This window comes from Phoxinus phoxinus (assembly GCF_949152265.1).
Source record: "Phoxinus phoxinus genome assembly, chromosome: 16".
In the NCBI taxonomy this organism is placed as follows: Eukaryota; Metazoa; Chordata; class Actinopteri; order Cypriniformes; family Leuciscidae; genus Phoxinus; species Phoxinus phoxinus.
Window position 1 is genome coordinate 28,178,542 of NC_136891.1, and position 61,591 is coordinate 28,240,132.

At 37.3% G+C, this 61,591-nt stretch overlaps 1 protein-coding gene across 6 annotated transcripts; it reads right to left on the reverse strand.

Moving 5' to 3' along the window:
• Positions 1-17,630: 17,630 nt before the first annotated feature.
• On the reverse strand, positions 17,631-59,875 carry kita (KIT proto-oncogene, receptor tyrosine kinase a). 6 transcript variants are annotated; one of them, XM_079639424.1, is made up of 22 exons: positions 59,765-59,875; positions 59,315-59,501; positions 38,536-38,796; positions 37,499-37,783; positions 36,545-36,684; positions 35,612-35,780; positions 35,123-35,309; positions 34,477-34,592; positions 33,876-33,990; positions 32,077-32,261; positions 28,823-28,929; positions 28,160-28,286; positions 27,554-27,658; positions 27,068-27,178; positions 26,845-26,983; positions 26,651-26,733; positions 25,853-25,983; positions 24,853-24,975; positions 22,920-23,031; positions 22,737-22,836; positions 21,584-21,689; positions 17,631-20,663 (listed from the first exon to the last, which is right to left on the reverse strand). In XM_079639424.1, the coding sequence occupies exons 2-22, from the start codon at positions 59,472-59,474 to the stop codon at positions 20,496-20,498; spliced, it is 3,030 nt and encodes a 1,009-aa protein (XP_079495550.1). In that variant the 5' UTR covers positions 59,475-59,501; positions 59,765-59,875; the 3' UTR covers positions 17,631-20,495. The 6 variants fall into 6 exon arrangements, with proteins under 6 accessions (XP_079495550.1, XP_079495549.1, XP_079495548.1 ...); XM_079639423.1 differs by having other exon boundaries at positions 37,499-37,786; XM_079639422.1 differs by having other exon boundaries at positions 37,499-37,798.
• Positions 59,876-61,591: the final 1,716 nt, after the last annotated feature.

Here is a 61,591-nt window from a genome sequence, read left to right on the forward strand (position 1 = left end):
CCTGTTCCCAGACCTGCAGGATGTATTAACGAATCATCCTGGTATGAAGGTAGCCACCCGGTTTAAGGAGCTCTGCTGAGATGCTGTCATTCCCAGGGGCCTTATTCATTTTGAGGGAGTTGATAGCTGCTAGCACCTCTAGAAAACACCAACACGAAAGTATAGAATGAAATTAATTTATATGACATAACAAAGATAGTTTTTTTTAAGACATTTATAAGATTATAAACTTATATGGGCCACAGGGGCAGTCATAATACTTTCTCTTAAGTTTTGAGAATTCTGGCGGGCCTGCCTTTGTCTATGCGGGTCTGTTGTGTCTCCTTGTGCATCTGAATCATCTTGATAGTCTGTAGAAGAGATGATGGTGGTTTCAGATGAACTTAAAGAAACACTAAATTTTTTGGGGGAAATAGGCTCATTTTCTAACTCCTCTAGAGTTAAACAATTGAGTTTTACCGTTTCCGAATCCATTCAGCCGATCTCTGGGTCTGGCAGTAGCACTTTTAGCATAGCTTAGCATAGATCATTGAATCTGATTAGACCGTTAGCATCTCTCTCAAAAAAATTACCAAAGAGTTTCGATATTTTTCCTATTTAAAACTTGACTCTTCTGTAGTTACATTGTGTACTAAGGCCAACAGAAAATGAAAAGTTGCGATTTTCTAGGCCAATATGATTAGGAACTATACTCTCATTCCTGCGTAATAATATAAGGAACTGTGCTGCCGTACCATGGGTGCAGCAGGTGCAATGATATTACGCAGCGCCTGAAAATAGTCCCAAGCTAGGTAACTTTCAACGTGACCGGCACTAAGTTTGTAATATCATTGCGCCTGCTGGTACGGCAGCACATTTCTCTCATATGCACTTTGTGTGCAGAAAAATATTACAATATGAATTCAAACACACATTTTTGAGCATGGACGAGTTCAATCTTGAAACATGCATTGTTATCTGCTATTGATTAAAAGGGCTTGTTCACCATGTTGTGTTGAAGTCATGATGGATTTATTGAGCTACATTTTAGAATTTGACTCAACTGATTCATTTTCTTTTATGTCCTTAAAGGGAACGTTAAGCCGAAAATGAAAATGCTGTCATCATTTACACGCCCTCATGTCATACCAAACCTGTATCTCTCTTCTGCTGAACACAAAAGAAGATAGTCTATTTTGAAAAATGTTGACAACCAGTTTCGGTGACCATTAACGTCCATGATATGAAAAAGGTTTTTTTTTAATATTCCATAGATTCCACAGATACCATACAGGTTTGAAATTACATGAGGGTGAGTAAATGATGACAGAAGTTTCATTTTTGGCTGAGCTATTCCTTTAAAGGCATAAAAGAAAAAATATAATTTGGTTAAAGTTCTAATATGTAGCTTAACAAATCATTCATGAGTTCAACATAACAGATAAGGTTTAACAAATACAATTTTGGCATTAAAAATAATTGCTGCTGTTGTGTAATGTATGCCTATGCGATTCATGTCAACGTATTTCATTTCTTGCATTCAAGACAGCAATGACAATGAAAGACTAGGACATGACATGCCTCAGGGCTCAACATAGAAGTTACTGTTAACAGACCAAACCCTGCTTTCTTTCACATGCTTTCCTCTTCATCTAAGGTCGAAACAAATGAAATGAGTGAATACATTTATGAATGAAAACAGATAGGAACATGTGTAATTGATGATAGCTCTATCTTGACGAAATAAACTAAATTATGCTGGGTAGTCCATGTATGCCTAGGTTTCATCAGTGCAAACATCTACACATGCTCAACCTGTTATCAGCCTTGTGTAATTTAAAATTATATGTTGGGTAATAGTTGTGTTTATCCACATCTAAATATATGGCACATTTGTGTAGGTATGTGTACGTGTAATTGGCACATGTATATGGACAAGATTTAAAGTAGCCATTAAAAGATTAACTTTCTATTTTCCAAAGATAGAAAAATGAAAAGGTGGTGACAGATGCCGAAATGGATGCATAGCTCAGCCTGGGCTGCAACCGAACATCCTGCAGCCTCTAGAGGGAGTATGTATCTCACTTTCCACAGCAGGCTTCTTTACTCCAATAAAATTCATGGGCATGGAGAACTAGTCTTAAATTATTCAAATATGAGGGACAACATTAGCACAAAAAATGACACACCAACACCTTTAGGCAAAGTTTGTAAGACGCAATAGAACAGACAAAAGAGTATGTGAATTATGTTGAGCTTGAATGGTTTGCATAATCAGACTTGCTCTTGGATTGCTATTCACGTCAGGAACAGACATTGAATGCATTACGAAATAAATCATAATCTCCCCAAAGCAATATTCTTTTTATACACTTTAAGAGACTGACGGCTGCCCTGAGGACCATCTGTAAAACTAATCTGGGAAATATGTAGACATCAGTAGAGAGACAGACACAATTTAAAGCTTTAACCTGTTCAACAAGCCTAATCCAACAGTGGCTCACCAGATTAAACTCTGAAATAGACAAGACTGCAGATGATTATCACCATGAATTATGAGAGGCTTCTCTAGTTTGGCTTTATTAACATAAAAGCATGCAAATTAAATTCCATCCCAAAGTAACATTTGTACATTAACAGGACTCAAACCTCTTTTAAACATTCCTGAATTCTTCACTTTGTATGTAAGGCTTGAGGTATATCATTCTGCACCTTGACTCAGTTGTGTTATGGTTACACATTGTGATGGCCTGTGTTTAGAGTGTAGCCTAGTGTAAAAAGGTGATGTTTTGAAGAGTTTAAGATGGTATCGCTTTGTCGGCTTCTTTAGTGTCAAAACCACGTCATGGAGGAAACTGAAAAACATTCTTTTAATTTACCTTTTCCACCCACAAATGGAATTTCAAGCTGCATTTAATACTATACACAATGAAGTAGGCCTATTTTTGAAAATATGTTTAATGTATGCTCACATCATACAACTTCAGTTGGGAGTTGTAAGTCAACTCTAACTTAAAGGGTTAGTTCACCAAAAATTTTTAATTCTGTCATTAATTAATTACTCACCCTCATGTCGTTCCAAACATGGAAGACCTTCGTTCAAATTCGGAACGCAAATTAAGATATTTTTTGTTAATGTAATCCGGGCGGTACAATTCACCCACAAATTCACATTATCTCATCATAATTTACCTTCAAGCCCTCCTTGGTGTATATGACTCTTCTTTCAGCCAAAAAATGGCTCTTTCAAGTTTTACAATGGGAGTGAATGGTACCTTAGATTTTGAAGCCCAAAAAATTGCATCCATCATAAAAGTAATCCATATGGCTCCAGGGTGTTGATAAAAGCCTGAAGCGAAGCAATGTGTTTTTGTAGGGGGGGAAAATCATATTTATTACTTTTATAAACTATAATTACTGGCTTCCGGTAACAGTCTAGTTCCAGTGGAAGAGTGACCTTCCAGTGTAAGTTGCGTTGCTTCACCTCCATTCATAAACCCTCTCCCGTGGTCTCATGGGATAGTAAAGTGTCCATCGAATGCGTACTTCAGAATCTCGCAAGAAGTAGGTCATCCGGGGACTTTTCGCCTACTGTTTTTCGAATACTATGTTTTCGGACTTACTACTCTGTTGGCGTACCTTTTTTTCGCATACTATATTGTAGGGAAGTATATGATTTTGTATTCGCCACTTTAAACAGAGACAAAACAGACAAGACTTTCAGGACCCTGACAAAAACCTTTAAATCTAACAGATGTATAAGGAATATGTTCCATCCATCACGCCAGACTTTAATTAAAATAATCAGTCACTGATATGGAAATATTAATTTATGTGATGGAAAAAAGCAGAAACAGTATCTCAATAGTTACAATCTTTTAGCCGAAGACATGATGCAAAGAGGATACATTTCAAATGAGATCCTGACATTAATGTTTGTTAGGAATGCATGAATCATGAAATAATTGAATAAATCTCAAAAGCTAAAATGGAAAATATATTAAATTGGGAATGCTACATAGAGCAGTGGACAAATGGTTTCACATAAATACAGGGTTTTATCTTTTAATGGGCTATTACTCATTGCAATGTTTTGGTGATGTTTTTAATTAAGGCTTATTGGGACACTCTGTCCACATTTTAGTTTCAAAAGCACTGTTAAAAAAACAAACTAAACAAAAAAACATTAAAATAAAGTATTTTGACATCCAAAAATGATAATCAACAGCTTGTTTTGGCCAATATTGATAAAGAATCATTTAAATGTTTGCCTTTTAACACTTTGAACAACTACAACAATTAGCTAGCTAATTTATTTAAACACAAACTTAACAAAATATAGTTGTCATTAATCTTATAATCAATGCATATAATGGAATGTTTGCATGACAACAATGTACTAAAAATGGAAAAGTTTTTCCTTTGCGTTTTCCGCATACAGACGACAATGTTGTCTAAGCAAACCCCGTTCACACGGATCCACGGAAACGATTAAAAAAGCTGTAAAAATTCTGCAGGCCAGTAGTTGGTGATGTCACTTATAGACTGAACACGTAATACCGATACGCATGCACATGACGTCACCGGTTTCACAAATTCACATTTTCAAAAGTTTGTTTCCAGGCCCCAAAAACGCTGTCGTCATGTAAATGAATGGCCAAAATGCATAAAAAGTTTTCCATTTTTTGTTGAAAACAGTGTAGTGTAAATGGCCCCTTAAAACCTTACCTCAAACCGTCTGCTTTATAATTGGCTGATAGACAATTATGGGTAAATTACTTATTAGTTGCCATCCAATACAATGTTTAACTCAAATAAAAATGACTAGATTTTGATTTCAGATCTCCTTTATAGCCTATAGTAAACAATTACATCACAATGAATATCTGTCACAATACTAATTAGGTTCCCTATAAACAATTAGTGTTATTCCAACTATCAGCAGCTGTGATCTGGGGATTACCTCAATCAGACTGATGCAATTATGCTCCACAAACAATACAAATCCACAGGTTATGCTAAGTGCTGTGAGTTGGCCAGGATGTGTCCCCTCTCTCTCTTTGCTGTGTGTTGCCACAGCTGGTTCGAGGAGGTCTGTAGGGAGTGATAAGACTGGTTAGTGATAAGATTCAAATCTCGAGTATGATGTCATACATCTGAATAAGGGTTTAGAGAGCTGGAGAGAGTTGCTGGATTTCAGGATGTTAGTTTTTAATTCATAAATGTACAGTCAGTCTCTCCCTGGGGACAAACTGAAATAGTGAATGGATCTTAACGTGTGTGTGTGTGTGCGCGCGCGCAGTAGTGAGTGCCTGTACAGTGCTCTCCAGCTGTACAGGAAGGGGGTTAGTTCTCAGGTTGTCAATTCCACGAGTATCCCACGTCACATTCCACTCATCCACACAGCTGTGTTTGTGAAAAACAATCTCGAACGGAAAAGACAAGCAAACTAATGAAGAGACAATAGCCCTCCCCAGCTCCGCTTATACGCATACACACTCTTTTGACCTTCTGTGTGGACAATTGAGTACATTTTATGCAGGCCCACTGAATTTACTAGGCATTAGACCGCAAACAGACATAAAAACCCATTTCTGATTGAAAACCCATGTCAGCATTTTTTTTTTGTTAGTCATGGCCTGGCATTGTGAAACCATTGTCAGTGTGTGAAAGGTGTTAGTGAGGTAATCGCTGCCAAGCACAATTTATTTGTCATTAAGACAATCACATGTGTGGGTTAACTGTTAGCAGACATAAAAAGAGCTTATTGTTTGAGAAAGACATTTTTACAATGTGTGCAAGTTGTGAGTACAGAATGGACTCTATTTGAGCTTCAATGGGCTGGATAACAATAAGATTTTATTTGTTCTGCATTTACAAAGCAGGATGTGACAGCTAGGAATTTGAATGTGAAGTGAATATTATACGGATTTCTTTGGATTAGCTTTGTTATGGATGAACAAGAAAATTTTTAATGACAAGAACAAGGGCCATGGAGATTTCAAGGAAAATTAGACATCCATAGACTGTAACCCTGCAATTTATGTGAAAAGAAATGTCTTTTCACTGGTTGAAGTATTAAGAATGTGTGTGTGTGCACAAGAACGAGCTGGTTTTTCTTCTGATGTTTTTGTGTGTGTTGGAGTCTGTGATGGTGGACCGCTTTGGGTTGCGAGCTTGTGAATAGATTGTAGAGGAAGGAAAGTTGATTTCCTTGTCCTGTGCGGATCCAGAGAAACAGGATGTTTGTATGATGTCCACAAGAATGCTCAGTGATATGATAAAAGGTGACACTACTTCTGAGTGTTCCTGATGAGTCTTCAATCTACTGTATGTAGCCAGGATGCCCTGGAGGATGTTTTCTGTGCGTGTGTGTTTTCTTTATCTCGTTTGAAGAATGTAATTTACGCTATAAACAAATGTCATGGAGGCTTATTGACTTCCATGAATGAGATACTGTTGGCCCATCAAAACATGTATAGAGAATGTAATGACTGCAAGGGAAAAAAATTAAAAGGTTCAATACTGTAACGTTTAACCAAAAAACAAACACTGACCTGCTCAAACAAACTGCTGCCCCAACAGACATTCTACAGACTTTAAGTAACTTTGCAAGTACATGTCAACTTACTCTGCTAGTTGACTAACTAACTAACCTAACCCTAACCTAACAGTCTACTAATGAGAGTTAGTTGGAAATTAATGAGAGTTAGATTACATGTATAAAGTTATTTATAGTTAGGAGAATGTGAAAAAAGTGGACTATTAAAATGTAACCAAAAATGTTATGCTATTATTCAAATGTATATATTTGTTTTCTATTATTGATTTATGCAAATGTCTTCCCTTAGGTAAAATATTATATAAATTATAATGTGTAACAATGCATTGCTGGAATGTGTGTATCCCTTTTTTTGTGCCACATTGAGACCTTTTTTTTTTAAGCAGGACCTACTGCATCAGAACAACAGCAATCAGTTGGTTGAGTTTGGCTAACCAATGACAGACAAGGGCATGTTCTGGAAACCCGTTTTCCTATAAATCATTATTTTTTTTAATGTGCTTGCTTACACTATTGACACATAAATTACTGACTCCCCCTGTAGTCAATAATTTCATCCCTTAAAACTCCTCCTTAATCACCAAAATTACATATTTAAACGTTTTTGTTTCCTGTAAAAAAAATGTCCTGCCTTAAAATAGCTTGAATGTAACAACACTCTAACTCTAACTTAAAACCGTGAATATTCAAATTAGCCCCGCCTCCACTCACTCACAGCAGCTCCGAATACCTGATCCACTCGCTCAACTTTACTGTAGTAAACGCTGCAAAACGGTATCGCTCTTTACAACGTTGGACACATAACGGTAATTCACCCACTATATTGCTAAATGTATCTTATTTTTTATATCAACAGACAAATATACCGGGATAACCTGGCTTCTCTTGAGCCTCCCCTGCTTCACAGCAGTTAATGATATGCCAAAGCCCGCCTGCACATTGACGTGATTGGATATAAGGCAGTTTGTGTTGTAAGAAACACTGGTGATTTTCTTTGATTCACTGCAGTTTTAAGGAGAAAATATTTAGCAATGGTGTTGAATAATGAATTTGCACATGATTTCTCTTAAAGCATATAAAAAAAAAACAGCACACATAAACATTAAACATTAAAAACTTGATTTTCACCACAGGGGGACTTTAAGTGGGGGAAAAACTATATTAATTGTTTCATTATACAAACATTTAGGCTGAATATTTGAGGAATCTGTATGAAAATTGCAATCAGCTGTAATGTAGAAAAATATTCAAAACATAAAATCAGTGCCTGCTGTCACAACCCAGACAGCAACAGTGTCTGCCCACATCCGGACCGTGTTGAATCCACCAGATGTGGGCCTGATCTGGGCCCACACTATGTTGCTGTCTGGGAATGTACACATACAAATATTTTTCCTGAATTTTAAATTGGTGTATGCAAATGCCAAAAAAGATGCCCATGCCGAATAGATCTCTTGCAGCACAGGCTGAGTTTCCAGATAAAGTGGCAAATCACGCTCTTTAGATCATCTAAACTTACCTTGTACATTATTGAATAGTGCCGTAACACCTGATTCTCAACGAGCTCTTTATTTAGCAGAACCTATGTGCGTCATCACACGAAAATGCAGAAAAAAGGCCAAACTTTAGCCAATATCTCAGTGAAATCTGTACTACCAAACAAAGATATTTCTAATGATCTGCCCCCACCCCCCAAAGCTCCTCTGATTAAAGCTTGTCTACAGAAACAATTTTTGTTGGTTAGACGTTTATTTCTCAACATTGTGTTGTGTCAAAAGATGGGTCAAATTAATTTAACCATGTCTTAAATATGATCTTAACATGGAAACTTGTGAATAAATAACCATAAATGAGAGGGCTGAATATGATGAAGCATGGCAGCACTTGTACACAGTTTTTGTGCCTGAAAGCTTCCCAAGTGGTCTCTGGAGTTCCAGAGAGCATTCCTTACTGAATCCTGTTTTAATAACATGGCCTCTACAACTTCCTTTTTGCCCATGTCATATAGGAAAAACCTTGAAGGTGGATGCCCTCAGCATGAAAACTAATAAAGAAAGAGATCCCATGGTCTCAACTAAAAGAAAAGAAAATATTTTTTAAGTTCATCTGAGGGGCAATTCTTAAAAGACACAAAATCATTTTCTGATGTGTATATTTAACTACACAGATTCAAGGAGTCAATTTGCAAAGAAAATGGAAAATAGTATTTGAGTAAACAAATGTAAGTTCACAGGGTTTCTTTGAGAGTTCCTTTTCTTTTTCTAATGAGAGTGGGGAAAAAACTCAATGTGAGTGAACAAGAACACACTGTGGCAATTCAAACTTACTGTTCAGCTGAATCCATGTTAATGACGTCATTATGGGGCCTATAAAAGACACAAAGACAGGAAATATAAACAGTTAGAATTTGAAAACTTTTCATTTGAAAAAGTACTGCAGAGTATAAGATGATTTTGTAATCCAGCATGTTCCCCCCCCCCCCCCCCCCCCCCGTTTGTTTGCCTTGACATATTTGCTGAAACTATTTCTATGGAGTAATTATTAATTTTAATAAGGTCATGTCATGAGGAATCAAAATGTCCCTTCTGTTGGGTTCTTAATGTACTTTGAAAACATACTGTAACTTCCAGAATTTTCTCCCCGGTCTAAACAATAATATAGTGAATCATTTTTTAATCATTTAAATTAAAACCAAGCAGCAAAAATCCCCCAATCAGAACTTCTGCAACTATCTGATGCCAGACAGATGTTTTGTTTGATAAAATCCCAGATTGTTTGATCTTTACATTTTTTTTAAATATATTTAAGCCTGAATTGTTTTATGCATCTGCCACAATGTGACACATTTGTCATTGACATGGGGCAGTTAAAAGTAGCCTGTGCTTTTTAGCTTCTGTATGAAAGTTGAAATGAGAATGTGCTGTTCGCATTTCACATACTAGCAATACATTTCTTAAAGGCGTAGCAGAGTTTAAAATTAAGGGCCTGGAAAAAGGAGAAACAGTACATGAGAAACAACTAAGTGACAGTATAAGTGTAAAATGTATTTACAGTGATGTTTTTTATAACTTGATGACTCTTGAAAAAGTTACAATCAGTCAAACTAAAATCTGAAGACATCAAAAATACATTACAAATGAAGCACGTTAAACAGAAAAAAACCCCGGACAAACTATAACCAGAATGGCTTCAAAAACTGAATTCAAGCAGGCAACGTACAATGAGACTAATGTGATAGAAAGGCTTAATTATAGGAAACAGAAACTTGTTGTACATTCTGTAATTTTTTTTCAATGTGCTGTAGAATTTTAATGCTTGAAAGATCTAGTAAAACTTATAAATATTATATTGACAAGTTAAGAAAGGGATCAATCTGAAGAAATAATGGAGCTTTCAGTAAACAAATGATGGGCATGTGTCATCTTTTTTATATTACATACTCACAAGCACAGAAAATGAAGCACAAACACAGTCTCTTGAAAACGTTGTTTTTACTGAGCTTTTGCTATGCATGCCCCATTGGGAAACAACGCAGTTATGCAGAACCATACAAGACTCTGACACTTACATGATCATCCCTTTCAGTCCCTATACTTTACTTATCATATAATAGTAACCTGTCTTTGAGCTATGGGATATCTTGTGTAAACATGCATGCAATTCATCATCACTTTGTTTTAGACTGCAGGAATGTGGCACCGGTGTGGACTGAACAAGGTGTTTAAGAAACCGTTGATTTTAAGGGGACATTCTTACAGCCGGTTCCTGTCAACATGGTGATCATTTTCCACTGACATGAATACAGTCTGACCTGTCTGAGAGTTTTCTTTGTTCTGATTAAATAAGATTTGTAGTGACACATAAAGCTTTTAGTGGTGCTGCAGACCTGCGTTTAATCAGCGTGTGGAACCATAAAAACAAGCTTATGCTTGATGCTGTTTTTGTCCTGCGTGAGGGAGGACATGGGCATACCCTTACCATGCCTTCACCCAGACTCCATCTGCGCTATGAGAGCCCAGATGGGAGAAAATGTTTGTGTCCATCGCACTGTAAAAACACATGCTGATGGCACATCTAGTGTATCTTTAGGACCCCCCCCTCCCCCCTCTCGTTCATGTATCACTTACATAATCAGGGTTGTACATTTGAGCAAGGTAAATGGTTGTGCAAGAGTAATTTGTCATACATTATATTTTATTTATACATGCTACATGGATAGATTGCTATCTTTCTATTTATTGATCCCTGAGGGGATTTTTTTTTTTTTGACACCTGATACTTATACGGCAAAGTCCTGGAATGAACTTAGAGGGACGTTCTAATATCTCTTCAAACATTTGCTAGCAAGCAGGTGATGTGACCATGATTGATGTAGTGCTGACACCCTCCTCCTCATTTTGCTAAATTACGTTTCCCAGTGTTGTTTACCTGAGGCGCAGAGTATTTAACTGTAGTCTTCTACGAATGACGCAAGTGTCAGCGGCTGGTCAAACACAAGACAGCAGAACAAAGGAAATGGACGAGAACAACAAAAATGAAACTTAAGAGGGTGTCCTTTGTGACCCCTCACACCTCTGTTGCATATTTAATGCGCAGATAGCTGATAGTCACACACCCGGAATGTTCCGGGACCGAGTGCATGTCTGATACGCTAAGATTCCAGTATGCTGAGCATCTAGCCTTTGTTTTGAATGGTGAAATATTCATGCAGGGGAGTAAAAGAGTGATTAGGTGCTGTATGAGCACATAAAGTGGGGTTTTGAGGCTAAGCCTTTTTTTATTGTATCTGGCTTATTCCTACAGCATATCGTTTGATTTCCATAATGGTGTAGCGTGTTGTATTCGCAGTGCTTTGAAACATTATCCTTTTGTAATCAGTGGGTCCAGTGCATCATCATTACAACACTAACGTTCAAAATCTGCCTGAGCTCTTGTGTAAAGCTTTCTGTACTATAATAGCCTTTCTACAACTAAGCAGCCAATCTAAATGTAAAAAATAGGAAAATAAGCATGCACTCATGCATAGATTCCCAATCTCAACCAATACTGATCAAGTAAAAATATCTCTAATAATGACCAAAAATTGAAATGGTACTGATATACGGTGCATCCCAAAAACACACATAATACAGCAAAGAACCGAATGAATAGAACCGAATGAGAATGACTTGCAGACGACAATGGTTCACAGCTGTGTTGTAACTTTAGTCTATTGGCTACCTTTCGATACATACCGTCCAAACGTCCTGCTACAATACGTCAATATAACCAATAATAAAGTCAAAGAGTCAAAAGTTAATTCAAGGCTAATGTGATGGTGTGAGATCAGACAAGGCTGAAGTTATGGACATCACACCTTCACTTCCTGTCCATCGTTCTGTTTATGTTTTTCTGAGGTGAGTGTCATAAAGGAGTAGACCCCACATGTTCTTAGTTTAGTTTAGTCAGTTTTGTTGGGGTTAACTGAATTGAATTGAAGTTCTGAGCAAGCAGATTCTTAGAAGAGGAATAGGAGAGAGAGTGTGTGTGTGTGCGCGTGTGTGTGTGTGTGTGTGTGTGTGTGTGTGTGTGTGTGGAGACATGTATCCTTACCTCTGTTACCACACCACTGTGGTGGTGTTAGAGGAAGTTAACTGTATCAGAGATAAACCCAGCACACATTTCCCCACTCAAACTCATCTATCTCTCCATCCTCTTCACCTCTCTGCTGTGGTTTCAGCCAAGTATATAGATGTGTGTGTGTCTGTCATTGCTTAAGTGTGTGTGTGTGTGTGTGTGTCTGTCATTGCTTAAGTAAGTGTGTGTGTGTGTGTGTGTGTGTGTGTGTGTCATTGTCACTGTGGTGTATGGGTTGTGGTGTTGTCGTGAACTGGCTTCATGGTGGCTCTTGTGGTAGATATGCTCTTCAGTATATATACAGACACATCCAACACACACACTTCCTCAGCAGCTGGGAGAAAACGGGAAGTGGTATTTTCCCTACTATGGCCTCCCCTGCTTGTGAGACACACAACGTAAATTAGAGAAACGTATGCGTTAGGGAAGCACACAAGTAATTGTTCCAGTACTCGTTCTGCACCAACTAGTCGACTACTAACACTATTCGAACATTGCAAATTGGCTTCCTTGCCATACCTAAATCCCACCTCTATAACTGAATCATTGTGCATATGTGATGTTGAGGTGATGAAATCAATGTATTTTTGCATTCCACTGCTCTACTTTTCCATTGTTTTTCTATGTAAACACACTAGACGGACGTATTTGACTGTTGCACTCGCAACCTCTTGTCTTTTGTAGTATCACAGCATTCTAAAAACACAGCACTCAAGTAAAAAGAAGTCTCTAGACCTTGTGGGTTTGTTTTTCATTCCATTGCCATGCATCTTGCATTTTATCTATTTCATGAACTCTTATGGCTACGATAATCAATATAGTGACAATCTGATATTGTCACTTGTGACAAATCTATTTAGTTGATTTGTGCATTTTGAGTGCGAGAGAGCATGCAAACAGGGAGAGCTGTTCTGATTTGCCTTTTTGTGATTGATTGTGTTGCGTCACGCTTATTTTTTACATCAGTCTAGACAGACAGATTGCTAGGTTAGTGTACTCGACTTTAAAATGACAGGAAATGCCCATCCCTTGCAATTATTCACACCCTGAACTCTCACACTTGCTTGCACATAAAGGGTCGCTAGCATCCACCCCAAACTACCTTGAACTCCCTGTATGTTGTTCACACCACATTCGTTTGCCTGAGGCTGTCCTTCATCATTTAACTGCTCAAACACTGCCTGAGGCAACTCCTCCCTGTTCACTCACCCTTAGACCTTTGTGTGAGCTTCTCCAGTGCAGTTAAACGGCTGGCAATCCACCACCAAAGGCAAAGGAGTTAATAACAGTCAGTAAATCTTATTAAAGCAGCAACTCATCAAAAAAAAAAATGTATTACCTGAGGACGAAACCAATGACTTGAAAACCACATAGCTTACATTACGTTGAAAACTAGGCCAATTTTTTGGATAACAGAAAGGAATGACTTGATTTCAACGATTGTCAAGGTTCTAGATGAACCTTACGATTAAGGTGTTCCCAGATCCCATATTTCTTACTTTTGGTTGAAGGTAGACTCCAACAATAATGTTATTTAGGCTCATATTTCACCATATCTCATGCCTTTATGTCACCCTGTGCCTTCATACCCAAACAACAGCCAGGAGAAGGAGACTCTTTATCTACATCAAGTCAGTCATATCTGTAATCAGAGAGGTTTGTTGCTGTCCTGTCTGTTACAGTGTTCTTCTCCTCTAAACATTTCATCAGCACAGAACCAATGCATGTGTAATTTAGTTTATGACTTTCTTACCTTATAGAGTTAAAAATGACTAGTTAACAGTAAAAAATGTTGCTAAATATGTTGATAATTAAAGTGTCTCTTGTGATTTTGTTGTGTTTGTAATCAGCATCGTCATCATTATATATAAGGTCATGTGATCTCAGAATGCAAAACGTCTAGGTTACCTATTGTAAACTGTTCCCTGATGCAGGAAACCGAGACATTACGTCAATGACTGACAAATTGGGATCGCGGCTGAGAGCCCTATCAACTTTTTAGTGTTAACAGAAACAGCCATTGGCGAGTGAGATTTGCATCGTGAACCACGCCCCATGCTGCGGGTATATAGTGTGCAGAGAGACACTCACTAAGTTTTCGCTGAGGCGTCGAGCAGTGGTGAGCACAGGGATTGTGGCGACAGGACGTAACGTCTCCGCTCCCTTTTTTGGGGATCGGGGGTTACAATAGGTAACCTAGACATTCCCATTCAGTCAGTCACTATAAGTTACGTCAGTGACTGTGGCGTTTTTCTTAGGGATTCCAATTCGTCAATCACTGCGCCTTCCAGTGCCCCGCTTAAGCCGTCTGATCCCCCAAGCACCCGTGGGGCGACAAAGGACAGCGCATACTCAGATAAGTCATTCACTGCTGTTCTTACTCGCAAACAAGTCTACCTGAGTGGCTCCATCCTGTGACTTTGACATGAAGAAATTTAAACCAAGAAGATGAAATTAACGTGAAAAATCTTAAAATGAACTATTTTGCTCCTACAATTAAAGTTGATGGATCTTTTTTTAATTTTACCCTAATTTTATCATCGATCCATGATAAAGATGCTCCACACGGCTCCGGGTGGTTAATAAAAGCCTTCTGAAGCGAAGCGATGCCTTCGCTTAAGAAAAATATCCATATTTATAACTTTATCTACTAAAATAACTAGCTTCTGATAGACGGCCGTACGCATCGATTTACGGCAAAAGAGTAACCCTTGACCTGATGCATGACTTATCGATGAACGGGGAAGTGCAGAGGATAGAGCAAAACAAAATACCAGTCACGAATTAGAAGTCTACAACGAGAATTTTTAAGGAGAAATGTCGGAGAAGCTTGAGTTTGTTGCCCAGCCCTGTTTGTTGAACCCGAGAAAGGCGTAAAAGCTTAAGCTACTCCTACATCTACGTCATACATCGCGTCAAGTGTTACTCTAAGAGATGAGTCCCAGCGAAGTGATGAGTCCCAGCTCAGGACCCCAGTATTATGCCTGATCTAAAGCTGTTCTCGTGATTCTTATTGTAATCAATCTAACATTAATTCATATAATAATCTTTTACAAAGTTAAAGTGAAATAAATTGCATCTTTTAGGCATGTTTTGCGATAATATATGCATAATATATATTTTTTTAATTACAAGAATGTCATGTCATGCTTGTATCATATTTGTTATCAAAGTTTTTTATTGAAAAATATCGTAGATGGTGAGAAAAACGTTATCTCTAATCATTTCGATTAGCTGTATGCTATGCTACTATCTAAGCTATAACTAAAAAAAACACTACGAACGAGAAATGTTTAATTTCACAATCTATAGTTTCGGTTAAATACTAGTATATGAAACATATAAAGTTTAAAGATATTAATGGTCGTTATAACGTAGTTCAAATGACTTATATAATAAAGTGATATCTGATTTTTAACCAGGCACTAAAGCGATTACCCATAAAATGTGCTCTGAACCAATCGGATTGCTTGGGTTCTAAGCTAGGACTCATCATCACTTTGCTGGGACTCAACACTTCACCACACCGGAAGCTAGTTATTTTAGTCGATAAAGTTTTAAATATGGATATTTTTCTTACACGAATGCATCGCTTCACTTCAAAAGGCCTTTATTAATCCCCCAGAGCCGAGTGGAGCACTTTTATCATGGATGGATGCACTTTTATGGACTTCAAAACAGACACGGCCAATCACTGGCATCATAAAGCTTGGAAGAGCCAGGACAGTTTTTAATATAACTCCGATTATATTCGTCTGAAAGAAGAATGTTATATACACCTAGGATGACTTGAGGGTGAGGCTATAATTTTCATTTTTGGGTGAACTATCCCTTTAAGACTCCTCCTCTTTCCATCTCCACACTGCATTTCTTCATCTTAATTTTTCATCACTTCTTTCATAAACCGCTCATGCCCCGGCCACCTTCCTTGTCCTGCTCTGAGCACATTGAACAGGTCAAACTGTCAGCAATGCCACAAAAACCACAGGAAGGGTACGCTCAGAGAAACCCCTCCGACTAAAGTGCACACTAAAAGTAGTTTTACAGCAACACACAAAGAAGGCACAAGGGATGTTTTTTTCAATATATAATAATCTCTATATATTTTTCCAACTAGAGTCAAAAGTTTTAAAATTCTTCACATTTCAAGGATTACAGTGTGTATTTGTGTCATGGAGATAAATGAACAGCAATACCACAGTAAGGGGGGTGTAAATAAGCACGGTCTTAATGTCCTTTTTGAAAACTGTCATTATTTTTGCAATTCATTTTAGTGGCGCCAATGGAAATTGTACACTTCAGGTTTAAGTGAATATTATAACTTCTTCAACATCTGGAGTTCACTGTAGGAGTTTCTTGTCTCGCAACACAGCTGTAATATGTTGTAAATCTGTATTCACTTATTGCCTCTTTCGGCTGGGCAGTGAGTGAAGTCCTCAGGTGCTGCTGACTCACCATGTATATTTGGTCATCTTCAATAGTGGGAAATCCTTTGCTTCTTATCAGATATGTGAACAATAAACTCTGACTGTGCTGGGATTCACATGCTCAGAGAGCTGTGAGTTGTCTTCAAGACAACACAGAGCACAAGTACCAGCTAAGATCTTCCAAAATATACACACTTCAACCAACTGTTAAGGGCTTCAAATAAACAATTTAACTGAAGTACTCGAAGAAAAAAAAAACACTTGTAATGTGGGTTCATGTCTGTGGCCCATTAGAAACAGATGTCCAGATCTGCATCAAAGCCAAAATCACAGTCCCTGTCTCAAACAACATGGTTTTGACATATTTTACAGCTCATTGGGCATAATCATAAACGAGACATAATTTCTTCAGACAGTTGCATTTGCTTCAGTCTGCAGAAACTGTACTGCATGCTCCCCCAGATGGCTGACAATATGGCCCAAAATCATTTAGTTGAAGACTGTATTAGACACAGATAGCGTATATTTCAAGAATATACAATGGGACACACTATCAAAAGTAAAATTTGGCTTAATTTTTGACTGAAAATTACTTTTCCAAAAATATGAAAGCATTACTATAAGGCAGGCAAATACTGTATATTTTCATGTATAAAGAAGACACATTTATACTGTTGAAAATAAATAAATAAATATATATAAATATACACTCATCATTAGCTAAACACTGAAGAGACATTTATAAAGGTATGGCTGTCAATTAATAAATGAATTATGATTTCAGAATAAAAAAGTAACATTTTAAAAAGGACATTTTATTATTTTTTACGTATATTTTTTGTACTTTTTACTTTTCAATGGACCCCCTTGAAGATCTAGTCTATTCTCAACTGTAATTATTTCATTTTTTTTCTTTTCCAAACATTTAATTTTCAAAGTATTGTCTCACAGTGCTTTTTTAATGTATTTTTTTTTAAAGAACACCAATAATATTGCTCCATGATGGCAAAAAAAACTTGAAGCTAATAATCTTAATAATTGCCAGATTCATAGTTTCAGTTATTTATTTACATACTGAAGTAACAAGAGCTACACACAGGTTTTGCACATTTGTCTTCAAAATAAAAACTGGAAAATAAATATACAATAAAATACATTAAACAATCTTTTTCTGGGGCAAAACACCTTCGAAATGCATATAAGAACTGTAGTGACTATGCGGTCAAAAATGGTATTCCTGGACCATTTGTATTTATGATTTTCACGTGTTCCTCCTTTCATCGATAATGCAAACACTGAAAATACTGAAACGACAAGCAACGCTGAATATAATATAAATGGATTAAATATGTAACCAACTGTACCTGGTGTGTGTCTGAAAACTGCACTTATGAGTAAATGAATCAAGAGGCAAAATAATGACAAGATGATAACGTGAAATTACATGGAAGTGACAAACTGTAACATACAAAAATATATGCAGCACATGAGAGAACGTACCGTGATAACAAAACAAGAAGCAACATTTTGATTTACATATATATATTATTTACATACAAGAAAAGAGCAAACAGTGATGGTGTATGTAGCGGCTGAACATCGATTTCCTCAGCTCTATAATTCAGACAATCTGACGTTCATTAACTACAGTCGTTCTACTGGAGGAACCCATCAGTGCTCTGGTATTTTAACAGCAAATGACCTGCATTTACACATTCACACACGCTCACACAGACGCGCAAATGCAAGCAAAAGCCAGTGCACAACAGGAACAATGTCCCAGTGTGGCGAAAAGGAGCGGTGGAGATGGGATACGGACCGAGTTGGATCTCCCCGGCTGAGTCTTTGTGGAAGTGAGACATCCGCCGGAGGAAGCAGCTGGACACAAAGAACAGAGTGAGACCTGGAAAACGAGCTACCGACTTGAGTGCCCAGACTACTGATGTTTGCACAGCCATGAGTACTGCGGTTGGTGTCGACTGAATCATTCAGTACGTAGCTCATATTCGGACGAATGCTCTGCCCTTTTTCCTTTTGGCAGTGGAATGAGAATCCTATTGGCTCATCTAAGTAACAGAAAGCCACTCTTTTTTGCCCTAGGTCTGAAAGCCACCCGTCTATTGGCAGATCCTTCATTGGCTAATCCTACAGAGATCAAGAAGCCATTGGCACCCATTTCTACACAGCAGCAGCAGCTTTCTATTGGCTCAACCTTCAACAGCACAATTCTCATTGGCTAAAGAGCAGAGAAAACATTTCAGGCACAACAGTTGGTGTGGTAAGTAGAAGTCAGAGTAACTGAGTCAAGTCTGGGAATGATAACCCACGATTTCCACAAACACAAGAAAGCAGAGCGACGATGCCATCTGAGAGCGGTCTCTCCTTGAAACTAGCAGACGCCCACCTTACTTTTTAAGCACGAAATTAGAAGCAACACAGAAACTGAGCAAAACTATTAGAAATATACAAAAGAGCACTACTCTTCCAGTTTCATGAAAGATAAAATGTGGAATCACTCTCATTTGTTTTTCTGGAATAAAGAACAGAACCAATGCTACAGAAGCTACTGATCTTCTCCAGTCCACCATTCTGGAACCACATCATACATAAAACTACTCAAAGAAGCATTTTCCAGTGTGTTGAACCAAGCTATGTCTGTGCCATACAAGTGAAATAAGTATTTTATTTACCAAATGTTTTCCTTAAAACACACAGGAGAAGAGGAAGAAACTGTTTAAAGTGATCCCTAAAAGAAACACTGTCTAAAAGTTTGATACGTCAAGCTTGAATTACTGCTTGACTGGATCATTTTGCTGTCCCAAATTACATTTCCTGGAAAAGGAAAAGACAACACAAGCCAATAATATAATACTGCTGTGGAATCAACATATCGCTGAGTGTTTAAAGTAAACAATGAACTTTGATGAATTGCCTCTTCGTGTCTCAACACCTTTCCTGACAGCGAATTGAAATGTACCTTAATTTGGTCTATTTAAACGTAAAACGCCTCACAGATTCAGCTGCCAACTGACAAAATACTATTCCAAATGCAACATGCATCAAGTAGCTTGTTTTTGGCTTGTGCAGCAACATGATCATGCTGTCAAAGTCACAGAGTTATTGCTGCTTATACATATCATTTCCAAATAGTGTAGCCTTTTGTGTTTGATATTTGAATTTATGCATTTATTGGAAAGACCTGCCAAATAGTTGATAGTAAAATAAGTGTGATTTACTCTCACGCCAGGCTCTTTTACTACTGACAGTCTGACATATTCAACACATGAGTGTTACAATATCTTAAAGGTGCGTTATAATGCATTTTCGGCTAAAAGATCACATCAAATTGAATGCCAAGACTTCAGAGATGGTTTGGGAAAGTCTAATTTCCAATTGTTTCATAGTGATCCATCGTGATTTTCAAGTCTCTGACTTGAAACAGCCTGTTTGACTTCTGTCACTTGTAAAGACTTGAAAATTAGCAAAAGAAGCATTATTGTGTTTACATATCCCATATAATAAATCAAAGGGATTCTACAAAAAAAAAAAAAAAAGTTCAGTCCTCCTGCAGACTCACATTGAAGATATAGTACCATGGGATGATACCAGCATTGATTATTCGCTGTCTCAAAAGTTTGATGTCCCACAATTCCAAAGAATACGTGAAATGTAAAAGGAAAGCACACCATCACTGTCCTTTCTGGCAGGGGGGCTTATATACACAATCGGCGAGAAAGGTGAATGGAAAGAATACGACTGCTCTTGGATCCTGAAAGAGATTTTTGATCAGTGTTTTCCACCAAAGTCCTCATGCATGTCAGACAGCTACAATGACGCTTAGCTAAGGCGAAGGGTCTCAGTAGATGAATGGCATCTGTTAGAATGCCTGCTTTTAGCTGGGAATCAGATCTTCACACTGGAGTTGGACGTGGACCTGTCCCTTCCAAGAAGACATCATTGTTGGACAGCAGGGGCTGAGTGGCGGCACTGCCTACTGAGTTTAGCCGCTGGACAGGAGAACTGGATTCCTCACGGGGCCCCAGAGCAACGGGCAACCTGGAGCTAAAGTTTAAGTAAATCTGAAGAAGAGAAAGGAGATGTGGTGTCAGCCACAAAGAAAAGGACATCAAAAAATTAAAAAAAATTACTGTCAAGTTCTGAGAAATGTACTCTTTGTATTCACATTGTTTTTTTTTGTAGTGAATGAAAATTTAATGTGGTATAAAGTGAGAAAAAAAAATGGGAACATTTTCTTTATTTTCAAAAAAGCTTTTAAATATATTTTCAAGGTAAGACGTATACAAATATCATGAATTATTAATTAAAGGTGCAATAGGTGATTTCTGCGTGAACAGCCGCAGACATCATACATCATCAGCGTGTTTCACGTACGCTGTGCAGACAGAGCGAGAATGCCAGGCAAACAGTTTTTTACATCCATTATTTTAGTGTTACTTACTGTACTGTAAAGGTTTCTCACAAGTGAATGATACATGATATAATCCAATAACGTTGTCTCTGGTCAACTCGCTTCTGGTCTGTGCGCGCTCATGTGTTTTGGACTGCAATTGGCAGGGAGGGTCCGATCGTATGCTAGCAGGCTAAAGTTAGCATTTCCCAGATCCCCTATTGCACCTTTAATGTTTTTAGGGAGTCGCACACCATGGCATTTCACAACCTGAACTAACCTTGCCTTATCATTAAAAGATCAAATTATTTCTGATATCTTATGACACTGTGCCAGTCATGCGGGGGTCTTCTCTATGATATCATTTTAAATGCTTCATGTGTTTTTTTAAACAAATATTAACAAAATTAATAAAGATATCATTCTTTTAATGAGGCTTTTTTCTTCATTAGTATATCAGGACAATTGTATCTCTTTCTTTTTCGACTTTATGCTCAACCACAAAAGACACATTTTTTTTATTTTAACCCCTCTATTAACATGTTTACAATGTTTTGTGTTCTAAAAGGAAAAAAAATAAGAAAGACATACATGTTTGGTGCTGTCTGATATTTGCTGTTCGATTTTCTCCACTATCTTGGTAAATGAGGGTCTCTTGAAGGGGTCGGCGTCCCAGGATGAGTGCATTATCTCGTACCTGAAAAAACAACACAACAACGCTGGTTTTATTGGGAACATTGCAAGGTTATTATAGTTTAGCATTTTTAAATTAGTTTTTTTTAATATTATTTTCAAATGTCCTATAAATTTCAGTCTAGTTTTAATTAGTTTCATTAATAGGTTTGTTAGTTTTAGTTTAGTTTTTCATTTTGTGAACACATTTCTATTGAGTTTTATTTATTTAGTTTCAGTTTTAGTAATTACTGTTTAGAGAGTAAAGAGAACACATCCAGTTAAAGACATTTAATTTATTTAAAGTATTCATTCATACTCCTTCATATTATAGATGAAATCTTGTTAAACGTGGTGTATAAAATAAAATAAAAATTTATTTAAAAAAAAAGTTATTTCTATGATTAATAATTTCTTCTGGTATTGGTCCATTTATGCTTTTTGTCTATTGTATATTTTAATATCTCATACTCATAGCTATACAATATACTATACTCATGACATTTAGTTTACTTCTACTCTGAAAAAGTCTATTTGTGGGCTAGCTATTTGTTTTTTCCGTTTTCTGCTCAGTGTGGTATCCTGTCTAATATGTGTGGTATCTTGTTTATTATTAAGTTTCACATGAGATGGTTATCTTACCTGGAATTAAGGTACAGCTGTATTTGCTTATGGTCTAGGCATGATGGAAATACTTATTTGGCAATTTCTGCTTCTTAGGACTGGATCACACAGAAAGCATGTTTGCTTTGAAAAGCATGTTTAAATTGAAAAATAAAGTCCAATGGAAAAATGCGATTTTCCGGTACAGGATGAGAGCTTATTAATTACGAAAAAAATTATTTATTTTTGCTAATTATTATTTTATTTCAGTTAGTTTTCAGTAACTATTGTTAGTTTAATTTCATTTTAGTTTTTCATTTAAGTTGAAATTTCTTTTGCGAAAATGTCTTAGTTTCAGTTTTCGTTTACGAAAATAACCTTGGGACATTATTTTAGTGTGAAAATGCTGCCAATATTGTATGTTTTTAACCACAGAAATATATTTTAACTAATTAAAGCTCAGCCTTACATTTCACTCGGGGAAAACTCTGGTGACTCCATTCGGTATCCTTCCTTGATCATCTTATAGAATTTAGAGTCCACAGGCATGCCCGGGTAAGGACTACTCCCTAAAGACACACATTATTAATATTTGGATTAAAAGCCATATATCATGCCAAGTCAAAATAATAATAAGATAAGTTTAACTTACCAAGGGAGAAGATCTCCCACAGCAGGATGCCATAAGACCAAACATCACTCTCAAAGGTGTACACACACTCAAAGATGCTCTCGGGAGACATCCACTTCACTGGAAGACGGGCCTGTGCAGATAATATCCTCATTAAATACATTCCTTCCTTAACAACATAGGTAGAGCATGAAGGCATAGGGCCCTATCTTGCACCCAGCGCAATTGACTTTGAACACCGACGCATGTATCATTCCTATTTTGCACCCGCGCACAGCGGACTTTTCCCTCCACAGACGCACGTCGGAAAATTAGGAAATGAACTTGCGCTCGCGGGGGCGGTTCAGCGCAAAGAGGAGGCGTGTTCCGGCGCAAAACTTCAATGGTGCTATTTTCCAGTTTTAGAAAGCAATTGCGCCATTAAACAGGAAAAAAATAGTCTAAAGACAGTGGCGCGTTGCGCGTTAGTGATATGGTATTTTAAGGGCGCGTGCTTGGCCATAATGTTAACCCGCATCCACTTTGATTCTCTAATATAAACAGATGCAGCAGTTTTTATTTTTGCAAATCATACATTATTACAAGGAAAAATATTAACACACGAGGGAAATCATTGTTGTGTCCGTGAAGATGTGAAAAAGATCTATCTAGATAAAAAAATAAAAAAATCTAGATTAGGCTACACATTTACTACCCAAATTATACGCCTGTTTAACCTAATTTGGGTGGGTTTCTCCCATCATCCCCATTGTCACTTCTCTGTGTTTTACGGCCCTGACGAGAACGTCGGTTTCCTTGGCTGTGAACTGCTCCTGGCGTGCGCCGGCAAATCCACCGTTATAATAGCAATCCGCCGTGGAACAAGCGCGCCTGCTCTTAAAGGGTATGTGAGAGGACGCTCTGATTGGTTTATTTCACGTTACGCCCAAACCACACCTATGAATAATGAAGCTACTTCAGACCAACCCCTTTTAGATTTGCGTCGGGCGCAAGAGTCATTTATCGCGCTGGGAAAATAGCAACAGCGCCGGGATCCGCCCACAAAGTTACTTGCGCTTTGCACTTTGACACTTGCGTTTCAGATCGTTAAAATAGGGCCCATAGAGTGAAACACACATTCCTTTAAGGAATCAGTCTGTGACTACCACTGAAACTATTTACAATCAAAAGCTGTGCTTGGAAACGTCAATCATACAGTTTTGTTCTAGTTAGCAAGCGGCAGATTGACAATACCTGACTTGGTTGAGGAATAAATATACGAAAAGAATACGGACTCAAAGACTATCAACACTATAGTCCAAGTTTGCTTGACTGTTTGTTGCTTTGGGCTTCTTTAGACCATGAATCCAGAATGCAAATGGAGCAGTAGAATATAATAGCAACATTAGCGTTCTGCTTTTTGCAAATTCTGGAAAATAAATCAAGTTTTAAAATTGCAGAAATTACCCTGTACCCGCATGCTTTGCATCAACCTCTTGCCATTGTAAGACATTGGGTAATTCACGCCTAGTACATGTCTCAACATGAATAAAAAAGCTCTTGTATTTTAAACTGAACATTGTAATTTTGCTTTAGCAGGGATCTCTTCACAGTAAGCTCTTTGGATAAAGCACATCCAACACCTACAGAATAGACTTAAGAAGAGAGTTTGACACTGTTGGATGACAGCCATTAGCAGTGCATCAAAGTAAAAGCATTCAATTGTAAGGAAATGTCTTATTTGTGGATTACACATTCTTTTTCCCACAGCTTTGCATGATTATGTATACTTAAGCTCTGGTTCCTAAATGTCAAGCATCACGCAAGAAAACTATGATCTGTGCTTGACTATTCACTTAATCCGATAATTAGTATACAGTGTGACATGCAAAACCTAGTGGAAAAATCTACAAAATAAAATAAAGTTAAGGTTAAAGTTGTTTATATGTCACATGTAATGACAGTTTATACTTACATTGCCCTTAACAACATAGTTTGAGTCAGTAGTGATGTCTCGGGCTAGTCCAAAGTCACAGATCTTGGCCACTCGGCCTTGGGTGAGGAGAATGTTTCTGGCTGCCAGGTCTCTGTGAATACACTGCACAAACACACATACAATAAACACACATAAAGGAATGCTTGCCATCATACACACTAATATATTATGTATTAAAGCAGAGACAGTACAAGGGATGGAGACAGACCACTTATACTGTAGAAAAATTAATGGGAGAAACTGGCCATATTAATGGATGTCTTGTTTTTTATCTCGATTTGAGCAAAAGAAGCTACATTTACGATACAACTGTGGTCAGATTTAATTGCAAATTTGAAATATATTATTGAAACGTAACCTTGACAAACAGTTTTTGCGATTTCTGCCTTTCACAATTCAAGTACATAGAAGCTGTACTTGTATGTCTGTTACCTGCATATAATTTAGTGTCCTGGAGGCACTAACAAAATGACCATCAAGTGGACTGGCTTCCCTTGTAAGGTAATATTGCTTTCATATGTCAGGACTGTCACGTATTTACAATAACAGTGCAAATATTCAAAACCTCATTAGCAAAAAAGTGTCGAAAATACCATATTCGAAGTTAGCGTTGAGGTGCTGAAATGAATTCACTGACAGAAAACTCACATGCCCACTTAACAGCGGGACTAATTTAGTTTCCTTCCACTACATTGAATACTGAACCTACTGACCAGGTGGGGAAATGTGATATTTCTCGGCATGCCCCTCTGTGAATGAGTGTGTGCATGTGCTTGACAACTTGTGTGCATTTGTGCATGACTTCGTGTAACTCGATCTAGGACTGGGCAGAGGTAATGGAATGTGAGACAGTGGCATTGTAGAGGAAAAGAGAGAAGATCTGCAGTATGGGATTACTGCAAACACTCGGAATACAAAACTCACCATCCGTCAGAAAGAACGAATGCAAAAAAAGACAAAAACAAAACAAAACACTTACATTCTTGGATGCCAGAAAATCCATCCCTTTGGCTACTTGGTAGGAGAAGCTAAGAAGATCCTCAGTGTCCAGAGTCAAGCCATCTTCCTGCAGAATCTCACTGACGGCATCCGTATCGCTGTATGAATCACCTAAAGGGGTGACAAATTCTGTTAAGAATAGACAAGATAAGATGAGACACAAAGAGCTGAGACGAGAAGGTACAAGGTGAGACGAGACGAGGACAGATGAGAACAGAAGACAAGGCACAAGATGAAATGAGACAAGAAAAGAGATGAGATGACATGAGACAGGGCAAGAAGAGAAGGCATGAGACAAGAGGAGGTGAGACAAGAAGAGATGAGATGAGAATGCACAAGACCAAGAGATGAGATGGCATGAGAAGAGATGAGAAGACAACTGACAAGAAGGGAGAGAAAAAATAAGAGACGAAGAAGATAAGAAAAGAGAAGACATAAGAAGAGAGACAGAAGGTGAGATGAGAAAGAGAATACTAGAAAAGGGGGATGAGAAGAGATGAGATAAGATAAAAGAACAGATCAGAAGAAAAGAAGATAACAGACAAGAAAAGAAAAGAGAAAGGAAGGAGAATAAATGAGACATAAGGGTCAAGACAAGATGAGAGTCATGAGACAAAAAATAATAAACCAGAGAGAAAAAACAAGAGGAAAGAAAAAGGAGAAGAAAAGATATAGGACAAGATGAAATGAGACGAGAAGAGATTAGATGACATGAAAAGAGATGACAAGAAAACAGGAAAGAAAAGATATGAGAAGACGCAAGACATTGACATCCAACCTTTATTAAGTGATCTTCTGTTTTCTGAGGACAGAATTCCCAATACAGAGGGCTTCATTGTCATGTATCCATTCCTGCTCTCGCTGTGATCAAACATGAACTCTTTTTAGTGAACCCAAAAGCACTTCACACTTTCAAAGTTGCATTGATCATGACTTTCATAACTAACTACCAGTTGCATTGATCATACTTACTTGGGTTCTGGCTGCAGCATGATGTTTCTATAGTAAGAGTCTTCTCCCAGTGTAGAGAAGTAGAAGGATTCTCTCCTTCTGCGCAGGAAGTTCAACAGGTCACCAAAACAGCAGTACTCCGTTATAACTAGCGTTGGACCTGTGCAACAGACCAGTTCAGTAATGAAGGACAACACTATACACACAAACCTGGAAAAAATCATATCTAGCCTAAGCCTCTCACCTCCTATAGTACAGGCCCCTAGCAGGTTGACAATGTTGATATGGTTGCCAAGATAACTAAGCACCTTTAGCTCAGACATCAGAGCCTCTTTCTCAGTGGCATGGGCACTTGCTGCGGGAAAAAAGACCAAGACAAACAAAAGAGTTAATAAAACAACAAAAAATCAACACAATTTTTCAGAGAGAATGTTCCCCTAATGTTAGTGTATGGTTCCCTTTTGGTTATTGTTCTGAGAACATTCTTTTTATGTTTTATTGTTTAAAACCATAAACCATCATTATTCCCAGAATGTTCAGGGAACCAAAAACTGTGGGTTACTGGAAATGTTTAACCTCCTTTCTTCAAATCATGCATGTGTACTTTCTGGTGTGTCATTACACACTGCCTTATTTGCTTAAATAAACATGCTGGTTAAACACGCCTTGGTGTTACTGTGCTACTCGTATTTCAAGCTTATGAACATGGTCTCTGTTGCTTTTCACTCACGTTTGAGCATCTTCACAGCTACGGTCATCACAGTGTCTGCTTTGGACATCCCATACGCAGTGGCCTCCACCACCTTCCCAAATGCTCCAGATCCTAGAGTTTTTCCTGGGGATGCAGGGAAGCAAAACCGATTCAGAAAATGGATACAGCATGAATGGATCAATGTCACTTTTCCCTGATAAAGTTGTTTACAATCAATGGATCAGCCTGGAAACTGGTCCAAAGCCAGTTTTCATCTGGAACATCAACTTGTTTTTAAATCAAGGAAGTGTGGCTTGTGGGGACACGTGATATGCTAGATCCTGTTGGATCCTGTTTGTTGACGGATACGGCTATTCATATTCATATTCATTGGGAAGATATGATATTACTGTATGTCACAAGACTACAACACTAGCTATCAGTGTCAATAAACCATGGTACAGTCAATGAAAAGCAGTAAGTTTAGTAAAATTCAAAAGGCTTTTATGCTTGTTGGTGCATTGAACCTTGTAAACATTTCCAAACATAACGTATAAACAAAAGACATTTTTTGGAAAGATTATTTGGAATACGATTCACGAGGCCCAACAAGTCAAAGCAGACCGATTCAGGAACTTCACTCACCAAAACGGAGCTTATCTCTGGGAAACTCCCACTGGTGGTCGTATGGAAGCTGGGTAGGGTCAATGTACACGTAGCTATTTCCATGAATACCTTCTATGACTTTCCACTGTATTTGGTATTTAGGTTTCTGTTGGAGACAGGGAGAGAGAGAGAGAGAAAGAAAGAAAGAAAGAAAGAGACAAGCATAAACAACATTTTAGATACAGTTACTGCAAGTGTAATGAGGTGCTCTGATAGACAAAAAGTAAAAATAATCCACTAATAAAAGTTTAGTGTAAATGCACGTAAATTATTCGAACACAAATGTGAACAGTAATTTGGTGTGTGTGTGTGTGTGTGTGTGTACATATATAGCTGATTCCTCCCCTGTGTAACAGTGCGAAACTGCACGGTGAAGCATCAGGTCTTATGACATGCTGAGTAAATACATTTTTTTACTTGAGTGTTTATTGTTTCAGAGTTTCCCTGAAGTGAGAGAGGGCTGCCAGGTGTGACAGGTAAATTGCGTTGAATTTGAGGATCAAGCTTAATATCAAATAACCAAAAATAAATAACGCTATAGAATAAAAATATGTTACAATATTTATTACTATAACAGGGTGAGAAGTAAAACACCTCAGTGAGTCAGCATGTATGAACTATATGTGATGATTGACACTTTACCTGTATGTATTTGTAGGACAGCACAATCAGGATGAGAACAAGGATAACGGCTGCGGCAACAAAACCGATGAGCAACGGTGTGAAGAGTTCATGAGGAACAGTGTTCTCTGTGAAGATTAAAGCATTCGGCCATTAAAACCATATCAACAGCAAAACACAAATGTGTTCCTTTTAACTATAGGGATGCACCAATATTTAAAATTCTGGCTGATATGATATAAACATAATAAAAACAATTAAAGATTGTGCAATATTGATATGATTGTGCAATACTAACCAATATGTTGCCAATATATTTTACATAACTACTTTTAACTCATATTGGATATAATTTAGTGTTATCATTAAAATTATTTCAATTAATATTAATCACATTAATAATGTAATATGTTATTAATGTAAATGTAATCATGTTTTTTTAAAATGTATTAAGTGTAATTTTGTTATTTTATACATAACTTAAATGTTTTTTATTGTGATTTTGATTGCAAATCAGATTGGAACCAGTTGGGAATCCCTGCTCTAGACAGTGTGTTTTTGTAAAGAAGGCAATCTGTTACAGGCATCGATGGATAATCAATACACATGGCTCATCCCTGAGGATCAATTCTGTTAGCACAACAAACAAAAAAACAGTAGATCTGATGCTTGTCTTGGGACTTGAGCCAGAGGATTAATGGACATAAAAAATGATTATTGCACTAAGTACAGACGTTGAAACAAAACCACAGTATTTACACTGTTGGAATACCTATATAACAATACATTAACATTCAAGATCCATAAAAGAATAATGAATAAGTACCTCACAGTGGAATTATGTCCTAAGTGCTTGCATTTAATGAGGTGTGAATAATACTCACTAATGAATTGAGGTAAAACTCTTTACTGGAGGGTTTTGTGACTCAATTTTCTTTGAAACTATAGCTGTGTGTGTGTTTTTGTAATGTGTGTGTATGTGTTCATGTGTGTTGTGTTATTGTTTTTCTGTGTTGTTCTGAGCGGTGTAGTAAGCTCTTAAGCTATAAGAAGCTTTCTCTCCATTTCAAGTCAAAGAATGCAGACTCTGCAGGATGTAATCCCATGTAAACCTGCCACTGGCTTTTACAGTTCTCTTCTGCTCCCTCTCTCTATCTCTCTCTCACCCTCCATCCTTCCATCATCCCACTGCACCCAAGCATACCATCAAGCCCTCCCACAAACCAACACACACCATAACAAAACACTTTTTTTTTTTTTGCATCTCATTCAGCTGAGGTCGAACAGTTGTAACAGTCTAGCCTAAGGCTCATTGTCCCACTGGTTTTCCTGGATCGACTGCTGCAGCCTAAACCTTGAGAGTCTAAACCAGTTCTCACATCACCTAACAGGCTTTCCTGAGGCAGCTGGACTCAATTCATGCTCTCAAACCTCAAAATCTCCAGTCCAACTCCTGATGGACTCTACAAAAAGGTCAACGGTCAACTAGAGTTTATTTATTTTTTTAAATAAATGTTTTTTACTTACGGCTAATTTAGTTGAGAAAATACAAAAACAGGCAATGTAGTCAACTACTTTCACCAAAGCAAGGATAAAAATAAAAAATAAATAAAAAATGTACCAGATACAAACTAAGCTGGATGTTGATGACCTTTTGTGAACCATTCTGTCTTTAAAAATATTACCTTTACTAACTGGGGTGGAAAACTTTGGTGTTTTGCAACAAACCGAAACGTAACCCCCCAAAACCCTTGTGATAATCCCCAACAGTTGGTGATGCTATAGGTTTACAAAAGAAACAAGATTAGGGATAAAACTCAGCACCTCTGTTTATATAATAAGTCTACATATCTCTTATCCAAAACGTCTGCCTACACAGGGTGAGCTGGAGCAGGAGTGGTGGCCTGCGAGTTGGCAGCTGGTTTAGATTTCCTTAAAAAAGATGCAGCCAGCAGACAAAGCACAGCTGGAGTGAACGTGAGGAGATGAGCGTTTCCTCTTGTTTGGTTGTTTAACCATTCCTGGGAAACTAGAAGCACCTGGGTCGAGGTCTCCGAGTCTCATTCCACTTCCTGGTTTTCTATGATGTGCATAAGTATAAGATGAACTCTAAACATTGGGACACGGATGACTGAAGGTCGAGGTTCTTCATCTTCATTGTAGGTGTACAGTGCCATTATGAAATATGTGCTATATTTTGTATTTCCTTTTTATGAGCAGAACAGATCATGTACATACAACATTCAAAAGTTTTGGGTAAGAATATATTTTATCTTATTTTACATTTATATGGTCATTTATCTTCTTCTAAAGGCCAGTTCACACCAAGACCGATAACTATATTAGTGTCCACACCAGCGGACGATATCAATCTATTTATGTTAAGCGCGTTCTTGTCTATATATTTAAATGCTTGAGCTCAGGATTCTGATTGGCTCTCAATGTTATTCCCATTCATCAGCTGGATAAAATTGTTCTGAAAGTGATTCCAACAATATCCTTTCTCTTTGCCGTTATCGTTATAGCTGTGGTGTGATCTCTGCTATTCTTCAATACTGAAAAAGATTTTTAGAACTATTTCTTTTTATCGTTATCTTTATAGTTATCGTCCTTGGTGTGAACGGGCCTTAACACTAATTTATGTATAATACTTAAAGTTTGCACGATTGTTTTCTCTTCATGCACATTAGAAATATACCGTGGGACGGTGGGACAGACTGACTCCCTGGCCAGTGCAATGACTACTTAACTAGGGAGAGAACCGAGACACACCTTCTGAGTCAACGATGGAAGACAACCCAAAAACAAACAAGTCAACAAAATTAACAGAATAGTTTACAACTAGCACACCAAAGCAAAGACACACCCAGAGCAGTGACAAATGAGCATAACCTCTACAGGCCACACTGGGACAGTATGCGTGTATGTGATATGCAAAGGTCTAACAAAGAAACAGTGTCTGAATTCGTAAAATCCAATCTCAGATATATTCAGGTAAATAAAAAAAAACACCTTCAATGTGCCCTAACTCTCAGAAGTTGCATAAATCAGCCAACCAGATTATATCCTGCAGATAATAAAAGTGCTTTCCATTTTTATGAGTAGTCTGGATCAGAGGGTCAGCAAACAGACTGTAGGCGGAGTCGTCTGAGACCTAGTAATTACAAACTAGAGTCTTCAGTCAATGTCTGAAGGGGTGTGTGTGTGTGTGTGTGTGTGTGTGCGTGTGTGTGTGTGTGCGTGTGTGTGTGTTGTTTGAGAAGTTATTTGCTCACCGCTGATGGAAAACAGAGTGTACACGATTTCCCCATTGGCAGATGCCACACATTCAAGGGTGGCATAATTGTTCTTGGTTATGTTTAGACGGCTCTCCACTGCGCCTTTCCCAAAGGGAGGACTTGTCATGGTTACAGTGACAACATCCTCCTCCTCCTGAGTGGCATTCAGTAAATTAGAGCACCTGAGGAAGCATGCAACACAGTTGTAAATTCTTGATCTTGCACTTGTCAAGAACATGTAATTACTTCGTAGAACTGTTTCCCAGAAACACAGCATAAAAGGAACTATTGAAAAATACTACTACTAAGAAAGGTCTTTCGTGCACAGTCCTAAACATGTTAAAATAATTTAAAAAAGCTAGTTTAGTATTATTTATATACAACTATAGTTTTTCTTAACATTATGAATTCGATTTTATTGATATATTTATATTTTCAGTTTTCAGTTCATTTGTTTTTGCCACTTAAACAAAAAAAAAAATGTTTTATTTATATTTAAATATTACTTTAGGATTTCTATAATTAGTCTATAGTTTTTATTTCAATTTTAATTTTAATTTATATCCAGTTAGTAATTTTAATGATTCAACTTATTTCAGTTAGTTGCAGAATTTCTTATGTTCGTTAAAATTTTTCATGTAATATTTATGTTTTAGTTAAATTCAACTTTATTTCAATTAACAACATTTTTTAGTTTTCCTTACCGATAATAACCCTGCTTTGTAGTCAAATTAACTGCCCATTGCAACCCATTTTATATTTTGAGGAAATATTCCGAAGCCTAACATTTTTCTATGGAGTAAAATGCACTCATGAATTGTTCACAATAACACCAGGAGCATGTGGGGTCAATTTTAATTTCATGTAGATCTTAAGATCAAATGTTAAGCACCATTGCATATCAAGAGACAACTTTTTAAGCTCTAAGGATAATGATAAGGTTATCATCTCTCGCTGCATTCAGGGACTATGACGGATTTTTACAGATATGTGTGACAAGCTGTGAAGTGACAGACCCCGAGGGCTCTTTAAAAAAAACAACAACACACAGAGTGGAATGCACTGCCGTCAGGTACTTTGATTTATTTGCTTCATTTTTGTACAATTATTTTGTCTCTCCTCTCTCAAAATAAAGTGCTACGGAGTTGAGTTCAAAGGTAGCTTTTAATATGAAGGCAGAACAAATAATCTCAACTAATTTCAATTTCTTATTCATCTCTTTCTTGTTGAGTGATACTGTTAATTACTTCTGAGAAAACCACCAAACCGGTGACAGATAAAGCAAGCATCACACAAACAAGATCAAAAGACAAATTGCACTGCATGTTTATATGCTCAAATTGAAGCAGGTCATCTTATCCTGATCGGATTTGATCACCATGAGGAATTGATTGGATAAGCTTGGGAGCTAAGTCCGTGCTAAGGTGTTCTGTCAACACTGTTACTATCCAAGAATAAACAGCCCCATGGGAGCGCTTTGTTCCCATGTTGTCAGGCGTTGTCACATGACTGATAGCAACCAATCGCTTTTGTGAAGTCACAATCATGACTGAGTCAAATTGCTTATCCCCATCAATAATAGGCTAAAGCTTTGTTGTCCAATCATCAAACATCAAGTTAACGGTAAGTGGGTAATCCACGCTGCGTCACAATGTACCCTTGGAGAGGCTAATATGTTAACACTGTTCAAGGGAGGTACCACTCATTTTGGAAACCAACTTTTCAAGCCCATTTTAGGAACTTTTCCGAAATTGTGGGTGTATTCGAAACTAACAAAACTGTAGAAATCCACGTACCTGGAATGGGGTTGGTCACAGTAATACCACTTGATCTGAGGAGTGGGGTAACCCTCTGCAGCACAGCGCACCTGTCCATCAATCGGCCCCTCATAGGACACAATCTGTGGTTTACCTAACAGTCAAAGATTAATTCAGGGTCAGTTTTACAATTCTGGTTCGTGGGATGGATGTTTGTACAGCTGTCTCATTTGCGATTACTTTCTAAAATATAGATTAATTGACCTAAAATGCCAGATATTCAATATTTCACCGTTTAAAATGTGGGTCGAATGGGAGACCTGTTTGACGAATGGGTGATCAATAATTCTAATTGAAAAGAAAATTATTTATGATAATGATAAAATGTATTATTTGCAGTCTTGAAAGCCAGTCCTTTCATATCTGTTCTTTCATGGCCTCTACTATTGTTAGTGGGCTTTAAGCCAGGGTCTTACATAGATCATTGCGTTCTTTTATCCAGCACAATGTCCAACAAATATGACTGATTACTACTGAACAAGAACACACACAAAAAGTCATAATCACATACGTTCTATACTCTTTTCAGGCAAGTAAAAAGTGCAAATATTTGCCATTTGCATTACATTTTTTCACTCACTTATGACATGGACTTCGAACGTTTGATGGACAGTTGTGTCTCGGTTTGAGCTTGAAAAGTTGTAAACTCCGCTTTCTGACACCTTGAGACGCACTAGTTTCAGCTCGCTGATGTAACTGTTGAATAAAGAGGGGGAAAAAACATGAATTACTTAAAGTATCTTTCAGTTCATTGAATTAATGGAATAAAATGTGGATTTTGCACAATATGTGGGATGCACTGGTATAAAAAATTCTGGTCGATGAGCCAAAAATTATTTTCATGTTATGGCTGATAACCTATAAACTTTTAAAAATCTAAAACCAATCACTTTAAATGTCACAAGTGAATGTAGATTATAATGCACAGTATTAAAAATGTGTGATATTGAGATGCTAAAGATGATACATGCTTTTGAATTATTAGTGTTTTTAAAAATGAATTATAACTGAGCGTTACATGATGGCAAAGGTTATCTAAACTTAAAAACACATCACAATTAAATGCACAATATCGACAAATATTTCCAATAATAATAAAAAATTAATGTTGTCCTGATAACTGATATGGTACCAATTTGATGCACATCCTTAGCAATTTCTACACATGAAAAACAAGAAATGTTACGAGTAAAAAAACAAACATTTTTTGATTTACAAAATCATACCTATTCCCATGTGACCGGTTGGTAATGACATGCTCAGTAGTATTGGTTAGATTTACACCCCTGTAGCTCCAGGAAAACATTTCAGGTGTCGGGTAAGCGTCCATTACCACAAGCAGGGACAGACTTTCTCCAGCGTGCACTCTCTTAGTGCTGTTATTCACACTTGTTAGGTTAATGAAGCCTTTATCTACACACACAAACACATAAAAAATAATTGTATCCTTTGAAACAGTCTTAATAAAAAGTCTCACGACTTTTTGATAAGAATTTGTCACAGTCTCCTTGTTACAAGTGTTACATGCACTTACTGTAGTAATAACAGTAAATTATGCATAACTACATGCAAATAACCTGATTCAAACGCTAACTCTAATTACATAGTAAGCACATGTTTTTAATTAATGCTACTCAGTACTTAAAATACGTAGTTATAGTAACAAGGACCTTAAAATAGAGTACCAAATGGTGTTTGAAACAACAGAGACCTACCAAAGATTTCAACCCAGACCGGCTTTGCACTGGTCCCTCTTTCGTTCATGGCCTCACAGTTGTATCTCCCTGCGTGCTGCATTGTCACAGGCCCCAGGCTGAGGATGGCGGTCCTCGAATGATAAATAGGCTCAGGGAGGAGATTCGAGGCCTGCCGCACTGACGGTTGCTTGGCACATGCGGAAAGAAAACAGACACAAAGCTGATTGGGCAACTCTGGAGAGATGAGGCATAGACCTGGTCTTGGGTATAGTGCTTGTGGTTGTCTATATGTGTAGGTGTGGCTGTTTTTATAATCTTTATATGAAACAAAGCGTGCTATTCATCTCTCAAATATCAGTCTCTGATGCCAGTTTAGTCTCAATGCAAGACTGAGGACCTGTCCATCCATCCGTATCCGTCTACCCATCTCTTCAAAATGTTCTCACAACTTTTAAACAAGGCTTTAAACAACATTCAAAGTTTTTCATATTTAAAAATATCTGTTGAATTTGAGTTCGTTTTAATTCTACTTCGATTTGAAATTCTGCGTCCTGTTTGCTACCTCAATTCAAATACAAATCAAAATTCAAGACTTAAACTGGACTTGAAATGTCATTTTCGTATTCTGCTGCGGTGTAAACATGATCATTTAGAATTTTGAGGTGTACATTGAACCAGTTAAGGTCATGATATCAAGAACAAACAACATTTCAATTCTCATACTCAGTCTACAAACACATTAGCACATTAAGTAGGCTAACTGGGACGTGCACCCACACCTACTGTATGCTTTCCTATAAGTATGCTTTTGTAAACATTGGTTTTACTTGATTGATTGAAGCGGTTGATGTGTTTACAATAATAAAGCCTGCAGTATGTACTGTTGTGGTCATGAAGAGTGTCATGGTGTGCTCAGGTATATAGGTGAGAGCTGGGTAGTTTTTGTCTTACCACTCCGTTTGGAGCCTTCCACTTGATTGTGATGTCGCTGTTGACATTTGAGGTGGAGCAGGATAGGGAGAGCGTTTCCCCCTGGGTGAGCAGCACTCTCTGAGGCTGACCCAGTGTGATCAGAGGAGGCACGCCTGGAACTAAAAGCAAAGAAGTGTAATACATTGTATCTAAGCAGCAGGAACATGTGGGAAAGGAACAACAAGTATAGTGGGGTGACATGGACATGCACGTGTCTGGGGTCTGTCTGTGTCCACTTGTTATTGTATTTGGACTGCCAATCAATTACATTTTTAATCAAACTATTTATATGATGCTGATTAATTAATCAATCAGTCTATAAACTACCATTCAAAAGTTTGGTTTTGGTTTTGAAAGAGGTATCTTATGTTCAGACTGCATTTATTTGATCAAAAACAGAGTAAAAACAGTAATATTATATAATATTATTATAATTCAAAACTTTCAGTGTCTTCAGTGTCACATGACCCTTCAGAAATCATTCTAATATGGTGATTTGCTGCTCAAGACACATTTCTTATTATTATCAATGTGGAATTTTTTTTGTGGGAACTGGGATCCATTTGTTAGGAATCTTTGATGAATAGAAAGTTCAATATTAGAAATAATATTCTGTAACATTATAAATGTCTTTACTGTCACTTCTGATTAATTTAATGCATCCTTGCTGAATAATAGTACAGTATTAATCTTTAAAAAATCGTATTGATGCCAAACTTTGAATGGTATTGTGCATATACCATCTGCTTTGAACGCAGGAGCATATCCTGCATGAATGGCTCCATACTCATTCTCTGCTGCCCATTCTTGGGAAGATGGCACTTCAAGCTTGAATTTATTTGCATGTTTTTATTTATTTATTCATTATTGTTTAAGAAAATTACTCTAAATTGACAGCCCTAATATTTATGAATGCTTCTCTTTTTTTCTCACCAAGACGGACATTAAGGTTATATTCTCCGGATTTAACCGTGGCGCCTTCTAGAGTCCCGACGCAGATGTAACACCCCTTAAAGTCCTTCCTAATAGCATCCAACACCACACCCGTCTCAATGCTGGATGAATATCGCAGGCTGTTGGGAAGCGGCCGTCCGTCACATGTCTGCAGGTGCAACGCCGTCATATCTGGGTCTGTGGCCAAGCATGGGATCGTGGCCGTGTCTCCTTCTGCCGCAACAATGTCATTCATGATGCTCCTCCTGAAGGGATTTTCAGGATCTGCTGAGAGGAATGCTAAATCAAAAACCAATGAAACACAACCAATGGGGCTTAGATCATGACATTGCAGCTCAGAGAAAGAGAAAGAGTGTCACAAATAGAGTGAAAGTGAAAACTACCCTCCATCACACCTAATAAACAAATAAAAGTAACCCACATCTGCAGTGTTAACATTTGTAAAATCATATAAATCTGTTCACTTCAAAAACTGCCAGGGATCAATTTGAAGATTCTGTTATATGGGATAATAAGAACATGCATGAAATGACACATGACATAGATGTATATATTAAAGGCCATGCAGGTAACATGTGAATACAGAGAGTTGATTGCGGGTATTTAGGGCACATAAAGTGTGTTTTTGGCACAATATGGAACCACACAGGAAGATGAGAGATTCTGGAGTGTGTGTTCATAAAAGGAGAGGGAGAGCGAGAGAGATGAAGCACGAAAAGTGTTAGAAAGTACTACAAGATCATGCAAACACATGTAACGTTGCAGAAACATTACCTATACAGTATGTCTATTACTATATACAGTATCTAGTCACACATATACTGTTGCCAACAGGCTTGTACACACATAAAATATACAGTAGCTGCACTCACACAAAAGTAGCTATAACAAGACAAGGTACACACATAAAGGATGGTTCCTCAATACTTTAAATACTGCCCTACAGACATGTCACTCAGCCCAGACGATGTACTACTCCCAATTAAGATACTCCCGAATGCAAAAGGCTGACTTACCTTTTACATACACATAGATGGAGCTCTTTTCACCAGACGTCTCCTCACGGCATGAATATTTGCCCATTTCACGAGCGCTTGCTTTGCTCACTTTAAGAACTGTTAGTTGACCCTGCCTTTGTTCCTCCTTCATGATTCGCGAGGGACGGTCTTCTCGCATCCAGCGCACTGAAGTGTTGCTCTGGCAGCGCAAGCTGAAGTCACCGTTCAGTGGAACTGTGAGCCGAGGTCCGTCCGGGGTGATCGTGGGCCTGGACCTGCCTGAGAGGAAACAAGAATGTGAACATGGCACACAGCTGGAAGATAAATAGGTTAATAAACTAGCAAGAGAATAGATTATTTCTAATGTTAACATGACAAGTTATGAAGCTCTGCAGACTTCATTGTATTTTGTCAAATGTATTTGACTCGCTATCGTAGGCCTACTGATTTAGCAAAATACAAAAACAGCAACATTGATAACCAGAATACACCAAGCACATACACATTTATACACACACACAAATCTAATCCCTCTCAAGTAAGTTGCATAAATGACAGTTAAGGATGTGAAATAGACAGTTTCACAACATAACAATCCAAAAAAGTATGTCTTCCGAGTTCCTCTCATTCTAATTTCTCTAGAAATGGTAATTTGACACTAGAGAATTCTACAAAAGTTTTTTTAAAGGGGATTTTTTTTATTTTATAGCTGTGCTAATTATTAGTTGGTACAGCATCATTCTCCATTCAAAGTGTTGTGTTGCCTAAAAGCAACAGATTAGTGTTTTAAACCAACAAAAGAGTCGTTATCCTCCCCCTCCTCATATGACGGTGAAAATATGCGAAGAAAGGTGGCAAAAAAGAAAGGAATGAAAAAGAGGAAATTAATCAAACCGAAAAACCCTATGTAGCATGACAGTAAAACATCTTTTTTTGGGGGGGGGGGGGGGGGGGGAGGCTTTAGCAGAAAATAGAATGGGGTTCCATTTTGAATATGCATCCAGGTCCAAACATTAATAATCTTGCATCATATCATCTTTATCAAGCATCATTAGCTTTGAGTGAAAATTCAGTTCCTTTACATCACCTCTTTTTCAACAACTCATAATGGTGTCGTAATGGCGTAATTAAGATAAAAGCTCTCTTTGCGGGTTTAAATATTTACCAGAGAAACGGTTAGGTGCTATGTGTGTGCGTGACCAATTGGTCTTGTTATTGTTTAAGGCTTTTCTTTCATGCAGTGATTTGTCATTTTGATGTTGACAGTGTTTACTGGAGAAAACAAGTCAACATTAACAGTTGTTCTGTTTTTCTCTGGGAAAACACCTGACTTTGAAGATGCCGTTTTCGTGGCATGGAGTGACAGTTTGCATCAGGGAAAGCTACTCATCAGGCTAAACCACAGTTTTTTAGCATGTTATCTCATTTTAGCCTGAAGCAACTCTGGAAGCCATTGCACCCCCCAACATTGTCCCTCAAGTTCTCAGAAAAAAAGAAAAAGAAAAAAAAAGGTTCTTAAAAACAAGAAATAAATAAGTAGATGCAAATATGTCACACTTGCTTATTTGGACACATTTTGAAGACATTACCATTGACACATTTTCACTTTTTAAATAATTTCCCTTCACATTTAAGTTGCTCCCACCTCTCCAAGTTATCGTGATTGCCTTAATTTGCTTATATATCCATCAAAACTACAGAAAGCAATGACAGCTTAAAACAAAGTATTAACCAGTTTCCAGGAACCATGAGTACACATTATTATTACATAATCTTTGAGTATCCATGCAATCCTTTACCTGCCAAACAGATGTTTACCTGCATCTTTGTCCTTTGCTCACTGCTTTCTCTTGCTCCCTTTATTTTTATTATGAAGTATTTGTTATTGATATATTTTAATATAAGCAGCACATACATACAGACACACTTCAGAGGGAAATGATAGGTGAATAACACTGATGTAGGAGCATCTAACCCTGTGGTTGTAAGTCTAACTAAACTTCACATAAGCTGTAAACTGTCCCTCAAATCTGATTGGTTGATTTGAACGCTGTTCCAGGGTCAGCAAAGATGTTGATCCAGGAACATGATGTACTTGGTGAAATCCCTTTATAGTGTATACATGTAGACGTAGTGTAGTGTGTGTGTATATATATATATATATATATATATATATATTAGACTATTGGAGTATGTTTTACAATACAATACTTTTCTAGTTGTTCTATTTAAAAATCTAATTGTTTCAAATAAATCCTACACCAATTTATTTTTCAATGTTTGTTTAGTAGTTTCGTAACTTACGATACCACCGTCAGCCACAAGGGGCACTCGCCCGAACATAGCACACCACCTCTATTCAGACACCCACCAGAATACTGACTTCTGGTCGTAATTTCTATATTTCAAATAGTGTCATTGGTATCAGATATCAGAGCACTCTACTACTGTTAACTGGCCTATGGATATTTTACATGTAAATGATTTTCTCATGACTTTTATAAGGCAATGTGAAAGCCTGTATCGCTATTTGTTTGAAGGAACCCGATGCAAAATAGTCACTTGAGCGCTGAAGCCCTCTGGCGTTACAAAGTTGATCTTCAGATTCATGCCAAAACCACAGCAAAAGTTAACCGCATATGTGTTCAGTATTGTCCACGCTCACTTTGAACCTAGTCATTTGAATTCATTGAAATGTTTTATAATAAGACTTTGGTTTACATAACCGGGTTTCTCCATAGTAACACATTAAGGAAAGCTAGCCTCTATGTTCCTTTTTTGGAAACTTAAATTTGTCACATAACAACATATTTATTACAGCAGCTGAAAGGACAACAAGCGGGTTCTTTTCCAAGCACGAGTTTTACAAGGATGAAAGTCTGAACACGTGATGCGCAATGGTCAGTTAACAGATGCAGTCCAGCTCATGACTCGCCCCTCATCTTTTTCTTTCTGACTGAGCACCACAAAAGACCATCTGATACGACCATGAGGTGCAGCATACGCAGGCAAAGAAAAAGTCAAGCTGCATCATGCAAAACAAATTATATGGCTTTTGGAAATTACGATAATTTACATATAACAGCTATCCATGCTGATAGGATAAGATAAAAAATTAACTGCAAATGAAACCCCATATCAAGGCACCTTTTAAAAATTGTAGCCTACCTGTTCCAACAAATTAACTAATTTCAGTAGCCTAAGCTATCAATGCAATGTGTTGAGCGCGCGACGTGGCGGCACAATTATAAAGATCTTAAACATAAGCGTGACGTGATTCTCTAATGAAGTAGGCTATTTAAAAAAACACGACTTGTTTAATTTTACTGACCCTAACGTGCTCGCTGCCACTGTTGCTATGGCTACCTCCTCAGATAAAGTTTGCCGCTTTTTGGTTATAAAAAAGTTGCTTTATATAGGCTAAACCGTGTGTAGCTATCATGTTTAATCTGTAAGACCCGCATTTTTTTTCTAAACCTTTTGGGGGGTTTGTGGGCTTGCTTAGCGGAGTCAAGCCCCCCAGGTTCTTACCAAGCTGTTATATGCTAGGACTATCTGAACTATATAAAGTTAATAATATCAAAGTGAAATTTTGTTCAGCGTTAACACTCTTTCCTTCACATCGTCCGCTAATTATCCCTGAAACAAGCATCGTGACTATACACTTGACGCGAAGACGGGCACGCGCGAGCCTGAGTGATAAATAATTGAGAGCAGCGCGCGAGGATCGGCTTTACTTTACATTCTCACCTGCAGCTCTCGGATCAGTATCTTATTTCAATGATCCCGTAACCCCTTAAATTGATGGTATGTAGCCAAGATCCTCCACACGGCAACTGAAGAGGATATGATTCACTGGGATTATCAGTGGGAATTCTCGTGCATTAGAATGTTCAATGTTCAGTTTTCAACTGGAGAACTAGAGGAGCTCTGCGCTGACAGAAGGTGCATCGAGGTGCCCAAGCTCCTTATGGACAGTGATATTCATCATGAGGGAACATAAGAGACCACACATGGGCTCGTCTAGTGATAACAGCCAAAATTGTGATTCTAAAGATAGCCTACATCTAGTTAAAAGTAAAAAGCAACAGGTCCATAGGCTACATTATTCTCTGAATGGTAGCACATCCTTTTTGTTTTGAGTTATAGACATAAAGAATAACTCAACAAGGCAGGCTCACATCTACAGCAAGTGCAGTATACATCTAGTCTTCAATGAACAACTTTCTGGAATCTTTCCTTTAAACTTGGAAAGCAATTTGAGATCATAAAGGAGCAATAAATTATAAAACGCATCCTACCTGGTTGGATGATTAACTGCAACAAAACAGTAAACAGAACGCAGTGATATTCCATTGTTATAATTCCATCTATCTCATGTGTGTTGGTAGCTCGATAATACCGCGGAACGGTCGCCAGCCGAGCGCTCACTCCCGTCTTAAAGGGCCAGCGTTGTTTTCTACCTTGTACTCTGCGCGCGGGTCATGCGGAACGACGAGCGATCATGGGCGGGGACAGGGAGGTAACATCAACAGTAATAACACTAGTCATACCTGAGACGCACAAAAGAGGTTACTAGTGCCACAGTGTGACACGTGGCTTGTCAGAAGAAACTCTGAATTGTCCATAACAAACTATGACAAATAGGGGTTATAATTAATTTATCAGGCGTCTTTCAAATTCATTAAAAGCTCCTCTGTGACTGATAAGGCTGACCTGGGCAATGATACATTAATAACAAAAACGAAAGCATTTAAATGGTTACAAACCAGCATGGAATGTTATCAGAGCAGAAAAAAATCCACCAGTTGCATTTTCATCAGCTGAAAAAAAGGGTTGCTTAACAATTGTTAAAGAAAATGACACTTTATCTTATCTCAGGCAAGCAATATTGTTCACAGCATGAAGTGATAGTTGACTAGAGGTTGTATATGTCTGTTGTACATTCTTTTTCAAAAAACATGTTGATTTATTTCACTGTTATCACAAAATGGGACAAACATATTGCTGTGTTTATAAATGTTGGAACCATCGAGACGAGTCTCATCTGTGCAGTCCTCTCTTGCTACTTTCATTTTGCCAGAGAATTCAGAGAAATGAAGAAATGTGGCATAACTGAATGAGTAGATGACGATAGCATTGTTTTATGCGTTTGTTTGTCATTCATGTCTGTGACAAGCTCTATAATGGGAGATCCATCATTGTGAACAAAATGTGTGTTGGTTTCTAAAATGCCATCATTGATCTTATGCTTTTATTATTGCTCATCTTGCTATAGATGCTCTAATAAAGCCAAACTTGTGACCCAAGACATTGTGATCACCCCTGACCTCCCTTTCACCCCATTTACCCCTATTTCTCCATGACTCTCTAGTCATTTTTAATTTAAAAAAAATAGTTGTCTTTGCTGTATTCCCATTCTTCCATATATCTTGTGATTTGTCATCATTCCAGCCTCTGAGATAAACACATTCGTTGTTTTCTTTTAGAATCAATATTGAATCTGAAATAAAACTGCTGAACAAGACAAATAAAACCTTTATGGAAGTAAAATGTATTGACTTTGAATGATTCTTGAATTTTACTGACAATTGCGATAACAACAGAATAAAACATAAAACAAGCGTGACAAAAAAAAAAAAAAAAAAAGGACTGCTAGGAAATATGTAGATGATATGGCACAGACAGTTAGAATGAACAGAAAGAAGTTGAACAGAAGATTGTTTCAACTGTAATACAAAAAGAGTGTATGCTCAAAACATTGCACTTTTAAATTTATATTATAACTGTACAGTTCAGATCTCCTGTGTACAAGAGCCCAGACCTGGTAGGAGATTGATTTTTATGACTAGCAATAGGAAATGACCTAGTATCCGAAAACTGGCACTTTCTGTGTCAGCAAAGAAACACTTCCTGATTAACTACACTATGCTTAAATGCCATTGTAATTTAAAATATTTCCATATTTGGTTGATTTAATCCCTTTAAATTTGCACATTACGACATTTGCAAAAATATTTCCTATTGCTTATTATAAAATCTATCACTACACCAAGTTCTCTAATTTTCATTACGAACAACCCAAGTTAAGGTATAACAACCCCAGGCTATTTGCATGTCGTTACTCTATACTAAAACAGTCACCACACTTTATCGAAACCTAAATATTTATCTCTCTTCCTCTTAAAAAAGATACATGAATCCAAGTCTATGTGTACAAATGTAAATAATTGTCTTACTGATCCCCCTCCTTTCCCCTACATTTGCTTATCTTTTAATCAAACTGCTATTCAGTTTTATATATATATATATATATATATATATATATATATATATATATATATATATATATATATATATATATATATATATATATATATAAAGTGCATTTGGAAAATAGGTCATTCTCAGAATATTAACGCGCTCTCTTTTCAACACATACTCCTCTGCCATCCTTTCATTTTCCTTTTCAGAATAATCTATACTGTAAAAAAGAGAGAGAAATAAACTCTGATTCTGTTTAATATTTAAATAATTTCCAATTATTCAAAATTTGCTCGTCATTTTAAGCACATCTTGGTTGAAGAGTAAAATAAATAAACTTCAGGGGCCCTATTTGAACGATCTAAGCGCATGGTCTAAAGCGCAGGGCTCAAGTGCAGTTAATAAGCAGAGTGTACGTAAAAAAAACCAAAAAAAAAACCTGCACCGTTGACTCTATACCAGGTTTCGGTTGGTCAATGGCGCAGTCTATTTCCGTTGCCTCAAAAATAAACACACCAACAATGCGCCTGAACACACCTCGTTTTCAGACCCCCACACCCATGGGCGCACAGATGGACGCAAATGCATTTGCTCTTTAAACAACATGGCGCAGGACATGAAAATGATAACTGCGTCGGGCTGAAACTTCTGGCGCTGCAATGCCACGGGTGGGCCCCAGGACTGCAAAATGAGCCCACAAATATCTCTCTGCAATTTCTCCTTTATGCTTCACATGCTGTCATTTCATTTTGCTCCACGTTTTCAGGAAAATCAGACAATGTTCCAATTAAGGTGCACTGCTGTGTCAAACGCAGCAAACATTAAGCAAAGCAGTCATTTTGGAGAATTCACATGGTCATACTGTTACTTGTTTTAAAGGTTTAACTGAATGGTATCTAAACTAAAACCGCAGGCATGCTGCAGGCTTTATTAATACAACAAATCTTTCAGGATCTGCTGGTGTCCAAGGGGCCTATGGCTTGTGCCTGGTCATGCTTGTCAAACCTCATGAGATGACTGCAAGCTCCTGGGCTTCCTGATTCATCTAATTCCCATGAACACAGCGTCTGTATTTGCTTATGACTGCCGTGTTGAACTGTAAGACAAAGCCTGACAGAAAAACTAGTCCGGGGGTTGAAGGGTAGTTAAGGTAAACATGTGATAGGAGTATGGATTTGCCTGTAGTTATATTTTCCCATAGAATGTTATCCTTTATTGTGAAATGCTTTGCATCTGAACTGATGTCTGCTAGCTTTAAGGAACACAAAAGGAGATATTAAAATGTCCAAGTTGCTCTTTTCCATTTAACGAAAGTAGACCACGATACAAAAAAGCAAAATGACAGCATGGTCACCATTCACTTTCATTGTATGGAAAAGAGCAGGTTGCACATTATACTATAAATACGGTCTAGCACATTTTTAAACACATGAGGGTGAATATTATGATTACAGAATTTTCATTTTTGGATTAAATATCCCTTTGAAAACATTTCTCACTTCAGTTCCGATTCTTTTTCTTTCTTTTTTTAGGGGTTCAAGCATGAAATGCTGAAACCCTATTGTAATTGTAAGGATTTGTAAAACTGATCGAGCAGGCCAAACCGTAAGGCCTAGAGACTTGAAACCTGGCCAGATGGTAGGCCTCAATTTGGCGAGAACCTATCAGAGAATGACCCCGATTGGCCCATAGGTGGCGCTACAAAAATGCTATTGCTATAAATTGCTCATAACTCCTAGACTGTTTGTCTTAGACTCAAGGTTACACCACTGTGATCCTTGGCTCAAGACGGACAAAATGCATATCTCCAATTCCGATTTAGGCAGGAAAATGTCTTATTTTGTCCAAAACCTACTTTTGCAAACTAGTCCCTGGTTTTTCGCCCCGACAAAATACACTCAAAAGCCTATAAATCCTATATAAAAACTTCACAAAAATTGGTGAGCATATGTGAAATAACATCATTAACAAGCAAGCATGCAACATTTTATGGAGATCGGACCATACGTGGCACTATAACTGTTAAAAAGCTTTAAAACCATATATTTCCTATGGTATGTATTGGCTGTAAATGGTATTTTCCATCTATGATGTCAGTGGTTAAATGCTTGCTAAATAAATCTTTGTCTTTTGATGCTAATGTGCTTAAAGGCCTTAAAAGCTTGAACCCCAATAGATGCTGCTTGCAGCTTTCATTTCTAATTGAGTTTACTTTCATCCAAGTGGTAAAGGTGTTTAATAGAAGAACAAGAATGTTCTTCAAATCATTGCCTCAAAGGCAATCATTGATCCGCTTCATTTCAGCTGAGAAAAAACAACTCTATCTGCAGCTTTAGGTTTACTCTCAGGTTATCTATCTTACAATGTTGTTGAAGAGCACACATCAGTTTGAAAGAAACTAACATAGCCTACAGCAAGGTGAAAGAGCACCTGTTTCAAAAGTCAGATGAGTCTCTGTATTTGTTGCAAACACAATTCTTTTGACCTGCAAGATATGTGAGAAGTCGGCGAAGAGGTGCAGTTAAAAAGTGCATACAGTATTTATCTTCCTCTCCATCTCTCTCGGCTATTTCAAGTGTTTTTTTTATTATCAACGTCAAAGATATTTCTGTTCTTCCAATGACAGTCCACGCAACTACCACTTTGATGGTTTAAAAAGCTCATAAAGAGATCGTAAAACTAATCCATATGAATTGAGCGGTTTAGTCCGAATTTTCTGAAGAGACACGATTGCTTTTTGATGAACAAAGGCCAATGAGAACCGCAAGAACCAACGAGGTTCATTCTCGTGTTACGCAGCATGTTTGAGCTTTTGCAAGAACCAATGGGGTTCATTCTCATTTTCTCTGGAATGACATGAGGGTGAGTAATCGATGACATTTTTTGAAGGTACAATATGTAAGAATTTTGTAATAAAATATCCAAAAATCACTTGCACAGTGTGATATATTTCCTGCAGTTGTGTACTTACAATATCCCTAAAGTCTCCAAAGATTTTTTATTTCAGAGAAATTCCAATTTTGCTGTCAAAGACGCAATATCCGCGCTATCCTTGGTTTCCGCTCTACTGCCATAGCCATGACGTAACCATGGCGACAGACATGGACAACTGCGTAGTGCATAATGTTTAGCGGCACGCTGTTCTTATTTCGTTCAAACATTATGGACCATGGCAAGCAGACTTTGGGACAAAAAAGAAGAACTAAAATGAGGCTCAATATCAGCGTGGTGTTTTCGAGATGCCGAGAGCTCCACGTCCGTGACAAACTTGGACTTCACATAGCTTCACGAGTCACGACTTGACAGCGACACCGCTCTTGAACATTCTTTATTAGACAGGTGAGCAAATGTACATAAAACAAATCAATGGTATATATAGCTCAACATGATGAAATGTTAGAATATGATCTGTATGTTATTCTAATGTTGATCTAGCTTACTAATAAGCTGCTAGTTTCATATAGCAAAGGAACTAACACATAGAATAACATTATAGCGTTCAATACATGCTGTTTAGTATGATAGTGTAACGTTAGACCAAGTGAAACAGCGCTGCGTTACCTCACAAGTTTAATTCGTCAAATAAACTGACCTGTGCGAGTAGTAATTCAGCAGCTGCGGGTAGTTCGATAGAATTAATCCTTTTTCCTTTATATCCGCGGGACTCGCGTGTGATATCTGTCTATGATTAGCAATCGCGACCTGCTTCATACCACTGTAATGTTAAAAAACATGAATGTTTTCACTCATCCATTAACATTATTAGATCCATCAGTTTTTCAGCAAGTCCCAGCATTCAGCTCGCCACTGCGTCATAAACCTACGCCTTTATTATTGTAAGAGGTTAGCGACCCCTAGCGGCAAATTTTCTTTTACATATTGTAGCTTTAATTTTCGGGTGAACTAACCCTTTAATGCCCTTTTAATTGATACTCGCTACATTGCTTGTCAACCACAAAAAATGATATATTAAGAATTATAAACTATATATTTATAGCCTATATATATTCATAATTCAACATAATCATTTGAAAATTGGTGCATTTAACAATAATAATAATACTTTTCCCACTAGAGTTGTGGTAGCCTTCTTGGACTCGGACTGCAATTCAAAATGAACTCGGACACACTCGGGTGGATTTTTATTAGACTCTGACAATATATAACGACATAAAATTAAGAAGACAAGACATTAATAAACGTCTCTCAAACTGAATTGTTCAAGGACTTGGACTCGACTGGGACTCAACCAGGTGAACTCGGAGTCGGACTCAGACCCAACACTATAGTTCCCAACATTTTTTAAAATAATTTACTCAAGTCTATGCATTATGTGATTTTATCCTTTTCTTGCAATCGCTGTAACACACAAACTCTTGTGGCTTATTATTAACATACAAATGGATGACATCCTAGATTCTCAATAAAGTATTAAGGTACAGCGTGCTAAACAATTATTTATTTTTATGATCTTAATTCCAGCTGTATGTATAATATTAACCATATTTTATTAAAGGATAACCATCCACCTCTTATCACATAGTTTCAACTGCTCAGGTCTCTCTCTCACGCATAGCCAATAAATGGGGTCAGGCGGTTAGCCTCAAGTGGAACATGATATCCATCGAAATTAAATCAGATCACTTCAAACTATTAACCTCCTCAGAAAGTCCCATAAATATTCACTCATAACACCACTTATTGATCCACTACCCAAACTCTCCTCCAATAATCAGACATTTAAAGTACAACATGCACAACCCAGGGGAGGTGTTTCTTCTGTTTAGGTAATAGTGATCTTCAGGCTACTTGCATTGCAGATAATGTTTCATGATAAAAGGCGCCACACTTTTTGATCCATTTAAGACAACATTTAAGTGGCATCACAAGAGCAATAAAAAATTTAATAGACAGCTTCCTTGTGCGATGTGACCAAAATTAAAAAAGTGGTTGTTGAGCTCCCTGCATGCAAGCAATAATCCCCCATGTCTTTCCGCCTCACATTCACACACCCCAGCAGTCTCGGACAGAGGCCCCTTCTGTGTGTGTTTACGGAGCCACCCCACACCATGCGTGTCCGCAGGCCATTCACAGAAAGAAAAACTATTTTTGTGTCGGCTAATAGCTCTCTATCAAATGACACATGACTATGAAACAGATGTGTGTGTGAACTCACATAAGAAGAGTGTGTGTTGCCTCTTTGTGCTATCTTGCCAGTTGATAGATCATAGATCACACTCATTTATCCCTCATAGTGTATATAAAAACGTTCCATGACACACACATTGACTTCGACGACAACATTTGACTTATTATGATTATTAAAGGACATAGAACTTAAAGGAACAGAGACAATGGGATTGGGAAATGACCCAGGATTTAAACCCAGATCTGAGCATGACAGCCCTACACACTTCCGGTCAACATTTTGGAATACGTTTTTGAAAGAAGTCTTTTAAAATGTAATTTATTCCTGTGATGGCAAAGCTGAATTTTCAGCATCATATCTCCAGTCTTCAGTGTCACGGGATCCTTTATAAATCATTTTAATATGCTGCTTTGATGCAGTTCACAATTTGACACAAAAAAAATTAAGCAGCACAACTGGTTTCAACTTTGATAATAAAAATAAATGTTTCTTGAGCAGCAAATCAGCATATTAGTCAAATGATTTCTGAAGGATCATGTGACGCTGAAGACTGCAGTAATGATTTGTCATCACAAGAATAAATTACTTCAATAAAAAAAAAAAGTTGTTTTATATCTGACAATATTGCTTTATATTGTATTTTGATCAAACAAATGCAGACTTGGTAAGTATGAGGAGGATTTATTTCAAAAATATTAAAACATTTTAATTATTCCACATTTTTTCAGTGTTATCATCTGTCTAAAATGGAAGACCAGACTTCCAGAGCTTGTTAGGGTTTGGCCTGTTGGGTTAGGGCTTCTCTTTTAACCCAGCACATGTGACACAGTGAAGATTTTCCCTTGGGCAAGCCTACTGCCTGCTCCTGTCCACGAGGCAGATGGCATGAAGACTCCTCTTTGTTTACACCCTCTGTCCAAATTGGGGTTAAGATATTTGTGCTCCCCTCTTTCTGTGTGTCAACTTTTAAACAAGCGTATACAATTTTGCAGACTACTCTGAGGGGGAACACTCTTAATAACAAGATTTTGACTACAGAATTATAATCAATAAAACAGTGTGAATTCCCATGAGTCTACACTTTTTTATTTTCAAAATTTCTTTTTGACATTTAGGATTAGCCTGGTTGATTATACTAGCAATTTCAGTAACAACAGTAATCAAATAATTAATACTATTACAAAATATATAAAATAAGCCAAACACACTTTGCAATTGTGTCCTTCTCTTTCTGTAAAAGTGCATCAATGTAATGCATTTATTTCTGCCTATTAAAAGATTCACACCATATGTTACCCTGTATAATTTGGCACGTGACAACCCATAAGTGTTATTTTTCAGTATTTGAGTTTTGTTTTGCAGTACATCTATGCATTCCATCAAAACATTCTTCTTCAAGAAATATTCACTTCAGGAAAAATAACTTATTTCCTCTTAATTTAGTTTATTTTTTTTCACCATTTGCAGATTTTTCCCGTTTTAAGCTTCAATGTATTAAATGAACACCTCTCTGAGTTTCCAGTCACTGTTTTTCATGACTAATCTAATCAGGAATTGACCATTGTTTACAGTAAGAATATTATGCAGTACCTGTATGCTGGGGTAGATTTCAAATGTTTATGTTAGATAGAGACCCAGGCCAATAATAATATGATTTCTCATTTGAACGATTGGTCATGTAATTTGTTTGGCACTTCCTCCAATTTTGTATCTATTGCTAGCTTGTGTGATACAGTTCAGTGTTTATTTTGGTAGTTGTAAAGTTGTCACCATGTCCCTGATGAGGGCAGTTAACATGTCAGGCCAGCCGTGAGAGAGAGGAAGTTAAGTTTTACAGTATGTATTTGGAAGAGGTGTCAATACCATTCAATATAGTTCCATAATTAGGTCACTTGTGTTGTGATCAAAATCAACCTTTGATTTTGAATACAGATGGCTGTTTGGCATATGACATATCACTAACAAGAAGTCTGACTGAGGAAGCGCTCTGAGCTATTATTTTCTTTTGTGACACCTGTTGCAAAAAACAAAGTATTAGGCTACATTTACGTTTTCAAACATGCATGTTTAACATTCTTCATGAATATAGTGTTTGATAAGGAACCCACCATTAAATAAAATAAGCATAAAATAGTTTTTCAGAGCTTTACTTTGGTCTCAGAATCATGTTTTTATTCTGAAACCTTTTCCACAGACCTCATTTATGGTGCATTTTGACATTTGACAGATCATTTTATTCAAAACAAACTTATGGAAGTAAAATACTTTTATAATCCATATAAATAAAAAATATAAAGTTGTAACACTTTGCATTGAAGTTTGCATTAGATCTTATGAACAACAATTTTGACAGCATTTATGCATTTATGTGTTAAATTTAATTTGATCCGACTTGTTAAAAATACATTAGTATATTTAGAAACTACCATTCATTTAATGTTAGTTAATTATATCTAATGCATTGACTAATCAATGTTAACGAGCTGAACCTTATTGTAAAGTGTTACTGAGGAGTGTTTAGTAAGTTAGCCTAGTCTAATGCAACACTTACTGTAATATCCTAAAAGAAAAGATGAATTTACTATTTTTATAGTCTGCAGTTAAACAAATCGAAGCTACAGTTGTGAGGGCTGCAATAACAACCAGATCTGAATTGGCTGCGGTGGTGTGGTGGTTTTTTCACAAGCCCAACTTTGATGAATGATGCCATTACGTTGTCTCAAACAATAAGGGAGGCTAAATGTGAAAAGAGCTGCTGGGGGTCGATCGGTTAAGAGCTTCCAGCTCATCAGTGCATCGATTTTCCATTCTAACTCACAGTTGTATTTAAATGAACATCAGCAGGGGTGTTGATGACAGTCTTTCACGATTGCTCGTGCATCATATCATGATGACAGAGCAGCGAGAACTGTATCTTCAAATCGCCTCATTGTGTTTTTCAGTCACCAAAGTCAAAAGCTTTGTTTTATACACTTAAAGAAAGGCACAAGAAGAAAGATTTGTTTAACTCCTTTATTGGAGTTAAACATTTACTCAAACCCTATACACATGGCCACATAAAATATTGTTTCAAACAGGTTTACAACTCTAACCCATCTGCCATTAGTCAAAAAAACAGATAAGCTGTGTCCCAAATCATTTTTTGGCTTTGCCTTCTGGTTAAGGGATACTGTGTATTAGGCATACTTTTTCATACTATATTTCACACACTAAACAGTTGGGATAGTCCCACCCCAAACTCACGCCATTGGTTGAGCTAATGTTGCTGTGTCCGACTTGTTGGGATGCTTGAACTAACAGAATAATGTGTTGAGAGCCACAGTGTAACCGCTTTCAGGCAAATCAGCCTACTAATAGCTTACTTATGAACTTACTTACTTACCATTGAACAACTTACTAAGCTGCGATAGGAAAAAGTCATTTATTATTTATAACAATTACACCATTGAATTTAATTTAGCTTTAGCTTTCTTTTACGTATAACAAAAATGATACTTCTGCAGTTCTCCACTTTCAGATTACCATGGAACAGATGGACAGAGCTCATGCTTATTCAATAAATTAAAGAGAAGAAAATGGATTTTCCTTAAAATCCGGAGTTTCAGCCATGCTGTCACAGCAGTTCTGCGGATTCCATGCCTCTCACTGAGGATTAGGGGGGAAACACACTGAAAACAATGGACAAACTGTTAATCAGATAATCATTAATAAAAACCAAAGCCACTATGTGAACTGTGAATCAATCAGTTTCACACACATCACTTAAACAGTACATAAAAGTGACATGACATAAATGAACGATATTGTATTGCCAGAAATGTCCACACATAATGACTGATGAGCCCGATCATTTTCAACACCCTCAATGATTCATGCATTTAGCAAAACTAGCTAAGCACAGATTTAAACATAGAGCTGTGTGATAGCGCAATCCTCGCTTCCTTTGATTGTGTTTCCTTTCCAATGTGACCAAACTCTCCTATTTTCACAATTGCCATTCCTGTCAGTTCCCATACATGGGGGCGCAGAAAACAATTTCTCTGTTGTAAAACTGTCATGGTGATCTTTAGGAGAAATGGCATTCTCTCAACACCATGCTGAGTTTCTTTATCTGGCTTCAGTCAGACAGGGATGTCATTTCAAAACATGTCTACAAGCTACATATGCTCAAGATGTGCAAATCTGACACGCATTCCTCAAAGTAATATGTCTGCGCTAAATGTTTTGACATTAAATTAGCCAAACCTAAAATGAATTAGCAAATCAGATTTTCTCCTTATTTCAATAAGGATATGAAAAGAACATAAAAAGCCCTTTCCTTCATAATACATCTGAAATATTGTTTTGCAGGGTGGAGATCCTTTCTGTAACTTAGACATGTTGAGCATATCTGGCTAGCGACGGCAGGCAGTTTCAGATAAGCAGAACTGATTTGTTAAAGCCAGACGAAAAGTTTTGAAACTGGAATATGTAGAGAAGCAAGTTTTTGGCAGAGCTCTAAATAGGACATTCATATTTTAGATAGTTTTTCTTACAATTTTACTAAAATGCATACGATGTTGGGGATTGTGCAATGTGTACTGTAGAATAATTAGGGTAACTAACTTTTTTATACAGAGTAAATATTGCTTTGACAGCGATGTGATATAGAAAAGAATACATATTCTTGATACATTTTGAATTTAGACATTTTTAGGTGCATATTTGCCTATATTGATATGTATATCCAACTTTATCCACATGTATGCTAAACTAAGCATATACATACTACTGATAAATACCTTGCTAGTACTGGGTTGGGTCCCATTTTGTCTTTAAACTGCCTTAATTTTTCATGGCATATATTCAACAAGATGCTGGAAACATTCTTCAGAGATTTTGGTCCATATTGACATGATCGCCTCACTGATGATTTGTCAGCTGCACATTCATAATGTCAATTTCCCGTTCCACCACATACCAAAGGTGCTCTATTGGACTATTTGAGATCTTGTGAACGTGGAGGCCATTTGAGTTTAGTGAACTCATTGTCATGTTCAAGAAACCAGTTTGAGATTGACATTGCGTTATCCTGCTGGAAGTAGCCATCAGAAGATGGGTACACTGTGGTCATAAAGGGATGGACATGGTCAGCAACAAAACTCAGGTAGACTGTGGCGTTTAAACACTGTTCAATTGGCTTTATGCACAGCTGCACTACTTCCTGAACTTCAGCCAGCTCCTTTTGTTTCCTGTCTGCCATTATTGGACAAACTGATTAATCCAGGTGTGTCTGACCAACAACAATAATCAGACACACTTGGATTAATCAGTTTGTCCAATAATGGCAGACAGGAAACAAAGGAGCTGGCTGAAGTTCAGGAAGTAGTGCAGCTGTGCATAAAGCCAATTGGTAGCCTACTAAGGGGCCCAAAGTGTGCCAAGAAAATATCCCCCATACCATTGCACCACCACCAGCCTGAAGCATTGATACAAGGCAGGATGTCATCTCGCCAAATTCTGGCCCTATCTGAATGTCGCAGCAGAAATCGAGACTCATCAAATCAGGCAACGTTTTTCCAATCTTCTATTGTTTTGGTGAGCAAAGTGTAGCCTCAGTTTCCTGTTCTTAGCTGACAGGAGTGTCTTCTGCTGCTGTAGCCCATCTGCTTCAAGGTTTGACATGTTGTGTGTTCAGAGATTCTCTTCTGCAGACCTCGGGTGTATCAAGTGGTTATTTGAGTTGCTATTATCTTTTCATCAGCTCAAACCAGTCCTGCCATTCTCCTTTAACCTCTGGCATCAACAAGGCATTTTTGCCCACAGAACTGGCGCTCACTGGATATTTTCTCTTTTTTTGGTCCATTCTCTGTAAACCCTACAGATGGTTGTGCATGACATTCCCAATAGATCAGCAGTTTCTGAAATACTCAGATCCAGCCGTCTGGCACCAACAGTCATGCCACGTTCAAAGTCACTTAAATCACATTTCTTCCTCATTCTGATGCAGTTTGAACTTCAGCAAATTGTCTACATTCCTAAATGCTTTGAGTTGGTGTCATGTGATCGGCTGATTAGATGTTTGCGTTAATGAGCAGTTAAACAGGTGTACCTGATAAAGTGGCTGGTGAGTGTATATTATTCCACAGCTGTAATCTGCTAAATGCGACTATAAGGTGTGAATATTTTAAGATATTATAAACATTAACATCATAACCGGACATGACTCGGGCCACCCTTACCGCTTCCATGCCACATGATTCACTAGCTACATCAGGAACTGAAGAGTCACTGTCTCAAGTAAAATGGTTAACATAGGCTATTGACAAAATGCAGACCACAAAAGACGTTAAATCGGTTCACACACACATCGTCCGACGGTATAGACTCAAGGGCTGGCATCCTCTGCCTTCAGCTTCAATCTGTGAGAACTCACATGATATTCACACACACACACACACACACACACACACACACACACACACACACACACACACACACACACACACACACACACACACACACACACACACACACACACACACACACACACACACACACACACACACACACTACAGAATGGGAGGGGCCTCAGGTCAACGTCCCAGAATGCAACAATAAACAGCAGTGTTTGAGCAGTCCAAGCCTAGACTCCAGCTATTGCACAGCAGGGCTTGTGAAGCAAAAAGCCTGTCTTCTCTGTAGTACTGAGAATACAAGCTCTCTAAATTTAAATGCTTTCTCCTTTCCCCGAAACCACACAGATGCAAGATGGACGTGAAAGGATTTTTTGTTGATGTTTTCTATGATTACTGGATTTTGTTTTAAATGCAAAAGCAATGAAATTCCAAAATATAGATAATACAACATAAATGATCAATGAACAATCGTATATTTCTAAATTAACCTTACTCTAAATAAAAAAATTCCCTAAGACAATTGTCAATTGTTAGTACATGAATGTGAATGCAATAATTATTGATGAATGCTAATGCCTAACTTGTTGGACTTTGTTATATCAGTGGGGTCTCTGGCCCCAAAACAGAATAACGTTAATCTCATTAGAACATGAGGGTTCGCATAAGCACATCTTTAGGTATGTTAGGTACAGTATGTCTATAATACCGTATAAAAGTTCAGGGTCAGTACGATTTTTGAAGTCTTTTCTGCTCACCAGGGCTGAATTTATTTGATGGAAAATACAGGTGTTTGATGAAAAATGATATATCTTAATATAACTGTTTTCTAATTTATTCCCGAGAGTGAGAATAATTGAATGAAGGCATCTACAAAACAAATGCTGAGAGTAACAATCCCCCTCATTTCATTGTCAGCATTAAAGAAATGAGAATAATGCTGGTTTGAAAGGAAAAAAAAAAGAGCTTTTTCATGGCTTTTAGTGGGAGTTGGATTAAAGAAGAGACAAGTTTACATAGGGACAATATGTGAGTATGTTTGCGTAAAGTTGAGGAGGACAGAAAGGGACATACATAAATAAAAAGAAAGAAATGAGGAAACAATACAACATTTCATTATATTTTCTAGGAACTAAACTCTATTTTGACTTCATGACTTTTGCATGAGGGATTCTTGCAATTTACTGCTATTTGCAAAAAGAAAACCGTTTTTTCTTCACGATGTCACTGTTGAACAGATGTTGACCTCATCGAATGCGGCCAGCTAGTGGTTTATTGACCCCTTGACATTAAATATTTGTAGGATAATATGCATTGACCTTCATAGCTGTCCCAGGGTGGGGGTCTATTAGTTTTTCTAGTGTGGAAAGTGTTCTTGTGAGGACACTTTGAGAAAGGTTAAGATCACTTTTTGCTCAATATAATTGGCTGGTTTGATGTATTGCCATACACTGCACTTTTGGATATACTTTTCCAAAATTATTTTATTTTAAAAGTAATTTTAATTAGATTTCCACATTTTTAAAAAAAATACCCCTAGGCTAAATAATTCAAAAAATACTTTGAAAAATATATTTAAATCAATTACACTCACACCTGTCATATCAGAAGTAGTAAACGCTGTTTTATTTACATGAAGTTGGTAGCTTCCTAGGGGGTGGCCAAGTTAAAATCACATATATATATAATTTTTTTGGTAACCATATTGGGGGGATTCCCAATCTTCATTTTATATTGAACAAAACCAAAGGAAGGATTAACCTGAGTGAATTTGACTGTTGTTTACTGTGTTGGCCAAATGTTGTCAATTATTGCCTATCAGTAAATCTATATCAATACATTTGAATCAAAAATACCTTTGCAAAATTTGTGACATTCAAAAGTGAATTATTTTACTCTCCCTGCATGTGTGAGAAAGAGAAAGGATGTTTGTTTCTCAGCTTAAACTTTGCCTGTAGCACATATTCACATGATAGAGAAAAGCTTGATCTTAGATCATAAGACCCAATAGTCCATTTATTAGTCTGCCTACCTACTTTTTTGCTAAATTACAGCACAAAAAGAGAAAACACTAGGGCATTTGTGTGCATGTGTTTTGTACTCATTGCGTGTGTACATAATGCCTGCCTCCAAGTTGTTTTACTTGTACTTAAGGCCGTTGATTTGTTCACTTAACCAGGATGTCTAAAGACCAGATGACAACCTGCTGAAAACTGGACAAACATTTCTTACCTGCCAACACATCGTATTGTGGCTGGATTAGTGTGGAAAAGAAAGTTGAATAATGTTTACTGAGCAATTATGGATTAATAGTATCAAGCAGCCGTAAAGTATACTGTGAAAACAAGTCAAAAACAAGTCTGACACATAATTGCTCATTTAAGTAATTTACTGGCAAATACCTCCAATAATAACGTATTAATAAAAAGTATAAAGTTATTCGCAAAGAGTAGTGGGAGATTTTCTCCTTGTCTTTTGTTCATGACCCTAGTTATTGCAAGTCGTTGCGATATAGACAGCGCGATATATACATTTGCGATATTTCGATAATTTCGATATATTGCGCATGCAGCAGCCCTAAGAACTAACAATACATTTACAGCATTTATCTAACTCAATGTTAATTTGTACATAATATACAAATATATTTATAACATTTCGAGTTGCATGAATATTTAAAAATTAACCTTCAGCTGAAATTTAATTCTGTAAAACAAGTTTTACAATTCATTTATGTACCGGTAGGTTAATGCTTTTAAATATAAAAGTTTTATAGTATTTATTTATTTAGTAAGTATTTTATGTTAATTGTCAAATATTTAAAAAATACTTTTTTTATTTACAGCATTTATTTATTTAGGTTAATAAAAAGTGTTCCCATAAAACCTTCGTAATATCTTATCAAAGAAATACATTCATATATTATAATACATGTCATAGAAATATGATCAGTAATAGAGATTTTGTGAGCAATTTTGTGAAATTCTACCTGAGGCCACCCAGATGAGTGGTCTTGGTGGAGATGTAGCTGTCATCCAGCTGAAGGCCATCTTTAAACCAGCTGACCTTTGGCTCAGGGTCAGCATCAATGTAAATGGTGAACTCTTTTTCCTCCAGAAGAGACGCAACCTCCGCTGGCCCAATACCATTCGATATTACTTCCACAAAAGAGCTCTCTAAAGAAAGAAAGAAAGAAAGAAAGAAAGAAAGAAAGAAAGAAAGAAAGAAAGAAAGAAAGAAAGAAAGAAAGAAAGAAAGAAAGAAAGAAAGAAAGAAAGAAAGAAAGAAAGAAAGAAAGAAAGAAAGAAAGAAAGAAAGAAAGAAAGAACGAACATTGATTGATTGACTACCCCACATCTGTTCATCCCATCTCCGTTTACTGGTTTTAATGGTGCAAGCAGAGGTGTGCAGAATCTAAGTGAGAAAGGGAAGTACATACCGTGGACTGTGATCCCCAAACTGCTGGACTTGGTTTGTCTAGTGAGCTGGTTAGTTACAGAACACTCATAGCGTCCAGTGTCTGCCACGGAGGATTTTTGGATGTTGAGGATGTACTGAACCTTGTCTGGGAAAGCTAGCTTTATCGGAACAGCCTCTCTGGCCTGAATAGTGAGAGGACGAGGAGAGAAAATAAAGAGCAATATCACACACATGTGGAATGATGATAGACATCAGTTGCAGGATTTTTCTTATTTTTTTCTTCTATAATCTACTCCATTTTTATATCAGCCTTTTCTTTGAAAAGATGTACTTTAGCCTCTGTAACACATATTCTCTTTTAAAGGGCCGCAAACTCATCATAAACTACCCCAGCAGAACCAGCACAGCTCCAGACCAGACAAGGACTTGGAACTTCTCAACACATCGTATTGTGGCTGGATTAGTGTGGGGAAAAGTTGAATAATGTTTACTGAGCAATTATGGATTAATAGTATCAAGCAGCCGTAAAGTATACTGTGAAAACAAGTCAAAAACAAGTCTGACCCATAATTGCTCATTTAAGTAATTTCCTGGCAAATACCTCCAATAATAACATGAATAAAAAGTATATATGCCTACTGGGAAATATAATAAAATATATGTGAATGATAATGACATTATTAAATGTATGTGAGTGCAAATGTAAAAATATCACAGTTAGACCAGTTAGTTTAGGCTATACAGTTACTGTTAATGTGTTATTATCTGTTAACATAATCTGTTCATCTATTTTATAACAACATTAAGAAAAAAGTAGCAAAATATCTCATGGGACATGGCGCCATGGCAATAGCTACTATATTTTTAGGTTATGTTCTATGGTTAAAAAACTGGTAAAACATTTTTTTGTTGTTGTTTTTGGAGAATCGTTTAAATACTAAAATAGACTACATTAATATAATATTCATTCAAACATTTTGTCATCTTATAGGCATACAGTACCTACTTTTTACAATTATGGTAGCCTACTCAGTTAGGCCTACCATGGCAAATTCTTAAGACTAAATACTTAAGCATATATGCACACAGATAAGACAGCGTAAAGGGAAGGGCTGTTTTTCCCGCGCAGCTTTGGTCAGTTTTCAATTTGTATTTTGTTGCGGCTGTTATTGTCTGAGTGATAAATCAATCAAGGTATCACTTACAGAAATGGCGTTTTAATCTAGATGCGATACCCTGTTCAAACAACAAGAGCGGTCTGAGCACCGGGCCATGGAGACGGGCTGGTAACGGGAGACGGGCTCCGGGGAGGTTGCGGGGTCCAAAGACGACACAGCACAAAAGCCCGTCCGAACTCTCTCTGAACGATATTCTCTCGACCGAGCCAAGCGATGCGAGGTGATGAGAGAGCAGCGCTATTAAAGCGGGGATTCAGTTACACCTGAAAGACTGAGAGATTACTAATGTGATTATCCTTCACATGCATCTGCAGCCAAATACATCATAAATCCAATTCTACCCCGCTGCTTTCGCATAAAGCACAACAACAAACCAATATCTCGTTTCACTTCATTGCTCTCCACGGATTGAGTTAAATCGCATGCTCTTTGATATGCCTTACGCTTGCAGGCCTTCCTCTATGTGAATCGATAAGTCCAAAATGTTCCAGCTGAGGATGTTTGATTTGGAAGTTTTTAATCTTTACACGACAGAACTTGCAAATGTCTCATGTATACCGGGAAATGACAGATCAGCTTGCGCAAAAGTAGCCTACTACCACTGGCAGGTCAAACGTGAAGTTAAGACGTGTTGAACTCACTTGTTCACCCATTCATGCAATCGGTTT

Excerpts from the sequence above, each read along its gene's own strand:
- kita (XM_079639422.1), bottom strand. The coding sequence starts at position 59,474 with ATGGTATTGGGCCAGCGGAGGTTGCGTCTCTTCTGGAGGAAAAAGAGT. Across the intron at positions 27,659-28,159 it reads CAGAGATAAGCTCCGTTTTG|GAAAAACTCTAGGATCTGGA; the intron begins GTGAGTGAAGTT and ends CTGCATCCCCAG. Across the intron at positions 26,734-26,844 it reads ATGCTGCAGCCAGAACCCAA|CGAGAGCAGGAATGGATACA; the intron begins GTAAGTATGATC and ends GTTTGATCACAG.